The 72,089-nt window shown below is 43.9% G+C and overlaps 2 protein-coding genes across 2 annotated transcripts; one reads left to right on the forward strand and one right to left on the reverse strand.

Annotated features, from left to right (window-relative positions):
* Positions 1-20,561: 20,561 nt before the first annotated feature.
* TRUB2 (TruB pseudouridine synthase family member 2) lies at positions 20,562-50,831 on the reverse strand. The gene is made up of 9 exons (XM_089693151.1): positions 50,582-50,831; positions 46,010-46,131; positions 44,692-44,823; positions 37,517-37,591; positions 35,169-35,230; positions 34,598-34,679; positions 26,333-26,405; positions 24,311-24,447; positions 20,562-22,194 (listed from the first exon to the last, which is right to left on the reverse strand). The coding sequence occupies exons 2-9, from the start codon at positions 46,116-46,118 to the stop codon at positions 21,905-21,907; spliced, it is 960 nt and encodes a 319-aa protein (XP_089549277.1). The 5' UTR covers positions 46,119-46,131; positions 50,582-50,831; the 3' UTR covers positions 20,562-21,904.
* Positions 50,832-50,870: 39 nt separating this feature from the next.
* On the forward strand, positions 50,871-53,452 carry LOC149449490 (SRSF protein kinase 1-like). Its single transcript, XM_089693150.1, has one exon. It carries the CDS (start codon positions 50,990-50,992, stop codon positions 52,808-52,810), a length of 1,821 nt encoding a protein of 606 aa, XP_089549276.1. The 5' UTR covers positions 50,871-50,989; the 3' UTR covers positions 52,811-53,452.
* The last annotated feature ends 18,637 nt before the right edge of the window (positions 53,453-72,089 follow it).

Genomic DNA, 72,089 nt, shown 5'->3' on the forward strand with positions numbered 1-72,089 from the left:
AGCGCAAATTATTTATTGCATTAAAAGATGAGGTTAGCTTGAAGAGTTGGGATGTAGCTGGATTGTTCACATTAATGGGGATGTTAAAGTCTCCAAGAATGATAGTGGGTAGTTCAGAGGAGAGAAAGTAGGGTAGCCAGGCAGAGATGTCATTAAGAAAGCGGGACACCGGTCCAGGAGGTAGGTAGATCACTGCAATCCTTAGAGAAATAGGAGAAAACAGCCGAATGGAGTGAGTCTCAAAAGAAGAGATGGATAGTGAGGGTGGGTTAGGGAGGACTTGAAAGGTGCTCAGTGGGGATAGAAGCAAACCAACTCCACCCCTTTCCTACCACTGGGTCTGGGTAAGTGGGTCCAGAAAAGGCCTCCATAGGAAAGTGCTGTGGGAGAAGCAGAATCTGATGCTTGAAGACAGGTTTCTATAATTGCTAGTAGGTTAAGGGAGTGGGAGACAAAAAGGTCATGGACAGAGGTGAGCTTATTACCGACAGATGGGGCATTCCAGAGTGCACAAAAAAAGGGAGGGTGGTTTTTAGAAGCACGGGGATAGAGATTAAATTGAGTGGATTGACGCTATTCCTGGAGGAAGGAGGGTGCCTGGTGTGGGAATGAGAAACTGGAGGACCAGGGTTTAGAGAGAGATCCCCAGAGGTTAGGAGAAGAAGGGTGAGGAAAGTGAGGTGGGAGTGGGATGTATACGAGTGCACATGCCTTCCAGTCCTGATGTTTGGGTCAGCAGGAGAGTAATGTATTAGCAGGAGGTGTTGAGAGCAGTAGTAGGGAGATGGTAGCAGTGAGGGTGAGATGTATAAGCTTTGAGGTGGAGCAGAGGGGTAAAGAAATGAGATTTTGAGAACACAGGATAGTAATATGAAAAGGAGTAGAGGCGGCATATTAAAAGGTAGATAGAGTGGGACTCAGATTTGTAGGAGATGTTTCCCAGGGTGTTTGCTTGCAGTCCATCCAGCATGCAGTAGAGTTCTTTGTTGTACCTTCCTGCTGCTTGAGTCATCCTGCTTTAGTTCAACTGCTGTGTTCAACTGCTGCTTCACACTCCAGCAGAAAACTGTGCCCCCCATCTGTGACCTCCCCCATGAGCTGGTCTAAATTTATAGGGAGATGATCAGATGAGCAAGTCTTCTCTGCCCAATTAGGAACTGATAAGGATCACATGAAATGGGGGGAGATGTTGGTCAAAGACAGACCAGCCACACAGACACAGGTCAAAGTCATAAAAGATGATTGATTCTCTGATCACAGAAAGGCAAAAGGAGGTGAGAATCAATCACCACAAACAGACCAAAAGCTATAGACTAAGTCAATGCATTGCAGAGGGACAGTTTAAGGTGGAGATGAGACAGCAGCATTTACCCCAGGTTAGCAGAAAGTCAATGCGTTGCAGAGGGACAGTTTAAGGTGGAGTTGAGACAGCAGCATTTACCTGTGAAAAAGCAGAGGATGAAATCATAATTCATTGCTTCAGTAGCTTGTCAGTTGTGCACACCCCTAGTGGTGGAACTAGAGATGCTTCATGCCATAGTAGTGAGGAGGAAAAATGTGGTCGATTAGGAGGTATATCTGATTGCAGTTAAATTACATTTAAAAAATTGTAGCAGGACTATTCGATAATATTTAGTAGACTAATAGCGAATGATTAGCAAAAGATGATCGGGAGGGTAAATTTATTAGTAAATGAATTAAAAATGAACATACACATAATGCCTACACAAAGTATTCACCCACATAAAAGTTTTCATGTTTTATTATAATAGGATATCAAATAACTGTGGATTTTGTTTTTATTATACTGATAAATCTAAATAGAATAAGAGCAGAATTAAACCTTTTTTTTAATTAAAAATAGCCCCCAAGAGTTTTATGCCACAATTAATAGTATGCACAGCAAATATATGCAGCTCAATGTACATTACTGCTGACAGGCAGGTGGACCAATAGGGTATCTTCTGTCATAAAGTTGTCATAAAGTTCATACCCTATCAGTTTTTTGGGGGGGTTTTTTGAGAGAGAGAGTATAAATCAACTTTGAGTATATGAAGCCTAAAACAATGCAAAAAGGTAGTAAACAGACCGTGGCATGTAATAGTAGGCACCTCCGGGTTTCTACATTTCTAGCTTCAACAATCCTTTGGAACAGGATTTCTCAGCCAGGGTTCCATGGAATTCGAGAGTTCCTCAAGAGGTTGCTAGGGGTTCCATGAGCAATGTCTGCCTCACAGATAAGTTTCCACTGACACCATTGATCTTTTAAAAATATCTGTTAAAGGGTAATTCTTCCAACTGACCACAAGTATAAGGAGTAGTCTTCCCACTGACAATCACGCTAATTTATCATCAGTTGTAGATGTAGATGACCCTGCATTCACTATATCTTATCTCCCACAGTACACAAAACATGGAAATGTGATTATTTTTGGTAAATAAAAACTGCTAAATACCTTTTCTCATCAGCAGTATATAGCAGTCTTGTGACTTATATCAGTGTCCAGCTGAGCACTGATTAAAGCTTGTAGGAGAAGTTTCATTCTGCTCTGACTGTCATATGAGGCTGCATAACCCCTGACCCTCTGTCTGGAGTGCCGATCACATTCTCCCAAAGAATAAAAAAAACTCTCTAGCAATACACACTAAACTAAGCATGTGCGGAGTGACTCCTAGAGCTCTGTACTATCAGCAGATGGATTGGGGACAGTAAAAGAAAGGGAGGATCAGAGAAGACAGGATCAAACAGCCTTTTAACACAATGTAGAGGATTAACCCCTTAGGTTCCACAGTGAGTATAACAAGCATGCTTTACTGCATATACAGACTGATTTTACTGTTTTGGGTTTAGTAACACTTTAAGGCCTCGTTCACACCATACATGCATAAAAACTGATGGAAACTGATGCGCAGATTTCACATGCAGAGATATCAGTTTTTATGTGCACTCCAATGAGTTTTATACACGTTGCAGAGTCCTGTGCAAAACAAATCTGCACATGATACCAGTATTGTGGTGTGAACAGGGACACAGGCAACAACTGGTTTCATTGCACCCTTGCAGAACATATGTAGAAAAACTGGCGTCTCTGCACCATGGTGTCAATGAGCCCTTAGGGCTCTCCTGTGTTGAAAAGGTTGAGAAATACTGATTTAGAACAACATGCAAAACAAAACCGAGAAAGACATTGTGCAAATATCAGCTTTATCTAACAAGTTGGAATTTTGCTCTCTTCAGCTTCCTTCACCCTGCTATAGACTATTTAGTGTCATTCATATTTTCAAAACAGAGCTCCTTGACTTTCAGAGTTCATGAGTATTCTTAAGGACGAACGTCTGAGACAGTACTGTTGTGAATGATAATTTGAAGCATTGGTATGGGGGAGAAAAAAGGCCGGATCATCAGTTACCTACATTCTAGTGATAAAATCCAATAATAACGTAACAGTTGGCCAAGTCTACACTGTATTTCAGGGAACCCACTTTTGATCCATAGCACTAGCATCAAGGGTCAACAATGAGAAAAAGCTTATGTAGACGCCATTGGATATAGTTTCATCTAGTAAGTTTTGCATATAAGGAGACCGAAGATTAATAAGTAAGTGGATATCTCTGTCCAATGTGAAGAAGAAAGAGTTTTTCCTAGAACCCTCTCCCTTTTGGCTGCAAAGACTATGTAGTCAGGGTAGAATACATTCAGCAGCCCTAGTATGGAAATTTGAAGCAGTGAAGGCAGCATCCAGCACTTACTGCTATACGTAACTTCACTGTATTAGATATGAGAGAAGCTCTACAAAAGAGATGAGTGGAAAAAAAAGTGTTTGCACTACTGGGTTTCTGGAAAACTGGTCTAATTAGCTCAAATTTGGCTATCCTTTTTATTTGGAGCCAGATTTTCACATATTATCTTTCAAACTTTGAGGAAACCGGACTATGCTGCTCTGCAGAGAGCGACTGTGTGATGGCAGCCTTATAGTAAATACAAGCACTGGGCATAAGGTCTATTTACTTGGCAGGGAGAGGCTTCAACTGTGTAATAAGTTTCAGACATGCTAATAAAGTGTATCTTCAGTTGATTTTTAAAACTTTTTGGATTGAGTAGGGAATGGTTAAGTCATATCAGTTTTTTCTTCTTTCTTAGCTGTCACCAGAACAGGTGTTACCTTGTAAGATTTCCCCTCACCTTTTCTAAAATTTTGGATCTTCCCTCATTTTTAGTGAGGGTAAATGTCTCACTGCAAAAAAACATCTATTGGGGGTTCTAATTGTTTTTATTATCTCTATAAGAAAAAGCATTTTAGCTATCAATACATATATTTTTCTCTGCAGAACCACTACCTAAATCTGATGCTAGAAATGTAATACAGATAACCATGACCAGTTTAAGGGCCAGTTCACACCAAAAAAGGTGTATTCGCTTGCACAGTTTTTCACGTTTCCACTTGCTGCCGTTTGGATAGCCCATTCATTTGAATGATACCGAATTATCAATCTACGTGATTACCCCATACACATCAATCTACGTGATTACCCCTTACACCACAAAAATCATCAAACATATTAACATAAGACTGGATATGAATTAGGAATTCACCGCTTCCCATCCGCCCTATAGCAGAAATACTGCTACAGGACGGCACGGGTGCGCAAAATCACGTATATGTATGTGATTTTGCATTTCCAGGTAGGGGGCGCACGCACGCCCTACCCACGCCACCATTTGCTGTCAATCACCGGGTCCCGGCCGGTGATTAATCGCTGGTGCCCAGTGATTGCCAAGGATCTCTGATGGGGAGAAGAACTGTTTGTAAACAAAACAGTTCTCCGTTAGCTCGTGCACACTGCTTTGCATGGCTGGGCACAGCCAGCCATACAAAGCAATGTGCTTACAGTGAAGCACAAACACACGGCCCTATAGTAAAACACTCCCAGCACACAGTTAACCCTTTCATCGCCCCTCATGTTTACCCCTTCCTGCCCAGTGTCATTAGTACAGTGTCAGTAATTTTTATTAGCACTGATCACTGTATTGGTGTCACTGGGGATGTCAGTGACACCAAGTCAGTTCCCCCCAGTGTTAGAATGCCCGCCGCAGTCCCGCTATAGGTCACTAATCGCCTTTATTACTAGTAAAAATAAAAATTTCAGTATTTGTAAACGCTGTAATGTTCACGTAAACCACGTATTGGATTTTTTTTAGCAAAGACATGTCACAGAATACATTTTGGCCTAAATTTATGACGAAATTCGATTTTTTTTTACATAGCAAAAAGTAAAAAAAATTGGTTTTTTTTTCAAAATTTCGGTCTTTTTTTTTAATAGCGCAAAAAATAAAAACCACACAGGTGATCAAATACCACCAAAAGAACGCTCAATTCGTGGGAAAAAAAGGACGTAAATTTAATTTGGCTGCAGCATTGCATGAATGCACAATTGTCAGTTAAAATAATGCAGCGCCGTATCGCAAAAAATGGCCTGGTCAGGAAGGGGGGTAAATCCTCAAGAGGGCAAGTGGTTAAACATAAGGTTGCTGCATGCACCATAAAGTGGTTCCACTCCACCCCTCAGTAAATAATGGAGCAAAACTCACAAACCTATAAAATCTAAAACAAAAGTCCAAAGCCTTCCACCAAATTATCCACGTGTACCACCGTTTACTGCAGTACCATGCATTTTGGTGGCCGTGAACACCAGCATTTGCAAGATGTTTGTGGGTGCCACTAATAACTAAAGTGATACTAAAGATTCACCTAAAAAATCCCCCCAAAAAACATGGTAAACTTACCTGCTCTGTGCAATGGTTTTGCAAAGAGCAGCCCTGATCCTCTTCCTCTCAGGTCCCATGCTGGCGTACCTGGCCCCTCCCCCCTGCTGTGTGCCCCCAGAGCAAGCAGCTTGCACTGGGGGCACTCAGCATGCGCCTCGCTCCCGAGCCGACTCTGTGTGTCTATGAGACACACACAACGTGTTTGACCCCTGCTCCCAGTGGCTGTGACTGACAGCAGTGGGAGCCAATGATTGTGTCCCAGCCAGTGAGGAGAGAGAGACCCAGCAGAGCCATTTTTCTCGTGCACAGAGCTGGATTGCAACCAGGCTCAGGCAAGTATTAGAGGGGGGCTGAGGGGGGAGCTGAACACTGAAGGTTTTTTTACCTTGATGCATAGAATGCATCAAGGTAACAAACCTTCGGCCTCTAGAAACCACTTGTCTACCAGGCACTAATACCCCCTTCCTGCCCAGGCCAATTTTCAGCTTTCAGCGCTGTCGCACTTTGAATGACAATTGTGCCGTCATGCAACACTGTACCTGGCTGACATTTTTATCATTTTTTTTCACACAAATAGAGCTTTCTTTTGGTGGTATTTAATTGCCACTGGGTGTTTTATTTTTTGTGCTATAAACAAAAAAAGCGCAAAAAATTTGAAAAAAAAGTTTTTCTTTGTTTCTATTATGAAAATGTTTTTTTCTCCTTCACTGATGTACGTTTATGAACCTGCACTGATTGGAGGCACTGATGGGCACAGGCAGGTGGTACTGATGGGCACAGGTGGGTGGCACTGCTGGGCACTGATCATCAGTGCCGATCACTTCTCTGACAATTGCCAGTTATTGGCAGTACTTTCCTCACGCTGTGACAGCATAAAGAAAGTGTAGCCGATAACCGGCAACTCTATTTACCTGGTGATCTGCTGTGTCATGGATACAGCTGATCATGTGATAAAAGGCCACTGTCATTGGCCGTTTACCATATCACGTGATCAGCTGTGGCCGTAGGACATAGCAATCACCGTCGGCGCCAGATGCGTGCCGCTGGGGGCGGGTTCTGCAATGACATTCATGGACGTCGTCCCAGAACTAGACAACCACACTGTAGTTCTCTTTAAGCTATAGCGCGGTAGGGAAGAGGTTAATGGCACCCCACTCATATGTGGTCAGCACAACATTCCTGTGTAGTGCGGTTCCCACAAGGCAATTGGTGTTAATGGGCCCTAACACTAGAAGTGCTGTGTAAACTCTCGCAGGCTATACAAAAAAGAAAAAAAAAATGATTCTTTCTACATCAAGGAACAGCAAAAGGAAGGCTGCAATCATCACCATATACAGTTGTGTTCAAAATAATAGCAGTGTGTTGAAAAAAGTGAATAAAGCTCAAAATCCTTCTAATAGCTTTTCTTTCCATACACACAAATGCATTGGGAACACTACACATTCTATTCCAAATCAAAGCATGAAGAAAAATATATCAAATTTGTGTTGTTCCTCTAAAAAAATTGCAGAAAAGTGAATATTAGACTGTTCAAAAAAAATAGCAGTGTTTGTATTCTTCTTTACAAACTCAAACATTCACTATATAAACTGAAAAATGTTTGAAGATTTTGCTTTCCTTTGAATCACTTAATGAATATTTAGTTGTATAAGCACTGTTTCTGAGAACTGCTGTACATCTGTGTTGCATGGAGTCAACCAACTTCTGGCACCTGTGAACTGGTATTCCAGCCCAGGATGATTGGACTACATTCCACAGTTCTTCTCTATTTCTTGGTTTTGCCTCAGAAACTGCATTTTTGATGTCACCCCACAAGTTTTCTATTGGATTAAGATCCGGGGATTGGGCTGGCCACTCCATAACGTCAATCTTGTTGGTCTGGAACCAAGATGTTGCACGTTTACTGGTGTGTTTGGGGTCGTTGTCTTGTTGGAACACCCATTTCAAGAGCATTTCCTCTTCAGCATAAGGCAGCATGACCTCTTCAAGTATTCTGATGTATTCAAACTGATCCATGATCCCTGGTATGCGATAAATAGGCCCAACACCGTAGTATGAGAAACATCCCCATATCATGATGCTTGCGCAACCATGCTTCACTGTCTTCACAGTGTACTGTGGCTTGAATTCAGTGTTTGGGGGTCGTCTGACAAACTGTCTCAGGCCACTAGACCCAAAAAGAACAATCTTACTTTCATCAGTCCACAAAATGTTGCGCCATTTCTCTTTAGGCCAGTCAATGTGCTCTTTGGCAAATTGTAACCTCTTCAGCACATGTCTTTTTTTCAACAGTGGGACTTTGCGGGGGCTTCTTGCAGATAGCTTGGCTTCACATAGGCGTCTTCTAATTGTAACAGTACTCACAGGTAACTTTAAACCTTCTTTGATCTTCCTGGAGCTGATTGTTGGCTGAGTCCTTGCCATTTTGGCTATTCTTCTATCCATTCGAATGGTAGTTTTTCGCTTTCTTTCACGTCTTTCAGGTTTTGGTTGCCATTTTAAAGCATTTGCGATCATTTTAGCTGAGCAGCCTATCATTTTCTGCACTTCTTTATATGTTTTTCCCTCTCCAATCAACTTTTTAATCAAGGTACGCTGTTCTTCTGAACAATGTCTGGAACGACCCATTTTCCTCAGAATTTCAGAGAGAAATGCACCGTAACCAGCATGTACAACATTTGCTGCCTTCCTTCCTTAAATAAGGGCAATAATTGCCACCTGTTTTTCAAAGAATGAATGACCTCACTAATAGAACTCCACACTGCTATTATTTTGAACATGCCCCTTTCAATTAGTGATTCAATTACACAGAATCAGCAGCATACATGACATGACTGTTGGGTCTGTTGGATTTCTATTACTCTACTACACCTGCTAGTAAATTATTTGCCATCTAGAAATATCATTCCTACCAAAAACAGTGATTGATCAGGTTAGTAATGTCTGACTGCTATTATTTTGAACACAACTGTACATTCATTGATAATGGTAAAGGCAATTTCTACTCAGGCAGATCATTTTGGTGTTTCATAAATTCTCCTTTTCTAGGTCCAGCAGAACAAATTAGTTTGGGTACACTTCATCATATGGTATGTTCACTTTCCATACACAGCAGCATTTTTCCCTTAATAAAGCAACTTAGTCGATGCTGCCATGTAATAGGATGTAAGCACACAATAGGAAGACAATTCTGGCTGATCTCTTCTATCTCCCTGATGAGCAGTACATGTGCAGTGAAGCAGAACTTTCCAACTAGACATCCATAACCCTTTCACTTCACATAGGTCACTAATGTGACACTCCTGGGAATACTCTCAGCATGTCTACGGCTGCCATGGTTACATATCAAGCTAGGCAAAGGTTGCATATTCCAGCCCATGCAGCTAAGGCAACCATGATATGTAACCATGGCAGCATGCCTGAGGTGCAGGGGCTGGAATACCCAAACCTTTGGCCAATCTTCAAATATATCTAGATTCTATTTTAATGGAAAAGCAGGATATTATTTTAAAATGAGGAGCTGCTGAAATCACAAAATAATAGCAATGAACACATTTGCAAGAGAAGAGACACTAAACGCTATTATTGTGAAGATAACCGTTAGTGCAAGTGAAATGAAGCTAATTTGCAGTGCAGGAACTGCCACTTACAGAGATAAAAAGTTGGTGTCCACCTCCTGCAAAGTACTATGTTGTTTGACAGCACATCTTGAAGCATAAAAAAAGTTAAGTTGCGATCAATGTAAAGTTAGAAGAAAAAGAGAGCAGTAGTCCTTTCTGCACAATATGCACTAGTCTGCCCTGAGCAGGACACAGCACACTGACCAAGCCTGCCACAAACAGCTTCTACTCTGGGCCTGGTTATGGTCAGGAGCTGGCAGGATGGGCTCTGGATCATGTGACCACTATGACAGCCATTCCTAGTGACCACATAAAGGCCCAGTTAAAGGGCCACTCGGACTGGAAGGGAAGAGGTTAAAGCGGAGTTCCACCTAAAAAAAAATATAAAATAAAAGCAGCTATAAAAACTGTAGCTGCTGACTTTTAAAATACAGCCACTTACCTGTCCCTCGGTTCCGCAGTGTCTTCACCACCACTAGTTTCACGGGCCGTCTTCTCTCCCTGACGCCAGCATCTTCAGTGTGGGCACCCGGCTTTGACAGCTTGCGGCTTCACAGCCGGGTGCCCACTGTGCATGCGCGAGAAGCGCTGCGCTTTGTGAATGGACCCGTAGTCTTCTGGGACCTGTCACGTGTCCCAAAAGACTACAGGGAGGGAGGACAACTTCCACTTCCGAACGCCTAGGCGATCACAGTGGAAGTGGGAGCGGGTACCTGTCAAATTCGGGTACCCGCTTACCCCCCCCCCCGATCCCCAAAGGTGCCATTCCGTAATGGGGATCGGGGGACAAAGGCTTAAAGCGGAACTTCCCCTTTTGGGTGGAGCTCCGCTTTAAAGTACGCCTGTGTAGAGACTACGGACATTATGGTGGCTTTAGGCTAGGGTCTCACCTTTGTGTCTGCATTTTCATCCTCTTTTTTTCTTGTCTTTGATGATTTTTTTCATGTGTATTTTATACAGTTTTCTATGGAGTCTATGGAGCACACTTAGAACAGCCCCATAGAAAAGAATGGCAATTCTTTTTTGCATTTAAGTGACATTTTTTTTTAATAGGAAAGAGGGGGCGGGAGCAAACTGCAGCTCCGTTTGTGAATGGACACACAGACCAGCAGGTGTCCTTATAGTAAGCTGCTTGTTATGGGGGCACCCGCTGCAGCTCCGTGTGTGAATGGACACACAGACCAGCAGGTACCCCCATACCAAGCTGCTTGTTATGGGGGCACTTGAGATAAAGGAGGAGCCAGGAGAGCCTGTGGGGAACCTGAGAAGAGAAGGATCCAGGCTGCTCTGTGCAAAACCACTGCACACAGCAGGTAAGTATAGACATGTTTGTTATTTTACAAAAAAAATGAACCTTTAGTATCGCTTTAAAGTAGAGCTAAAGGAAAAACAGTTTTTTTCCATTTTGGATGAAGGAAGGGTTATATTCCGTCAGTTTACGTTTCTACCATCTGTGTCCCCTTTGGGAGATTTGCCTTCACTTCCTGTAACATAGCCAAAACAGGAAGTGAGGGAAATCCCTGCAAATTAAGGTAATTCCTATTGGAACATTTCCCTCTATTACTTTTTGGACAACCCAAAAATTTGGGGTTTTCATTTACTTTCGGTGATAATGAGGACAAATAGAGAGGGTGGTTCTTCCTAACAGGGGCACAGACTGCAATAAAAACCTAAAAGGTACTCTAACCCATCTGTACTAGAGGAAACGCCCATATGAGGATCATGATTGCACACTGTCTGCATTCAGGGCTGTGAACCTGCATCTACATGAACGTTAAATTGAGAGCAGCAGCTGTGTCTGTGCAGCCTCTACATCCACACTGACATGGATGAGATTGCCTGCTGGAGATGCAAAGAACACCTGAGCAGGTAAACACACCCAATACCCTTTTAAAGGGGAACTTCACCCAAAAGGGGAAGTTCCGCTTTTCCTCATCCCCCCTCCTGTGTCAAAATTGGCATTTTTTGGGGGCAGGGGAGAAGCAGGACCTGTCAAAACCAGGTAGGCTCCTATCGCCACCTGGGTGATTGAAGCAGAAGTTTGCTGCCCTCTCCCCGCAGCCTCTTGGGACTTGTCACAGATCCCAAGAGACTGCAGGACCATTCACAAGGTGCAGCAGGGCTCTCACATGTGCAGTGGCCAGCCAGTTGTAAAGCTTCAAGCAGTCACACTCGGCTGCCCACAGATAAGATCCCAGGAACGGATCGAAGAGCGGTGAAGAAACCTATCAGGTGAGCACAGCACTGGATCCCTGGGCAGGTGAGTGGCTGTTTTTTTTAAAAATCAGCAGTTACAGTTTTTGTTAATTTTCACACAGGGAACTGAAAAGCAATTTTTCTGATTAAATTCCTACATAATACTTATTCTGTGGAAACAAAGTTTCATTAACAATATGAATACATTTTTAACTTCTCTTTACTCCTTTATATACTATTATGCCACTGAGATTAATATCCTCTCACTTTGGTGTGATCCATTATTTGAAAATGTATCACTTCAGGGCACATTCTGTACTACTGACTTCTCCCTTCTGATTTACATTTTACATGCATTTGCTTACAGATATCCTCTCTATGTCGGTCCATAGCTGTTGTTTTTGTACTCATTCCCTACACCCTTTATCCTGCTTTTTATTTTCATTTATTTCCTCAGGACATCCTTTCTTCCAAAGCAACACTTAGATATATTAAAAAAAAATATTTTGCATTTAAATATTAATATGTTTTCTGATGTGGCTGGCACATTTTAAATTCTTTAGTTTATAACTCTAATTATGCTAGTGCGGAAATGTTGTTCCTTCGCCCTGCAGGCAGGTAGCTGCAATATGCTGGAGAGTTTCTGATGTTTTTCCGTTACCTTCAGTCTCCGACAGCACCCATTTTTAGTTGTCTAGTTACAAGTTTCTGCTATTAATTAGAGCCTGCTCTCCCCCATTTCCCATCTCACCTTCTGTTCCCAGATTCATTTTAAGCCTCCCAAGAAACATATTTATCTTGTCATCAAAGTCTTTTTTTACCAGGAATGTTATATCACATAAGGCTCAGTTCACAAGGCTTTGAAAACAGAGATCCTGTTCCTTGTATTAGCCATACAACTAATTTTCATATCTGAAAATAATGGGCACTTATTTTGAAAATAAAGATCCTTATCCTGGTGTGTTAAGCAGACCATGTGCTATAGCATCCATCTCTACAATCCCCTTTATATCCAAGTAGAACTAGGTTATATAAGGACCTGGTAAGATGCACACAATACTTACTTACCTGTTGCAGCATCGGTCTGATGCTGCAAGTTGTCCCCCACCACCTCTAAGCCCAAGAACGAAGCAATCAAGTGACAAAATTAAAAGAAATGAAGCGAGCGCTCATAGTAATCAGCTGCTAGGACACTCAAAGAAATCACCAGACCTCATTTCATAAGTTTTAAAATATATAGTGCAGCGCTGTATTAGAAATCTGTAAACAAATGTATGAACAAATGAGCAAAGAGTTCATAAATCCTCCATGAATGCGACAAAGGTTTTTGTAAGAAAACTTGCAGTGAGAATCTTCTCTATATCAAAATAGGTGACTGGAACCATATAGATAAAATGCGCACTCACGGACCGCATATATAAAATGCGCATGTATATGACCATCTATCAGGTAATCAGCCAGACACACGGACCATCAGACTTGGGTGTAGTGATATGTGGCATGTAGCAAGGACCAAGGAACACTTAGAGCCAGTAAGTGAGGGCGGATGAGCTCCTTCTTCTGGATGCAAGGTGCACTAGGAACCAGCTGCTAATGATCTGAAACCCTCGGAGAGAGGGTTGAAAACAGAGAGGGAGTGCCAATAGTGTAGTAGGTTTCAAATGGATTTATTAGGTCACAAGCAGGATAACAGCCAGGGGTACATGTGTACATATACTGCCAATGTGAAAGCAATAAAAAGACATGCACTGACCTGGCACAATAAGAAGCCGCCGGACCTCCTCGTGGTCACGGCGGTGTAGAAAAGTCACACGTGCTGTTGGCTCCTCCTGAGGCCTTTCGTGCTACGGCACATCATCAGAGGGGGAATGCCAACAAGTGACCACCACAATTCTTGGGTCTGCTCTGAGCACAGAGCGGTGACTGTCAGTCACTGCTCTCTGGTCTGCCCCTCTAGCTCTCACTGGAGCACCAGGCAGAAACGGGGTGGAGGTGGGAGTGGCCAGCTCAGGCTCTCACCAGCGTGCTGAGAAGCTGAGCCAGCTGTCTCTAAGGCATTTGGGTGGAGCATGACATTATTGTCAGGATAAGTACAGAGACTGGAGTGGCACTGTGATGTCTGCAAGTCACAGAAGAACACAAATACATGTACTGCTATGACTCACATGACAACGATAAACATAAAAATAGGAGGGGACACTCAACAACGCAGTCTCAGCTTGTCCAAAGGTTTTACTGGTACCGCATCCTCTATTGAAAAGACATGAGCTGTGAGCTTACTTTAAAAGAGAAGTATGGCTAAATCTCTTTTGGCCATACTTCTCATGTGAGTCAACACTGAAATACACCCAATTCCCTACCATAGAAAAATAATAGGATTATAAAGGTACCACACCATATATACAAGAAAGTTTACACTTTTTATTATACAAAATATTAAAAATTGCAATGCCAAACATTGAAATATTGTTAAAAACAAAAGGAAGTTATATGTTGTGCCAAAAAAGTGATAATCGTATCCCACAATGGTTCTGGGGAAGGTCTTATAGAGACATCTCAGACTCATTTTGCAGGACAAGCCCACTTCATCAGGGAGATCTGACATATATTTTTCTAAGATTATAGAAGAAGCCAACATGAGTAACAATAAGATAAATTACACAAATTTTAAACTTTAGATCTTTCCACGTGTATGTATTACCAGTTACAAAGAAACCCAGATGGCTTACAATCAGTTCCCAGATTTAGAGAGCTGCAAACATCATATGGATTAAGGGACTTGAACCGTTCAAAAAGCTGAAGATCCAATATCATAGAACAAAAAGGAGGAGGTATGTGCCCTATGAGTATAGTTTTATAAAATTAAAACATAATAGTCATTATGTTTACTTTACAGTGTGGGGAGTCGGGGTGCAGTTTGGAGTTCCCTAGGCTGATTAGTTAACATCTAAGTTTATAGATAGTTTAATCTTTGATTATTGTCAATATCCCCCAGTTTGTTATCACACTGGGGGTTATTTTCCCTTTTCTTCCACTTCTCTTCCCCGTATTGCCGTATGTTGAGGGAAGTTTGTAGTATTTAATTTTTCACTATTGTGTCATAGGGCACATACATCCCCTTTTTGTTCTATGATATTGGATCTTCAACTTTTTGAATGGTTCATGTCCCTTAATCCATTTGTTTGTAGCTCTCTAAATCTGGGAACTGATTGTAAGCCATGTGGGTTTCCTTGTAACAGGTAATACATACATTTGGAAAGATATAAAGTATAAAATGTGTGTATTTTGTTTTATTGTTACTTATGTTGGATTTTTAGAAAAATATATTCCAGATCTCCCTGAGGAAGCAGGCTTGTCCTGAGAAATGCGTTTGAGATAGCTATACAAGACCATCCCCAGGACCACTTGGGGATGTGAATGTGGGATGTGAAAATATATATATATATATACACACACACATACATATATACACACACACACACACACACACGTGAAACTAAAAAAATTAGAATATCGTGCAAAAGTTCATTTATTTCAGTAATGCAACTTAAAAGGTGAAACTAATATATGAAATAGACTCATTACATGCAAAGCAAGATAGTTCAAGCCGTGATTTGTCATAAGTGTGATGATTATGGCTTACAGCTCATGAAAACCCCAAATCCACAATCTCAGAAAATTAGAATATTACATGCAATCAATAAGACAAGGATTGTACATAGAACAATATCGGACCTCTGAAAAGTATAAGCATGCATATGTACTCAGTACTTGGTTTGGGCCCCTTTTGCAGCAATTACTGCCTCAACGTGGTACGGCATGGAAGCTATCAGCCTTTGGCACTGCTGAGGTGTTATGGAAGACCAGGATGCTTCAATAGCGGCCTTCAGCTCTTCTGCATTGTTCAGTCTCACGTCTCTCATCTTTCTCTTGGCAATGCCATATAGATTCTCTATGGGATTCAGGTCAGGCGAGTTTGCTGGCCAATTAAGCACAGTAATCCCACGGTCATTGAACCAGGTTTTGGTGCTTTTGGCAATGTGGGCAGGTGCCAAGTCCAGCTGGAAAATAAAGTCAGCATCCCCATAAAGCTAGTCTGCGGAAGGAAGCATGAAGTACTCCAAAATCTCCTGGTAGACAGCTGCGTTGACCCTGGACTTAATGAAGCACAGTGGACCAACACCAGCAGATGACATGGCTCCCCAAATCAACACAGACTGTGGAAACTTCACACTGGACTTCAAGCATCTTGCAGTGTGTGCCTCTCCATTCTTCCTCCATACTCTGGGTCCTTGGTTTCCAAATGAGATGCAAAAGTTGCTCTCATCAGAAAAGAGGACTTTGGACCACTGAGCAACAGACCAGGTCTGTTTTTCTTTAGCCCAGGTAAGATGCTTCTGACATTTTTTGTTGTTCAGGAGCGGCTTGAAAAGGAATACATTTGAAGCCCATGTCCATGATCCGTTTGTGTGTGGTAGCTCTTGATGCACTGACTCCAGCCTCAGTCCACTCCTTGTGAAAGTCCCCAACACTTTTCAATGGCCTTTTCCTGAAAATCCTCTCCAGGCTGCGTTCATCCCTGCTGCTTGTGCACCTTTATCTTCCACACTTTTCCCTTCCACATAACTTTCTATTAATGTGCTTTGATACAGCACTTTGGGAACATCCAACTTCTTTTGCAATTACCTTTGAGGCTTTCCCTCCTTATGGAGGGTGTCAATGATAATTTTCTGCACAACTGTCAGGCCAGCACTCTTTCCCATGATTGTGATTCCTACTGAACCAGACTGAGAGACCATTTAAAGGCTCGGGAACCCTTTGCAGGTGTTATGGCTTAATTAGCTGATTAGAGTGGGACACTTTGAGCCTAGAATATTGCACCATTACTGAAATAAATGAACTTTTGCATGATATTCTAAATTTTTTGAGTTTCACACATATATATATATATATATATATATATATATATATAAATAAATAAAACATACAGAACATATAAACACAAACATGAAATGCATAAAAGGGAGCAGTTTTACTTGCCAAATGATTTGCACAGCTATCCATTCAGCCCTTTCCCACAAAACAGTCAGAATGACACCACCAGTTTACAGTGGTGTCATTTCCCACCTCCTGCCTACTGAATGGACAGTGAAGGAACAGAAGCAGAGAAATAAGGTTATCTCTTTCTACTCTCTCCCATGTCATTTTCTTTGCCAGGATATCTATCAAACAGCACACCTCATTGGCTTCTACTACTCTCCATCCCCCGACTAAGTACTGCTACAGAGGATTTCAAGTGGGATTGTGTTTTATCGCCAACAGGTAAGCCTTATAATATCTAGTAAGTGTTGAAGTGAATAAACAAAAGTACAAAAAGTACAGATTTCCAAGTTGGTCTCTTATATTTGTAAATCAACCATATCCAAAAGGCCTTCAGTTTCAATGATAGTTCACTTGGCATTCCACAAAATGATTGCCTTCTGTCCTAAATTTTGTAATTTAGTCCTTAATTTTTATTCACGACCCCCAGCTAAGGAAAAAGTTATCAAACCAATTTCATTTCACCTATCATCTCAATCACTAATAGCAATTAACAAGGATGCCCTTTGTCCCTGTTTGTCTTCACAAAGAAGTCCCTGGGACCTGCCAACCTTTTGCAACCCAGATTGCAGTAAATGTTAATTTGCTGACAATTTCTTACCCTCTGAAATCTCATTGCCGAATATAAAAATGTAGAAAGCTTCTGTATCACTTAGGACTGCTGCTCCTTTCAAAGGCAATACACACTCGGATCACTTTTTAGAGGCATTTGACAGGCAGTCATGCTTACAATGATCAACTTTTATTCATTTATGTAAAACTTATCCCAAAAAGGTCCTTTACATGCGGAGCAGAATCCTCTTTACTTAGCAGGTGATCTATCTGCTGATCCCCAGCAGAGCAGGCGGATGACAGGTCCGTGCCTGCTCCATTTATGCAGAGCAGACAGGGTCACAACCCGCTTTGCTCTATGGGCGGTTGGGTGTAAAGGGACTGGCTGTCAGTTTACCCCTGACTACCTTCCGAACCAATCTGTCTAGACAGAAGGAAATGGATTCCTTCCATTATTTTTTTCCAGCAGATTAGATTGAATTGAAGATATGCAGGTGTAAACAGACAGAAATCCGTTTGCACCTGCCATTCTATAGGAATACATAGACCATCAGACCATGTCTGCCTGAAAAACTGACAGGTGGACCCTGATCGGATCGCCCGTGTGAAAGGGGCCAAACACTACCCTCTTTCCAGACTGACTGCGCTACCGTCCAAGGGTGACTCCATTGCCTGCTGTATCATGTTTGAAATACCTGGTGTTCCTGCCAGTCCCTCTGCTTTCCTATTAAAAACTGCCCATACTATACAAGAGAGCACAGCGTGGTACCCCCTCGCACAGGGAAGACCAGTGTCCTGCTGTTTCTCCACCCTCACCTCTCTGTGCAGCAGGGTATGTGATAAAAAAAAAAAGGTATTTATAATAATTTTTATTTCTATACACAAATGTTTTGCCTCCAGTTTCTATTTTAAACTGAATGGGTTGTTTTACAAGGTGAGGGTTTACATATAATTAAAAAAAATGGAACAAAACTAAACTAAAGCATCCCTCACATTTGAGATTGATAAACTGCATTATGTCCCACTTTTGTTTTGGGGTGTAGATACACTTTAAGCTAGTTAGTGATTCTGTATCTAGCTCTTTTGATTTCTAGTACCCTGTGTAGTTCATAGCACCTGCCCTTTGGTGCTCAATGTCTGTTAAGGATTACCATTTTTTTTTTTTTAACTTTTAGTTGGCGTTCCATATTAATACCATTAACAATGGTAAATAGTTGTTAATACTTATATATATATATACATACATACACAAATTTGATATACTGTGTATATGTGTATGTATAATTTACTTATAATTCCTCATCCATATATAATGATCAATATAAAACATGTTTGATGTCTTTTTTGGGAGGAACATATAGGATAACTTATTTATATGTCAAAGGCTGAAAACAAATCTATCTCTGCAAAACAAAACATCTAAATACAATCTTTGCTAATAAAAAAACCCAAAATACAAAAAAGGAAGACAGGCTTTCTAAATGCCTCTGTGGCTCAAACTGCTGCTGTACACTAGTGACAGAGGTACATTTTTTTATGGCACGGTTCCATTATTTCCTAAGCACGCAGGCTGACATACCACCTCCTGATCGGTTGGGTTGAGTGAGGTTTGTGTCATGGCCTGAACAAGTATTCATATCTTTAAAGTGAGGCATCCTTATCTGCAGTCTTGTTTCAAGTAACAGGATGAAAATGGATACATGACAGCCAGGAAGCCAGCATTTTAAAAATCTAGCATGTGCCCAAAGGGCTTTTCCCGGCCTTCAGGACCCAACAGAAACCTGTGGCACACCTCTGAATGTGCAGGGGATTTCCCACACATGCACAGGTACCCCAAGATCCAGGACCTCATACCTACATTATATTCTTGTATGCGTAGAAAATCCCTTACGTGTGTGATGTGCTGCAGGTCTCCAGCAGGTCCCAAAGCCCTGCAACACATCTGCACACAAGCAGAATCTGGCGGGTTGCTGGCACCCATCAGTGCCAGAGAGCGCACCATCTTTCTCTCCTAGGGGAGAAGGACAGAAGAGTTGTGATGCAACACAAAGTGTCAGAAACACAAATATACACCCAAAAAAAAATTAAATCTTATTGTGAAAGAGGGAAGGCGGAAGAGCCAGATGCAAACCAGCTGTTTTTTTCAAGTGAAGATCTGCTTTAAGAATGATAAATAGCAATGACTGCCTCTATATCTCTCTCAGAAAAATTTTCTTTTAGTTCCACAAATAATTTTTTAAGGCTTTTGGATGCTCTTTTACAAGAATCCTACTTACACTGACATTGAAAACAAATTTCCCCAAAACTCCTGGCAGCCTATGCAGCCACTGGTCCTCAAGGCCTGCTAATTTCTACAATTCTAAGTGCCACTAATCAATTTAAAGCTATCAAGTCTCCATGTGCGCACCTACTGTCTAGATTTGAAAAACTGCTTTCCAATCACATTTTTATAATGCGTTTCTAATTTTGCGAAGTGCCTGTGAGTGTCAACGCACATGTCACAAATTTCTGACTTTTCTTTCTTTGTAAGAGGGAAAAAAACAAAACCTTTACTGAAACAGGAGAGAACATACAATAAATAACATAATATAAAAAAATTGTAGACTAAGTTCAAACAGGCAGCAAAGGGGCAGTAGAAACAGGTATTTGATCCTCACTGTTACCTCCTGTAACACAGTATATCAAGTTTGATAGGTGGCACCACCTGTCAAATTTGACTAATGATATCAACGGGACTGTGCAAACGCTTGGATCATGTCTGTGGCATGGTTATATATAAAAAAACTAAATAAACACAGGCATTCAGAAGACACCTCTGAAAAAAGGGACTGCTACCTGTGTGAATGAGCTGTAAGTGTACAATAATATTAAAGTGTTACCAAACCCAGGACCCTGAATTCACTATATCTGGCCTCCCACAGTACACACAACACGGAAATGCAATTATTTTAGTAAATATAAATTGCTAAATACCTTTTCTCATCAGCAGTTAAACAGTCTTGTGACTTCAGCAGAGCACTTGTTAAAGCTTGTAGGAAGAGTTTTCTTTCTGCTCTAGGAGGATGTGAAACCTCTGACCCTCTGTCTGGACAGTGCTGATTGGCCCTGTGCTGATCATATGCACCCGCCCAAGAAAAAAAAAAAAAACCTCTCTAGCAATACACACCAAACTGAGCATGTGACCATGGGTTCAGTCTGTATCAGGTGGTCATTTCAACAAGAGGAGGGGCAGAGAAGAAAGGAGCTTTTTTACACAATGCAGAGGATTAACCCCTTAGGTTCCACAGTGAGTATAACAAGCATGCTTTACTGCATATACAGACTCATTTTACTGTTGTTGGTTTATTAAAGCAGAACTTTGGTCAAAAAGCTAGTTACATAGATGAAACACGCATTTTTTTTTTCAGTTTACATTGTCAAAGGATCTATGATTCAGAATAGCCAGATTTGTAATTTATAGGCCTTTGCTACACAGGAAAAACGGCACACATCTCCTTGTTCAAAAATGCTAGTTTTTTTGTCACCTCTCTCCCACCAGCTTGTTCAGTGGGCAATAAATTAGCATCACCACCTCTGCACAATGAGCAGGTAGGTAATTCAGTGAAATTTAACCAGGAAGTGGTAGAGTGATTTGCATGCCTGTGCAATGCAGTAGGTGTTAGGCCCACAAGAATAACTGTAAAGAATACAGTAATCCTTCAACCACTTTCCCGCCACCCTATAGCAGAAATACTGCTACAGGGCGGAAGGGCTGCGCAAAATCACGTATATATACAGTATATATATGTGATTTTGCATTTTCTGGGTAGGGGGCGCGTGCATTGACGGGCTCAGCTGTAAATAACCGGGTCCCGGCCAGTGATTCCCCGCTGGCACCTGGCGATTGCTGAGTATCACTGTCGGGGGGAGAGACCTGTATGTAAACAATACAGATCTCTTCCGTCAGCTCCTGCACATTGCTTTGTATTGCTCTGCATAGCACCGCAATACAAAGCAATGTGCTGACACAGTGAAAGAGTGAAAAGACATACACAGCACAGTTAACCCTTTGATTGCCCCAGATGTTAACCCTTTCCTGCCCAGTGCCATTACTACAGTGTAAATTCTTTTTAATAGCACTGACCACTGTATTAGTGTCACTGGGGATGTCAGTGGCAGTTAGTCAGTTCCCCCCAATGTCAGAATGCCCGCAGCAGTCCCTCAATAATTCGCTGATCGCTGCCATTACCAGTATAAAAACAAAATTCCAGTATATATACACCGCCATTTGTAGACGCTATAACTTTCACGTAAACCAATTCATTTACACGTATTGGGAGGAAATTTTTTTTTTACTGCACATGTTTAATAACAAAAAATCAAAAATATTGTTTTTTTTCTCAAAATTGTCAGTCTTTTTTTGTTTATAGTGCAAAAAAATACAAAAAACACACCGGCGATCAAATACCACCAAAAGAAAACTCCATTTATGGGAAAAAGGACATACATTTCATTTGGGTGCAGTATTGCATGACTGCACAATTGACAGTTAAAGTAACGTAGCGCCATATCGTGAAAAATGACCTGGTGAAGAAGGGGTAAATCCTCTGGAGGGCAAGCGGTTAAGAAGTTAAAAATGTACACATATGTTTTTCATCTGTGGAATTGTACTTTAAGGCTTTGAACTTCCTCAGCTTGATGGAGTCCTATCACTGTCATGTGACCCCATTGAATTAGTGTTGCTCAAATAAAAGTCAATCCTTTCTTTCAGGATTTCTTCAGTTTTGGGTTTGCATTCTTTAATGGCATTGCACACGCTTTCCAGATCCCAATGCGCTCGTGTTAAGGCACAGTCCAGTGTAAAAGGGCCATCCCGTGTACAACGAACTTTATTGCAGACTGCAGTGGATCTGAGCTCCAGTCCAATCTCGTGGATTACTTTTCGGATATGCTGCTGACTCTCATGCATACAGCGGATCTCTGTAGGAAGAAAAACAGCTTTCTATACATGCTAAACATGGAGCTACTTACACTTAAAAGAAGTCTAAACAGAGGAAGCACATAGGGGATGATTTACTAAAACTGGAGCACTCAGAATCTGATGCAGCTGTGCATGGTAGCCAATCAGCTTCTAATTCAGTTTGTTCAAATACGCTTTGGCAATAAAACCTGAAAGCTGATTGGTTTCTGCGCAGAGCAATTTTTGCACACTCCAGTTTTAGTAAATAACCCCCACAGTCTCTCATTACCATCGCCACTGAAAATGCAAGTATTTTTGGCTTCATTACTCACTGACCTGGAACAAGTGAGCTTATAAAGACTTCTGACTTTACTGGCGGCATACTTGTTCTAGTCAGCGACTCAAAGCGCCAAAGGCCAAAAAAACTACCAGGCATTTTTAGCAATAGTGGTGAGTGGTGCCATAAAATGTACTCTGAGCTGCCCATGTGGGGCTCAGTGTACATTACCACTGACAGGCCAGAAGAAGCATTAATGACAGAAGACACCAATAGGGTCTCTTCTGTCATAAAAGTCCTGTCTGTCCGTGGTTTAAAAAAATTAGTTTATTCCTGCTTTTTCAGAAGGGAAGACAGTTGTCAATGGGATTGAAAGGCACAGACAGCAGTTAGTGAATCTACTCAACAGGGATATAGATGGCAATAAAAACAAACCTATACCTTTAGCCCTTTCGCTGCCAGAGCCATTTTTATATTTTTTGCACACGTTTACAAAAAAAAAAAAGGTTACACAAAACCCCCAAACGTTATATATTTTCTGAAAGCAGACACACTAGAGGATAAAATAGTGGTAGTTTAATTTTTTATGTCATGCGATATTACCGCAAAGCTCTAGGAAATGCAAAATTTCTGTGAAAAAAACCCCAAAACACTAAAGTGAATTTTAAGGCAAAAAAGCGCAATACATTACCCAAATGTTTGGTAAAATATAAAAAATTAGTTTGTGCCGAGTAAATAGATATCCAACATGTGAAACCATAAATTTGTGTGTGCCTGTGAAATGGCAACAAACTTCAGTACCCTATATTTTCTATAGGGGATGCTTCAAAAGCCCATACAGGTCATCAGTTTAGTGTTACGGAGGATGTCTTGTGCTAGAATTATTGCTCGCACTATGGTGTGCATATCAATGTGCAACGTGTATCGCATCCGACATTTTCACACATAGGCTCACCCAATACCTGCGTTTACACTCGTGTGTGTGTATGTGTGTGGGGGGGGTGGGGGGAATAAAATTTTTCGAGAGGGGGGGGGTGTTATGTGCTTGGGTTTAACCTAATTTTTTTCACCACACAGGGAACACAAAGTCTCCTATGATTTTTAGGTGACCGGTTCTCTTTATTGAGACATGTAGGGTCTAAAAGACTCTGCATGATTCCTCAGGGCTCCACTGGATGTATTGCAATGCAGCACGTTACTGGTGGCTGCTTCCACCTGACAGGCAGGAATCTGGATTACACACCAGATTGTGTGTAAAACTCCTGCTGTCAGACCTGGCAGTAAAAGGATTAAAACTACATCAAAATTCATGATTAGTATAAAGCGCTCAGCATTCACACAAAATACATAAATTGTATGAAGAAGTGAATATTCCAAGTGTCCAGTGTCATCCAAATTTCATAAAATATAAAGTGTCCAGTGCAATAAATTTTTTTGAGGAAATTCTCTATTGTGGTCACATGATTTTCCCTATGTTAACACACTATGTAAATGCTTGGCAGAGTGTAACTTTGCCACCCCGCAAGGTATTCAAAAGAGACACATGGGGTGGTAGTCAGTGAGTGAAGCCATTTGGCAGCAAGTGATGCTGCAGCAGCTGTCCCACAAGACGTTCAGTATAGTCAAATGGGGTGGCAATTGGTGGTGAAGAAAGTGCCAGCGTGCGAAGCTGCTGGAGCTGATCCAAGATGGCTTTCAGAAGAGAAACAAAAAAAGCGTAGTCAGAAATTGACTGTTTGCCAAGATCCTAACCCAAGTTTTCTTGCAGTTTAAGTAACAAAGTAAAAAAAGGTGATATTTCCACTACTAAATTGAACACATTTATGCAGCTGGTACCCATTCTTCAATAAACAACATACCTAGAGTGAAGTCAGGTGGAGAAAATTCCAAACATCGCAATGCCAGTATGAGAGGTGGGCTCTTCACCTTAGGACAGAGCTGGCCTTGTACTGCCAGGTCATATGCTTCCTCACTTTTAAGATCCACATTACTGTGCCTGGGAAAGAATCAGCCATAAGGTCACAGGTTATAATTACCAGTTATTATTATTATTGGTGTACACTGGTAGTGCCTTATTTTTTAATCTTTAAAATAATTTATTTAACCACTTCCCGTCCGTTGTATATAAACGGTTGGACAGTGGCAGTGCAGGGGCGTTTGGCCGTTTATAAACTGCCTCCCCGCCCCCTGCTTGTGCACGCTCCCTGGGAGCGCGCAGCACTTCTGACATCATTGCTTACAACGTGTGAAATATGTGAATGATCACAGAGGTCACATGGTACAAGGCTATTCACAACAGCCTTGTACCATGTGACAAACTGTGACCAATCACAGCTCACACAGTATACAAGAATGCAGCCAGAGAGAAGGAGAAATGATTGCTTTTACAGCCTTTATAGGTGTAAAAGCAATCAGTGTAAAACTGTACTGCTAGGGTGCTAGGGTGACAGTATGTAAAAGAAAAAAAAAAAAAAAAAAAAAAAAACAAATGTAAAAAAATAAAATACAAATGTAAAAAAAATTTTTTTCTAAATTTTTACTAAAAAGATAACTGAATAAATTTTGGTCAAGATTTATGAAGCAAGTTCATAAGAAAAACACTTTTTTTTCACATTTTTTGGACTTTTTCATTTATATAGCAAAAAAAAAAATAAAAATACCAGTGGTGAATAAATACCACCAAAATAAAGCTTTATCTGTCTCAAAACAATGCTAAAAAATTCATAAGGGTACAGTGTTGCATGACTGCGCAATTGTCATTCAAAGTGTGATAGCACTGAAAATTGGCCTGGACAGAAAGGGGGTAAAAGTGTCCAAACAATGAGTCCCAACCTCTTTCACTTAACTGTTACATGGCAGAGTCTGAAGCCAGGGCAAGTACTGCCATATGATATTTAAATGACAAGGCGTGGGGCTTCATTCAAGGAAAAAGAGGATGCTAGCATTTGCTTGGCCAAAAGTCAAGACTGTGTACAACAGGGGTCAAAGAAGCAAGCAGGACACCTAATTTATTAAGTTATACAGCAGATAAACTTTTAGAAAAACATCAATTTAAAAATATTTAGACGCAAAGCAAGTCTGTAGCACTAGTGACAGACATTTTTAGGTTTATGTACTAAAAAATCTTTAATTGGTATTAATTGGCAAGTGCTAGTAAGCTTAGCATTCTTTCCCAGGATGGCAGATTGTTCATCATAACTGACAGAAGACCTACCTGCCTGATGTCAGTACATTCAATGCCTCCTGCATTATAGCTGCAATTATAAATTCATCCTGTGCAAATCACACAATTTATATAGATAAATGTGGGTCTAAACACAGACCGCATAAGAAAAAGGTCTGGATAAGTTGTGGTAGAGTTTTGCTAAAAACTGCATTTACGTGTGTACATAATAATATTGCTGTATAAAGAATAAAAAGCTGGCCATATAGAAGGTAAGGCAGGATTTTTATAACAGAAGAGACCCTAGTGGCCTTTTCTGTCATAAATGTCCCCTCTTCCTGTCAACGGGTAATGTGATCTGAGCTTCACATGTGTAGCTCAGACCACATTTATGGCCCTGTCTGCGTGCTGCAGCGATGTGACTCCATTGTACATGTGCGGGTGTGATGACAACTGCGGCCCGGCCATTCAAGTAGCTGAAGATCAGGAACCCACAGGGAAAACCGGGTGAAGATGGAAGCCACTGGAGACCAGGGAATGCCGTGTCAGCACAGTGCTGGAGGACTCCGTCTGCAGGCAAGTCTGTCATAATGTAGTAGTATACATTACACACTAGTACATTATGACCTAAGCCTGCACAGGGGACCACATTTTTAAATAAAGAACATGACCTCACTATAACTTTAAGATAACTGGACAGATCGGAAGTAGTACCTACATTATCAAAGACTTTTGGTTGGCTCCTTGAATCATGGCAAGCACACGCTCAAATTTCTCCCTGCTTATATGATCTGTGGGGAAAATAAGAGATTAGCATTAGTATTTTCACTTTTATGAGTGGAGAAAAATTTAAATATAAATCAAACCTACTACCTTAGTGATATGCTGAACCTTGATATGTAAATGCCAGAGCTAATAATTACTTTTCACAACCAATCACATACAAATCTAATGAGAGAGAGAGAGGGGGAGAGAAAGAGGGGGGGGGGAGAGAGAGGGGAGAGAGAGAGAGAAAGAGAGGGGGAGAGAAAGAGAGGGGAGAGAGAAAGAGAGGGGGGAGGGGGGAGAGAAAGAGAGGGGGGAGAAAGAGAGGGGGGAGAGAGAGGGAAGAGAGGGGGGGGGGAAGAGGGGGGGGAGAAAGAGGGGGGGGAGGGAGGAGAGAAAGGGGGTAGAGAGAGGGAGGGGAGAGAGAGAGGGGGGGAGAGAGAGAGGGGGGGAGAGAGGGGGGAGAGAGAGAGGGGGGAGAGAGAGAGGGGGGAAGAGAAAGAGAGGGGGGGGGAAGAGAAAGAGAGGGGGGGGAAGAGAAAGAGAGGGGGGGGGAAGAGAAAGAGAGGGGGGGGGAAGAGAAAGAGAGGGGGGGGGAAGAGAAAGAGAGGGGGGGAAGAGAAAGAGAGGGGGGGGGGGGAAGAGAAAGAGAGGGGGGGGGGAAGAGAGGAGGGGGGGAGAAAACAGTCTGCAGATCTGAAATTTTCAGCAAAATTCAATTCAATATGGCGACCTGGAGGTGTTCGATACACCATTGGTGAACAGAACACCCCCCAGAAATGTAGCTTCCTGTTTGGGTGATTGACTCACTGATTTGTCTAGAAGTCTGCACTTAGATACAGGTCAGATTTCATTTTTGTGAGATGCTTCTAAAGCATAAATAAATAGGATAATTTCTAAAGGGATGCAGACCCTACTTTTTCCTCATTAGAGCCCTGCAAGTGCATCAGTTTATGATTATGAAAAGGTCACTATCATTCAGATCCACTCAGCAGACAGCACTCAGGCAAACAAAAACAGGTAGGACTGTGAACCAAAGCTTGTTAAAATCCCTGCAATGTACCTGGATCACCCAGGGGGATTTTTCTCAACAAAAAAGTGGAGTTAGTCTAAGTATTGAATGCAGTATAATGATTGACCCAGCAATGGGGAAATCATTAGTATTATGATAGTGTCTGCTAGCATACTGCTGCCTTGTGAGTTTCTTTACGTTAGTTTGCAAAGCATGCAGGTTTCAAAATATTCACAAGATAATACAAAAAGTGCACGTTTAGGCTACATTCACATATAAGTCTGCACAAAAGAGAAGTAAAAATTGTACAGAATATTTTTATTGATCCAGAGAACACTTTCCAGGTCCAATAGTCTAGGCCTGTTTTTTTTTTTCTAACTTTAACCTCTTCCCTACCTCGCTATAGCCGAAAGACAGCTACAGCGTGGTTATCTATTTCTGGGACAACACCCATGGACGTCACTCCAGAACATGCCCCTTGCGCGCCGCCGGTGATCGCTGTGTCCTACAGACACAGCTGATCTCGTGATACGGTAAACGGCCAATCACAGCGGCCTTTTACCACGTGATAGCTGTAACCAATGACACAGCAGATCACCGGGTAAATACAGTTGCCGGTTATCGGCTGCACTTTCCTCACGCTGTCACAGCATGAGGAAAATACTGCCGATAACCGGCAATTGTCAGAGAAGTGATCGGCACTGATCGTGAGGGCACGGATGATCAGTGACCATCAGTGCCGCCCACCTGTGCCCAGCAGTCCCACCCACCTGTGCTGCCCAGCAGTGCCACCCATCAGTGTAGCCCATCAGTGCCCATCAGTGCAGCCTCATCAACGCACAACAGTGAAGGAGAAAAGTTACCTGGTTGCAAACTTTTATAATAGAAACAAAGAAAAACTTTTTTTTTAATTTTTTGCACTTTTTTGTTTATAGCGCAAAAAATAAAACACCCAGAGGCGATTAAATACCACCAGAAGAAAGCTCTATTTGTGTGAAAAAAAAGATAAAAATGTCATATGGGTACAGTGTTGCATGACCGCACAATTGTCATTCAATGTGCGACAGTGCTAAAAGTTGAAAATTGGCCTGGGCATGAAGGGGGTATAAGTGCCCGGTAGGCCAGTGGTTAATAAAGTATGCATTCCATTTTGCAGACAGTGACTATACATAACCCTCTTACCTCAATTACATTAAACCATCACCTCTTTACATGTGTTCATTTATGTACCCTATATTGGGCAATAAAGGAGGGATTGATTGGAAAACAACATTTATACACAACTCCAGTCTCATTGTTTATGTCCTCATTGCCGAGGTTTATCCTCACTTCCTGTCCCAATGACACTAGGACAAGAAATGAGGGGGAAGTGTCACCAGAACAGACAGACACAGAGTTGAGGATAGAGAAGTAGCACTAGACCTGAAAGGTTATCCTATTAATACTGCTATCTTTAAGTATTGATGTAAATAATCTGACTCCCAGGCAGGCAGCTTCTACACCCAGATAATCTTCACAGTTGTCTTGGCTTGTAATAGAACAAAAATGGAGCTGCCAAGCCAGCTGCTGACAAAGACTGTGCTTACAATCACACTGGTAGAAATAAAATCAAAGGTCCAAGTCACTTCTAGTCTATTCACTGTGTTCAATCAAGCAATGATGAAGAGGGTGTTTATGGATTCCTGAAATGCAGTGGCTACTCCTTGATTGTCCCCCGAACTTTTATTGGAATAAAGTTGTATGTGAACCTCTTGGCAGTGCTGTGGCACTTCAATTACCATTTTTGTTACAGAAAGACACAGAGAGCCATGATGGCAGATGTTCTAAATACACAGTCTAATGAAATAATGCACTTTAATCTACATCACTATCTGCACTTGTCATACTCTGTCAATGGAAGGAGATCAGTTAAAATCTGTTGCCATGGGTGTTACTTTAACCACTTGCCCTCCCGAGGATTTACCCCCCTTCCTGACCAGGCCATTTTTTGCGTTACGGTACTGCATTACTGACAATTGCGTGATCATGCAACGCTGCACCCCAAATGAAATTTGAATCCTTTTTTCTCACGAATTGAGCTTTCTTTCGGTGGTATTTGATCGCCTGTACGGTTATTATTTTTTGTGCTATAAAAAAATTGTTGGCCAATTGTTGGTAAAAGATGATGGTATGTCGAGTAGATAGATACCAAGCATGACATGCTTTAAAACTGTGCACGCCCCAAGTAATGGCAACAAACTGCATACATTTTTAATATCCATAGGCGATGCTTTAAAAGCATTTACAGGCTACCATTTTAAATTCACACAGGAGGTTTAGTGCTAGAATTACTGCCCTTCGACCTGACATGCATGGTGCAACCGATGTTTACATACCGTCACAGGGTCAACTCGTGCACACGCATTTGCGCATGCTGGGAGGGATGGTGCTTTTTTTTAGTTGTTTTTATTTTTCTTTTATTATTTTTACACTATCCCTTTCATTGTTTTTTTATCACTTTTATTGTTATCATAGGGAATGTGACTGCAATAGGCAGTGACAGTTATTCTTTTCTGAGAAAACTGGGGTCTATTAATACTCTAGATACTGTATCTCCTCTGCCCTTACATCATCTGGTCTCACCAATATTTAAAAATGGCGGTTTATATCCTGTGAAAAAGAATTGATGAAATGCTCGTAGGTTCCGATTTCTTAGACTATAAAGATGATTGGCACCATTCCGATCTCCAATCAGTTCTATGGTCAGCTGGCAGAAACACTGGCTGCATGCTCAGGTTCCCCCCATGGCACGGGACTGCCCAAGAAAGCAGTCCTTGAGGCAGAGACCAGGTTGGCCATGACAGGAGGGAAAAAAAAAGCGGGTATCACGCCTAATTCCGTGTCTGCTACAGACACGTTTTTTGGGGTGTCCATTGGGTTAGGCCGTGATGATCTCTTCCTGCAATTTTAGGAAGGATGTCCAGCTGCTTTGTAAAGCACAAAAGCATTATACAGAGCCAACTGAAATAAACAAAGACACTTTTTTGTACCAGCGTCTGGCTTTTCAGGAAACTAAATCTCATTTAGTCGTTGAAGTCCACCCCTCCCATGTTAAGGTTATAGTCACGGACACAGAGGGGCTTCTCACCAGTAGCCGTGGAAATTTGGATGGTCGTGTCTGCGTGAATAGAAAACAGAATGAAAACATCCCGTATGTCCTTCGACTTCACTGTGAGCAATTAATTGTTTTTCAAGCAGGCTTTTTCCCTCTAAGATGGGAATTTACAAGCCGTTGGGGGAAGCTCTGGCGATTAGGTCAAACGGTGCCACACGCGCCAATTCCAAGATTGTGTAAGTGTCTAAATAGTATCAGGCTTGTATAAAATTTGTCCACGTATAAATGGTACCCCATATGGAAAAAGGATGACACCAAGTCCCAAACTATCTTGCCACTGCTCCCCATGTAGTCTGAGTCCGGGGGGCTCCACTTGACAATCTTTTCCCTTGTAAATCCGAAACTTACATGTATAGCCTGTTGCCCTCTCATAGGTCTTATACATCCTGACCCCATATCTGGCACGCTTGCTGGGGAGAAATTGTTTGAAAGCAAGGCAGCCGGAAAAACCAACTAGGGACTCATCAACACAGATGTTTTGCTGGGGAGTATAGACATCTGCAAATTTTTGGTTAAGGTGATTTACGAGGGGCCGAATTTTGTGGAGCCGGTCAAGTTCAGGGTCACCCTGAGGACAACAGAGTGTATTGTCATTGAAATGCATAAATCGCATTATATTCTCATATCTATGCCTGGCCTAGGCAGTAGAGAACATGGGCATAAGATGAATCGGGTCTGTGGACCAATACAACTGCAATTCATTTTTTTTAGTAATGCCCATATGGAGGGTTAGGCCCAAAAAAACTTTAAATTCGGAAACCATAATAGGTTTCCATGCAAATGGTCTGGCAAGGTTTGAATTTGGGTTGGCGGTGATAAATTGTTGTGCATATAAATTGCTTTGATCCACAATCAATGTATACAGATCTTCCGTGAAAAACAGCTCCAAAAAATCAAGGGGAGTAGTTAAATTTTCTGTTTCCACCTGAATTCCGGGTTGGGCAGTAAATGCGGGAAGTACGGGTGCTGCAGAATTTGTGGGCTGCCAATCAGAATTTGCAAGCAGATCTGGAAGGACACTATGGGCTCTACAGGTCTGTGTTTGAATTCTTGGTAGCTGCGGGACACTACTTGTACTGCACTTATGGGACTCGCCACGTCACCAAGTGATAATGCAGTGCTGGTATGAAAAAGACCAGGATGTCCTAGGTCGCTGGTGCTCGTCAGTTCACCAAAAAATAGAGCGGCACTAGTACTGGCACTCAGCTGCATATGATAATCATGCAATGGTAACACTTCAGCAACCTGAGAACGGGGTCAGCTATGCCTGACCTTAGCAGGGACCTCTACTCCATCGTCTGAGCTGTCAGGGTGCCGTTGCTTTCTACAGGTTAGTATTCTGAGCCTGATTCTGTCAGTGAGACTTCCCCTTCGCTCTCATCTGACATGGTCAGAATCCTGTAGGCCTCTTCACTAGAGTATCTTTCGCTGGACGTTTTGGCCACTATATTTATAGGTACCTCGCGCGAATCACAGGAAAAAGAGCTCCTGGCTGTCAGGAACCACTACAAAAAAAATTACCTGCAAGTACTAGCAGAGATCTGGCCTGATTCTGCTAACGCTGCGGTTTTGTGTGCAATGTATCAAGTGACGGTGACCTACTGACATTGCACTTGCTGGGGGAGAAGGGGGGGTAAGCGTAGGGGCTAAACGCAAGTGCTGGCAGGTGCCGTGGCTGATCCCGCTAATGCTGTTTTTTGGGGACACTATACTATTGTGAACGCTGTTGTAGTTCTGATCAAAGATATTGATCCATTCAGACACTATACTAGCAATGGAGGTTTATTGTGTATGCAAGTGGGTTCCTGGCAATGAAGGGGTTAAATGTGATGACTGATGTAGTGGCGGGCAATCTGCCAACGCTATCTGAAGTCACTGGTGACACTAATAAAGTGATTAGTAAAAAAAAAAGTCTGTACACTGTACTAATGACACTGGTGACAGGGCAGTGAAGGGGTTAACAAGAGAGCCGATCAGGGGGTTAAATGTGACATAGCTGTGATTTTACTGAAAATGTGTGCTGCTTTTACTCACATGGATCTGCTTTCTTCTAGCTCAGGGAAGGAATGTGCCCAGGGAGAGTGCACGCGCTCCTGGAGCGTGATCATGGCGGGAGTGCGATTCACATATATATCTATATATGCTATTTTGCACAGTCTCACTGACTCATGGATTTACCTATGACACATTTTTACAGACCCTTTTCCCATTCCCACTTTATTATTTATATCCCCAATCCACCCTAGCTCACCTAGCATCATAATACTACCCTTCCCATTTACAGGTTTTAACCTTTTTTTTTTCTCTTCAGTTGCTTCCTGGTTTCTGCCTAGGCCAAAATGATATCATCTCAGGAGTCTTCATGGGCATTTTCTTCTTTCATCTGGAGGAGGGGTTTGCTCAGCTAAGCACACCCTCCTGCTTGCATGCCTGAATTAAGGGCAGATGGATACCAAGATGTAAACGTCACATCTACCCTTACTCAAGATGTCCACAGCTAGAACTGCTAGGGGGTGTTTTTTAAAGTGATGGAGACATGGACGGACAAGTGAGTTTGCTGTGAATATTAAATATGAATTAAATAGTTTTCAGTTTGTAGTGAGATATAGGTATTTTCTGCTTTAAGGTGTGGGGCTCAAAGTACTCTCTCCTCACCTACTTTTTGTGTCTAGTGAGGTTCCCTTAGTTTCCACCTGGGCAAAAATCTCTCAGTAGATTTACATGGTGGATTCAAAAAATGTTCACAGATTTCTACTCACTTCTAACGTTTGATTATATTAAAGTGATATTAGAGTAATTTGATTTTTGTAAAACAAATAACAAAAACATCTCATACTAACCTGCTCTGTGCAGTGGTTCTGCACAAAGCAGCCCCAATCCTCCTCTTCTTCGCTCCCGTGCCAGTGCTCCTGGCTCTTCCCTCCTGCCGATTGCCCCCACAGCAAACAGGTTGCTGTGGGGGCACTCAAGCAGGCTTGCTCCTGCACCACTGAGTTGAGCATCCATTCACAGACAGATCTGTGGCTTGGCCCTCCCTCCTCTCTCTCCTCATTGGCTGTGATTGACTCAGTAGGAGCCAATGGCTCCCGTTGCCATCTCAGCCAATGAGGAGGAAGAGTCCCCGAGGAGCCAAAGCTCTCGTGCATATCGCTGAATCGCAATGAGCAGGAGCCAACGGAATGGTTTAGATCAAAGCATATTCATGTGTTAGAATGGCCCAGTCAAAGTCCAGACCTAAATCCAATTGAGAATCTGTGGCAACAATTGACAATTGTTGTTCACAGACACTCTCCATCCAATCTGACAGAGTTGAGCTATTTTGCAAAGACGAATAGGCAAAGATTTCACTCTCTAGATGTGCAAAGCTGGTAGAGACATCCCCAAAAACTCAATTTACGTTTTTGGCTGTATCATGACAAAATGTGGAAAATTTCAAGGGGTATGGATACTTTTTCAAGGCACTGTACATGTGTTATTTCATTGGTATTTAATTCCTTTTTAGATTGCTAAGTATGTACCCAACTACTCTCCTGTTTGCTTTTGGGACTGTGGACAAGAGGGTATGATATTACATGTTTGGTGGTCATGCCCCAGGGCACAAAGGCTATGAATCTGGATTTACTCACTTATATATACATTGCAACTGATACAAGGATCCCATAGAAGCCCTATTAAACAAACTAATCCTAAAGATCTTGATTGCTGTGGTGAAATTGATTGCTTTAAGCCCCCAAACAAATCATAGCTCACTCATAGAAGTCCCTTGTGTTACATTTTCAAGATGTTAAAACACGATTAAACGGGGCAATGACTAATGAAAAAGTAATGGTTTGATACCCATTTTATCTAGATTTCACTAGATACCCCTAAATATATCCACAGGTGGGTGATTGGCTGACCACCCAGGGACAGGAGACTTTCACTATGACGTTACAAATAGCAGTAAATAAGAAATCTAACTCTTTACCATGCCATTGAAAACTAAAAACATTTCAGCTAGACGTCTATTTTAAATAAAAGTACATATAAGGATTTAAAATGTGTTCACTCACCAAATGTAGTCTTCTCAACCACTTTTCCAGCATCTGAAAAATCTGCAGTAGCTTTACCAAATGTTCCACAAACTGTGTAATCCTATAGAGAAAAAGAAGCGTAATGAAACTATAGATAAACAAGGACAATGTTCCTAAGTCTTTGCAACGATTTAAGTGTATATATAGCTAAACATTTTGTTTTTTTATTTAGTTTTGGAGTAGGGATAGGTTAAAACCCCTGTCAAGTTTTTATCTCTGAGTAACCCAGCTGGGCAGATTCCCTATTTGTCCTGGTGACCACTGTCACAGGGACAAGTGATGGGAAATCCCATATTTTAGATCTGTCACCAGAATTGTAAATCTTCCAATGAAACACCTGTTACGGTGACAATGGTCTGAAAGGGGACTTCCCATTAATTTGTGGAGCTTTCTTCTCACTTTCTATTGTGTCTTCAGAGTGGGAAGCAAAGGTAAGACAGCACAAAAAAAAAAAAAAAATATTGACATAAGTTTTATTCATTCCATTCTTTATCCAAAACTAAAGAAAAAAAAAAAAGCTATACATACAGTTTAATTTCAGAACATATACCCTGGTATAATTATTCTCATGCATGGCTGTGAGCATCTTGGATCCATTGCCAATTCCAAACACTGCAAAAAAAAAAAAATAATGAGTAAAATACATCAAACTAAAATTGCATAGCAGATTGTTGCTGATGTAGGTGTCAAACAACAATAGCTCTGATATTCGACAAAAAAGTGTACACACGGTAACATTTCCTAATACGCATAGCAACCAATCAGTATCCAATTCTCATATTATAGATCAGGTTCAAACATAAAAGTATAAAATTGATTGGTTCCTGAGCAATAAGTAATTAGCTTCATCACACCAGTCATTCATTTGGTTCAATATCCCTGTACCAAATATATTGCTGTAGTGCCATTCAGCAGTCAGGGATGTTCGATTTCTATCACCCGATGCCCGGGACATGTAATACGGGCATCGGGCAGGTAGCTTTTTTTACCTTTAGCCCTACAAGTAGCAGCTCACCTGTCAGGTAGAAGCATTTGGGCGGCATCGCTGCCTCTCGATTGCTTTCACACAGTGCCAGATGTTCACTGCATTACATTCAGTAGAGCACATGGGAGACATGCAGGGTCTTTTAGAACCTGGATGCCTCAATAAAGTGAACCTGTCACCAAAAAATCATCACATTCCCCTATGTGATGGAAAAAAAAAAAAAGTTTAAAAAAACCCAAACATTTTATTTTATTGTAAAAAATCAAAGTTACACCCAAGCACATACCATCCCCCCCCCCCCCCCAAAAAAAAATATTGAGGCCCCACCCCCACATATACGCACATACAAACATAAAAGCACACGCTGGAGCGCCTACGCATGAAAACGGCTATTGCGATACACATGTCACATATCACCGCGTACAACAGATTGAGAGCAATTACTCTATAACTCTAGCACTAGATCTCCTCCATAACCCTAAACTGATGACCTATAAGGAGCTTTAAAAGTGTCGACCTATAGAAAATTTAGGGTACTGAAGATTGTCACCATTTCACGAGCACGCACAAATTTAAGGTTTGACAAGTTGGATATCTATTTACTCGGGGCAACCTCATCTTTTAGTTTTTACAAAGAAATAGGGTGATTTTTCGTGCCCTAAAATGAACATACTTGTATTTATTACTGAAATTTTGCGGTAATATCATGACATAAAAAAATTGGAAATACCACTATTTTATTCTATAGGGTCTCTGCTTTCAGAAAATATATAATGTTAGGGGGCTTTATGTAATCTTCAGGCCTAAAATGATTTTTTAAACTTGTGCAAAAAATGCAAAAACAGCTCTGGCAGCGAAAGGGATAAGCCCTGACCCATTGCGTTCCTGAGGAGCAGCCAATCAGTGCTCATTACACTGCAAGGTCTCTCCCCTCCGTCCTAGTCCCTGGGTGCGGTGCTGGAGACAGACAGACAGGCAGGGAGGGGAGGAGGAGATAAACAGCACAATGTTAAAAATATTAAACGTTTAAGTCGTCATAGAGCCCCTTTTGTTTTTAAAAGCCCCAGACATTCCTAATATCACCTCTGATTTAAATACAGTTTTGGTTAAAACATTTTTTTTTTTTATCTGGACAAGTAGATTGTCATGAGGGACAAGTAGATTGGGGCACCGATTTTTCAAAAGTTTCCACACTCCTGGCAGCGGTCCCATTTAATGTGAACAACTTTCAGGCCTTGTGTGGAATGTGTGCAAAGTGCTCCCTGACAATCAAAATGGCGATTATGTATTAAAAAACACATAGAAACTTGCAAACCATGCTTGGCTTGCTGCGTGGATAATGAAAACCCAGGGAAGTGACCCAGCAAGCAATAAGCCGAACCAGGAGGTAGCAGGTCTTCCTGACTGTGGTGTGGGGAGGCAGTTCGTAATCACTAGCTGAACAAAATTACAAATCCTAAAACAGGTAGACAGTTATCATACAGTATGCATTTAAATGTGTATTAAAGGAGAAGTACAGCCACAGCTTGCTTGGCTGTACTGCTCCAGTGGACCACGAGTGCTGTTCATTCTGCACTCCTGTGACCTGTTTTCAGCCAACAGCGAGCCATAGTCTGCTGTGGGCTGACGTCACTCAGCCAGTCCAGGCTGGGGAAAGATCCCGACCGTATGCGGCAGAACATACAGTGGTGACTGACAGCAGCAAGAACTGAGTGATCAGCAGTGTCTGATCGCTCAGTTCTCGCCCTCAGAGCCAGCGGGAGACAGATGCAGCAGTCGGATCGATGCTGCATCCACCTAGGTATTATTTTTTAAAAAAAAACATACTTCTCCTTTAAGTAATTTGCTTACACTTCAATTTTAGGAAGATTGACTAAATTCGAACTCTAATGCAGTGACATTTTGTAACTTACCCAAGACCCCAGATGACAACTTGTCAAGTTTGTGCCCTACACCAATCTTCAGGAACGTGTAGGCTGGCCCTTTAACTGTGAATGTGTCAAAATATGAGACAAGATATCCAAGATGAAACCGGTGTTATGTACCAGTACATGTATTCATTAAAAGCAATGTATAATGACTCATTTTTTGCTTTCTTTATTATGGTCAGCAATAAAAAAAGTTGAAAAATATATTTTTTTTTTATTAACTAGATAAACGTTGCATAATAATATTTAGATTTTTTGTTGCCTTTAGGCATAACCTTAGCCTCTTTTTCAGAGGTCTTCCTAAGACCAGTCAGCAGTATACTGTGCAATGCCTATTTTCAAAGTACAAGCTGCAATGTAAACACAGAGTGACTTCTCAGGCAACTCTTTCCAAAGTTTCAGTCAAAGCCAATCAGAAGGTAGGCTGCTACAGCTGTGCTGTCTCTTTAGTTAACTGATAGTGCTTTGGGAATCCTAACATGTATTAAATGTTTATTTGTAAAACAAAAACTGTACTTATAGTAAAACAAGACAAATGCTGAAGTTTAGGTCTTTTTTTTTCTTCCTTGTACAGCAGTGGTTCTCAACCTGTGGGTCGCGACCCCTTTGGGGGTCGAACGACCCTTTCACAGGGGTCACCTAAGACCATTGGAAAACACATATTTCCGATGTGTAAAGAGCAGCTACTGTGTAGAAAGCAGTTACTGTGTTGAAAGCAGCTACTGTGTTGAAAGCAGTTACTGTGTTAAAAGCAGCAGTATTGGAGGTAAAACGACACTTCATGAATTATAATTACTGGGTAAATAATGTTATGGTTGGGGGTCACCACAAGATGAGGAACTGTATTAAAGGGTCGCGGCATTAGGAAGGTTGAGAACCACTGTTGTACAGCTTTAGTAACATTACTTACCAGTAATGAGTTATGTCCCATGTTGTGCAGGCAACTGGATCCTAGAGAACCCTTCACTGCAGCGATGAAAGGTCCTCTTCTTGTCTCTGAACTTCTGCTGCTGCTGGGGTTAATAGCTTCAGTATCTGGGATGAGCTGCTCTGAAACAGTTATGCCAAGGACCTGCCTCCATCTCCTCCATTGAGAAATATTCCTTTATTGCTTTCACATCCTGTAACACAATCTGTAAATGGGGGGAAAAGGATACTGTGACTCATCAGAGATTGAGAGTGTTACAGGCAATGTAAACAATGAAATAACTTTTCTCAATGGAGGAAGAAGAAAGAGGGACAGGTCTTCAGAGCAACTATTTCACAGCAGCTTAGACTGGAGCAATTACAGAATATGTAAACCCAACATTACATATTCCGGATATGTGCCTGCTGTATCATGTACTTGTATGAAAAAGTATCCTATTCTCTTTGTATTGCTTTGTTTGTGTGAAATCCCTGGTGTTCTTGCCAGTCCCACTGCATTCCTATTAAAAACCGACCACACTAAGCATGAAAGCACAGCATGGTCAGTTGTCTAGCTGTGCTGGGGACTCAGCCAGCTCTTGTCCAAAGATCAGCCCCCCCTCCCTCCCCTGCACAATATGTCACTGGGAAGATCAGTGTGCTGATGTTTCTCTTCCCCCAACACTTATGCAGCTGAGAACAGATGGAATGTGATCACTTATATAAAAGTGAAAATGGTATTTATAATGTTTTTTTATATCTATACACAAATGTTTTACCGTTCATTTCTATTTTAAACTGAATGGGTTGTTTTACGAGGTAAGGGATTATAATCACTTTAACCTCAGCTGTACCAGAAGTTCACAGAAAGGAAGAGGATGGGGAATGTCTGCTGTGAAGATTAGTACAGGATCCAACTGCCTGCGTAAAAATACCTCGGTTTACGAATTTAATTAGTTCTGCAGGACTTTTCGTATATAGCTAAAAATTCGGAAACCGAAAACGCCGCTTCCCATAGGAATGCATTGAAAACCATTTAATCCGTTCCTGAGGTCAGAAAAAAAGTACCGTATTTTTTGCTCCATAAGACGCACTTTTTTCCCCCCAAAAAAGGGGGGAAAATGTCAGTGCGTCTTATGGAGCGAATGTAAAGTGGCCGGTCTGGTATTTCTGCCGCCACCATGTCAGAATACCGGGCTGGCCGCTCAGCTCTTCTCTCCTGTAGTACCGTATCTGTTCCTCGCTCCAGCACTTCAGTCTATCCGCGGTGGCTTCTGTGACAGCCGGGTGCCCACTACGCATGCGCGAGAAGTGATGTGCTTTGTGAATGGTCTGGTGTCTTCTGGGACACGACAGGTCCCAAGGCTCCGGGCCATTCACAAAGCGCAGCGCTTCTTGCGCATGCACAGTGGGCACCCGGCTGTCACAGAAGCCGCCACGGGAAGAAGAAGGAAGGACAACTCCGCGGAAGTGGGAGCGGGTACCTGTCAAATTCAGGTACCCGTTCCCCTTCCCTCCCCAAAAGTCCGCAGTCTCTGGTAATCTCCTTTACTGTCTGCAGTCTCTGGTCATCTGTACTGTCTGCAGGCTCTGGTCATTCCCTGTACTGTGTCCGCAGTCTCTGGTCATCCCCTGTACTGTGTCCGCAGTCTCTGGTCATCCCCTGTACTGTGTCCGCAGTCTCTGGTCATCCCCTGTACTGTGTCCGCAGTCTCTGGTCATCCCCTGTACTGTGTCCGCAGTCTCTGGTCATCCCCTGTACTGTGTCCGCAGTCTCTGGTCATCCCCTGTACTGTGTCCGCAGTCTCTGGTCATCCCCTGTACTGTGTCCGCAGTCTCTGGTCATCCCCTGTACTGTGTCCGCAGTCTCTGGTCATCCCCTGTACTGTGTCCGCAGTCTCTGGTCATCCCCTGTACTGTGTCCGCAGTCTCTGGTCATCCCCTGTACTGTGTCCGCAGTCTCTGGTCATCCCCTGTACTGTGTCCGCAGTCTCTGGTCATCCCCTGTACTGTGTCCGCAGTCTCTGGTCATCCCCTGTACTGTGTCCGCAGTCTCTGGTCATCCCCTGTACTGTGTCCGCAGTCTCTGGTCATCCCCTGTACTGTGTCCGCAGTCTCTGGTCATCCCCTGTACTGTGTCCGCAGTCTCTGGTCATCCCCTGTACTGTGTCCGCAGTCTCTGGTCATCCCCTGTACTGTGTCCGCAGTCTCTGGTCATCCCCTGTACTGTGTCCGCAGTCTCTGGTCATCCCCTGTACTGTGTCCGCAGTCTCTGGTCATCCCCTGTACTGTGTCCGCAGTCTCTGGTCATCCCCTGTACTGTGTCCGCAGTCTCTGGTCATCCCCTGTACTGTGTCCGCAGTCTCTGGTCATCCCCTGTACTGTGTCCGCAGTCTCTGGTCATCCCCTGTACTGTGTCCGCAGTCTCTGGTCATCCCCTGTACTGTGTCCGCAGTCTCTGGTCATCCCCTGTACTGTGTCCGCAGTCTCTGGTCATCCCCTGTACTGTGTCCGCAGTCTCTGGTCATCCCCTGTACTGTGTCCGCAGTCTCTGGTCATCCCCTGTACTGTGTCCGCAGTCTCTGGTCATCCCCTGTACTGTGTCCGCAGTCTCTGGTCATCCCCTGTACTGTGTCCGCAGTCTCTGGTCATCCCCTGTACTGTGTCCGCAGTCTCTGGTCATCCCCTGTACTGTGTCCGCAGTCTCTGGTCATCCCCTGTACTGTGTCCGCAGTCTCTGGTCATCCCCTGTACTGTGTCCGCAGTCTCTGGTCATCCCCTGTACTGTGTCCGCAGTCTCTGGTCATCCCCTGTACTGTGTCCGCAGTCTCTGGTCATCCCCTGTACTGTGTCCGCAGTCTCTGGTCATCCCCTGTACTGTGTCCGCAGTCTCTGGTCATCCCCTGTACTGTGTCCGCAGTCTCTGGTCATCCCCTGTACTGTGTCCGCAGTCTCTGGTCATCCCCTGTACTGTGTCCGCAGTCTCTGGTCATCCCCTGTACTGTGTCCGCAGTCTCTGGTCATCCCCTGTACTGTGTCCGCAGTCTCTGGTCATCCCCTGTACTGTGTCCGCAGTCTCTGGTCATCCCCTGTACTGTGTCCGCAGTCTCTGGTCATCCCCTGTACTGTGTCCGCAGTCTCTGGTCATCCCCTGTACTGTGTCCGCAGTCTCTGGTCATCCCCTGTACTGTGTCCGCAGTCTCTGGTCATCCCCTGTACTGTGTCCGCAGTCTCTGGTCATCCCCTGTACTGTGTCCGCAGTCTCTGGTCATCCCCTGTACTGTGTCCGCAGTCTCTGGTCATCCCCTGTACTGTGTCCGCAGTCTCTGGTCATCCCCTGTACTGTGTCCGCAGTCTCTGGTCACCCCCTGTACTGTGTCCGCAGTCTCTGGTCACCCCCTGTACTGTGTCCGCAGTCTCTGGTCACCCCCTGTACTGTGTCCGCAGTCTCTGGTCACCCCCTGTACTGTGTCCGCAGTCTCTGGTCACCCCCTGTACTGTGTCCGCAGTCTCTGGTCACCCCCTGTACTGTGTCCGCAGTCTCTGGTCACCCCCTGTACTGTGTCCGCAGTCTCTGGTCATCCCCTGTACTGTGTCCGCAGTCTCTGGTCATCCCCTGTACTGTGTCCGCAGTCTCTGGTCATCCCCTGTACTGTGTCCGCAGTCTCTGGTCATCCCCTGTACTGTGTCCGCAGTCTCTGGTCATCCCCTGTACTGTGTCCGCAGTCTCTGGTCATCCCCTGTACTGTGTCCGCAGTCTCTGGTCATCCCCTGTACTGTGTCCGCAGTCTCTGGTCATCCCCTGTACTGTGTCCGCAGTCTCTGGTCATCCCCTGTACTGTGTCCGCAGTCTCTGGTCATCCCCTGTACTGTGTCCGCAGTCTCTGGTCATCCCCTGTACTGTGTCCGCAGTCTCTGGTCATCCCCTGTACTGTGTCCGCAGTCTCTGGTCATCCCCTGTACTGTGTCCGCAGTCTCTGGTCATCCCCTGTACTGTGTCCGCAGTCTCTGGTCATCCCCTGTACTGTGTCCGCAGTCTCTGGTCATCCCCTGTACTGTGTCCGCAGTCTCTGGTCATCCCCTGTACTGTGTCCGCAGTCTCTGGTCATCCCCTGTACTGTGTCCGCAGTCTCTGGTCATCCCCTGTACTGTGTCCGCAGTCTCTGGTCATCCCCTGTACTGTGTCCGCAGTCTCTGGTCATCCCCTGTACTGTGTCCGCAGTCTCTGGTCATCCCCTGTACTGTGTCCGCAGTCTCTGGTCATCCCCTGTACTGTGTCCGCAGTCTCTGGTCATCCCCTGTACTGTGTCCGCAGTCTCTGGTCATCCCCTGTACTGTGTCCGCAGTCTCTGGTCATCCCCTGTACTGTGTCCGCAGTCTCTGGTCATCCCCTGTACTGTGTCCGCAGTCTCTGGTCATCCCCTGTACTGTGTCCGCAGTCTCTGGTCATCCCCTGTACTGTGTCCGCAGTCTCTGGTCATCCCCTGTACTGTGTCCGCAGTCTCTGGTCATCCCCTGTACTGTGTCCGCAGTCTCTGGTCATCCCCTGTACTGTGTCCGCAGTCTCTGGTCATCCCCTGTACTGTGTCCGCAGTCTCTGGTCATCCCCTGTACTGTGTCCGCAGTCTCTGGTCATCCCCTGTACTGTGTCCGCAGTCTCTGGTCATCTCCTGTACTGTGTCCGCAGTCTCTGGTCATCTCCTGTACTATGTCCGCAGTCTCTGGTCATCCCCTGTACTGTGTCCGCAGTCTCTGGTCATCCCCTGTACTGTGTCCGCAGTCTCTGGTCATCCCCTGTACTGTGTCCGCAGTCTCTGGTCATCCCCTGTACTGTGTCCGCAGTCCATTGGTTCAGAATATTTTTTTTCTTGTTTTTCTCCTCTAAAACCTAGGCACGTCCTATGGTCAGGTGCGTCTTATGGAGCGAAAAATACGGTAAATGCTACTAAAATACTGTATGAGTTTTTTCATCAAGTCATGCAGTATTTTAGTAGTGACAACCATGTGTGGTTCCCCACTGACTGCTGAATGTAAAAGAATTGCCGGCATTTTTTAAAAAATGGCATGGGGGACCCCCCCCCCCCCACAAAATCCATACTAGACCCTTATATGAGCATGCAGGAAAGGGGGGGGGGGGGCGAGCGAAGCCCCCCCGAAACATGTCAGGCCACTTGCCCTCAACATGGGGGGGGGGGTGCTTTGGGGCAGGACCTGCCCCCTCCTATGTGAATGAGAATGGGGTACATGGGGGTGATGTCCCGCAATGGCCCTGCCCCTTACCTATTTAAGAACTGTCAAACCACCGGAGCAGACAGACGGTGGGAGCCATCGTCGGAAGCGGAGCCTTTTTTTAAAAAATGTTTTTTCGGGTCGGCGGCGGGCATCGTGATTGACGTTGGATCTACTGTGGGGGACATTCTTTTAGTTTTTTCTTTTAATAAAGGACTTGTCAAAGACCGTATCCTGCCTTTTTTCACACTACACTTTTTGTTTTTTGTGAATGAGTATCGGGACCATGTACCTCATACTCATTCACATGGGGGGGGGGCCCCTTGTCAAAGGGGGCTTTCAGAGAGTGACAAGCCCGCTGCCCGCAGACCCCCACAACCACCGGCCAGTGTTGTGGGGAAGAGGCCCTTGTTACCCCAAAGCGCCCCCCCATGCTGAGGGCATGTGGCCTGATATGGTTCAGGGGGGGGAGGGGGGGGCTTTTGCACGTCCTCCCCCCTCCCCCCTTTCCTGACCTGCCAGGATGCATGGCGGATAAGGGTCCGGTATGGATTTATTTTTTTAAATTTTGGGGGACCCCATGCCATTTTTTGATTTATTATGGTGCTGGTTTTTATATGTAATTACCGCTTTTTTTTTTTTTCTTCACTATAGCTCAGAGAGTCAGCTGTCACTTTCCCCCCCCCCAGCTAAAAGAAAGAAAGTTTCCTTTTAGTTTATTTTCCCAAGTTAAAAGAAACAATGTTTCCTTTTAGTTTCTTAAAAGAAACAAAACTTCCTTTAACTCTAGGGAAAGTGACAGCCAATTCTGTGAGCTATCATGAAGAAAAAAAAAGCCTGAAATTGCATTTAAAAATCGGCACCGACATACACTTCGTATTACGAAAAACATTTGTACAAAATTTGTAAACCGAGGCATTATTTTCAATGGATTTTCATATGTTAACCAAGGCATTTGTAAACCGAGGTACACCTGTGTTATTTTTCAAGGACCATCCATTATTAAATTATTGAAAGGTACTTACCAAGCCCATGGTTAACTAATGAAGGGACAGATGTGACCACCTTGGTGAGTTCTACCCCACTGCAGCCTTCACTGCTTTCTGGGAGAAAAAGCATCTTCTGCTGAGATGACTGTTGATGGAGAGAGTTCAATTCTAAACAAACAAAAGGAAAAATTATGAAAATAAAATTTTGCACAATTGTAAGGTTATTCATAAATAACTTAAATTAAATAACAAATTTAATGCGTATTGCTGGTCAAAATGAAAAATCATATTTATTTCCACATTGTGTTTCAATTATTTTGAGCGCCAAATAATCTGTACCATCTTGAAGTTTGTAAACTTGTTTTGTAAAGATTTCCATACATTTATTTCTTTGCATTCTGTGACATGTATTCACTATGCCCTGGGAGTAGGAGCTGCTGTGTCATACATTTCACAGAGCCTGCTTTCTGAACTACAGAAGTGCAGAGGGGAGGAGTTTCAAGAGTTACTATAGGAATCACTGTTTGCAGGAAGCAAGGTACTATGAGATATGTGGTCCTTAAAATGTTACTAAACCCACAACAGTAAAATCAGTCTGTATTTGCATTAAAGCATGCTTGTTATACTCACTATAGAACCTAAGGGGTTAATCCTTCCCATTATGTAAAAAGGAAGTTTGATCCTGTCTTCTCTGATCCTCCCCCTTCTACTGTCCCCAATCCATCTGATAGTACAGAGCTCTTGGAGTCACTCTGCACATGCTCAGTTTAGTGTGTACTGCTAGGGAGGGTTTTTTTTTTCTTTGGGAGGGTGCATGTGATCAGCACAGGGCCAATAAGGGGTCAGGGGTCATGCAGCCTCATAGGACAGTCAGAGGAGTATGAAAACTCCTACTACAAGATTAACTAGTGCTCGGCTGAACACTGATAGAAGTCATAGGACTGCTATATACTGCTGATGAGAAAAGGTATTTATCAGTTTATATTTACTAAAATAATTGCACTTCCATGTTCTGCGTACTGGGGGAGAACAGATATAGTGAATGCAGGGTCATGGGTTTAGTAACACTTTTAAGAATCAAAAAACCAGCAGAGAAGAAGCTGCAAAGCATGCAGGGAATGAAGAACGGTGTGCAAAGACATGGCCAGCAGACAGGCTGCAATCACAACATGACAGGAGATCTTTCAACTGAGCTTATCCTGGATTGTCAAATAAATAAAACTATTGTTTGTATAGTTGTTACAATACTGACGTTATTAAATGAACATGTATGTTGTGACCATAGAACATCTTTAAACTGCAAAGAAATAATCTGCTATTTTTCTAAAAGCTCTAACAAAGTAAGTAACTGTACCTTTCAGCAACGCCATCTCCAACGTGTCACGCACATTCTTCCAGATAACACCGGGTGGTTTATACACAGAAAATAGTCCATTTAATGTACGAAGAATAGAGGATGCCATGGCTGACCTTTCACTTAATAAAGATCATCAAAAAAAAATACAGATTATTGTTTATGCTAAGAAGAAGCCAAATCTATGCATAGGATAATACTAATATCATTCCCATACAAGCAGTATGAACAGAGAGCATATTTGATAAGGTTTGCATTCAGACACCTATAATGATTACAAAACCATAAGGACTCCTTCACACTTGGGGCTGTCATTGCTGCTCCTCTGAAAAGCAATCCACAGTGGATGACATTTTAGAGGCATTTAACAGGATACTCAGATGTGACATATTGTCTCTGGGATGCCTGTTTCAACTACTGAAAAGCCAAAGCACTGTGCCACAATGTGCATTGCATGCCGATGTAGTGCAGCCCTATTCACCTAAATAGGTCAGGTTGGTAGCATTAGTGATCAGCGGGAGAAGGACCCCTTATATTAGTGATCAGCGGGAGGATCCCTTATATTAGTGATCAGAGGGAGAAGGATCCCTTATATTAGTGATCAGCGGGAGGATCCCTTATATTAGTGATCAGCGGGAGGATCCCTTATATTAGTGATCAGAGGGAGAAGGATCCCTTATATTAGTGATCAGCGGGAGAAGGATCCCTTATATTAGTGATCAGCGGGAGAAGGATCCCTTATATTAGTGATCAGAGGGAGAAGGATCCCTTATATTAGTGATCAGCGGGAGGATCCCTTATATTAGTGATCAGCGGGAGGATCCCTTATATTAGTGATCAGAGGGAGAAGGATCCCTTATATTAGTGATCAGCGGGAGAAGGATCCCTTATATTAGTGATCAGCAGAAGAAGGATCCCTTATATTAGTGATCAGCGGGAGAAGGATCCCTTATATTAGTGATCAGCGGAAGAAGGATCCCTTATATTAGTGATCAGCGGGAGAAGGACCCCTTATATTAGTGACCAGCGGGAGAAGGATCCCTTATATTAGTGATCAGCGGGAGAAGGACCCCTTATATTAGTGATCAGCGGGAGGATCCCTTATATTAGTGATCAGCGGGAGAAGGACCCCTTATATTAGTAATCAGCGGGAGAAGGATCCCTTATATTAGTGATCAGCGGGAAAAGGACCCCTTATATTAGTGATCAGCGGGAGGATCCCTTATATTAGTGATCAGCGGGAGAAGGACCCCTTATATTAGTGATCAGCAGAAGAAGGATCCCTTATATTAGTGATCAGCGGGAGAAGGATCCCTTATATTAGTGATCAGCGGAAGAAGGATCCCTTATATTAGTGATCAGCGGGAGAAGGACCCCTTATATTAGTGACCAGTGGGAGAAGGACCCCTTATATTAGTGATCAGCGGGAGAAGGATCCCTTATCTTAGTGATCAGCGGGAAAAGGAACCCTTATATTAGTGATCAGCGGGAGAAGGACTCCTTATATTAGTAATCAGCGGGAAGAGGACCCCTTTTATTAGTGATCAGCAGGAAAAGGACCCCTTATATTAGTGATCAGCGGGAGAAGGATCCCTTATATTAGTGATCAGCGGGAGAAGGACCCCTTATATTAGTGATCAGCAGAAGAAGGATCCCTTATATTAGTGATCAGCGGGAGAAGGTCCTCTTATATTAGTGATCAGCGGAAGAAGGATCCCTTATATTAGTGATCAGCGGGAGAAGGACCCCTTATATTAGTGATCAGCGGGAGGATCCCTTATATTAGTGACCAGCGGGAGAAGAATCCTTTATACTAGTGACCAGTGGGAGAAGGACTCCTTATATTAGTGATCAGCGGGAGAAGAATCCCTTATATTAGTGATCAGCAGGAGAAGGACTCCTTGTATTAGTGATCAGCGGGAGAAGGATCCCTTATATTAGTGATCAGCGGGAGAAGTACCCCTTATATTAGTGACCAGCGGGAGAAGAATCCTTTATACTAGTGACCAGTGGGAGAAGGACCCCTTATATTAGTGATCAGCGGGAGAAGAATCCCTTATATTAGTGATCAGCAGGAGAAGGACTCCTTGTATTAGTGATCAGCGGGAGAAGGATCCCTTATATTAGTGATCAGCAGGAGAAGGATCCCTTATATTAGTGATCAGCGTGAGAAGGATCCATTATAATAGTGATCAGTGGGAGAAGAACCCATTTTATTAGTGATCAGCAGGAGGACTCCTTATATTAGTAATCAGCAGGAAGAGGACCCCTTTTATTAGTGATCAGCAGGAAAAGGACCCCTTATATTAGTGATCAGCGGGAGAAGGATCCCTTATCTTAGTGATCAGCGGGAGAAGGAACCCTTATATTAGTGATCAGCGGGAGAAGGAAACCTTATGTTCATGAACAGCAGGAGCAGGAACCCTTATATTAGTGATCAGCAAGAGAAGGACCCCTATATAAGGGGTTCCTCTCCCGCTGATCACTAATATATTAGTGGTCAGTGGGAGAAGGACCCCTTATATTAGTGGTCATTGGCAGAAGGATCCCTTATATTAGTGGTCAGTGGGAGAAGGACCCATTATATTAGTGGTCATTGGCAGAAGGATCCCTTATATTAGTGGTCAGTGGGAGGACCCCTTATATTAGTGATCAGTGGGAGAAGGATCCCTTATATTAGTGATCAGAGGAAGGACTCCTTATATTAGTGATCAGCGGGAGAAGGACCCATTTTATTTGTGATCAGCGGGAGAAGGACCCTTTATATTAGTGATCAATGGGAGAAAGACCCCTTATATTAGTGATCAGTGGGAGAAGGACCCCTTATATTAGTGATCAGCGGGAAAAGGACCCCTTATATTAGTGATCAGCAAGGACCCCTATATAAGGGGTCCCTCTCCCGCTGATCACTAATATATTAGTGGTCAGTGGGAGGACCCCTTTTATTAGTGATCAGTGGGAGGCGGACCCCTTATATTAGTAATCAGACAGAGAAGGATCCCTTATATTAGTGATCAGCGGGAAAAGAAACCCTTATGTTCATGATCAGAAAGAGAAGGAACCGAATATAAGGGGTCCCTCTCCCCCTGATAACTAATATATTAGTGATTAATGGGAGAAGAACCCCTTATAATAGTGATCAGCGGGAGAAGGACCCCTTATATTAGTGATCAGCGGGAGAAGGACCCCTTATAATAGTGATCAACGGGAGAAGGGCCCCTTGCATTAGTGATCAGCAGGGCGGACCCCTTGCATTAGTGATCGGTGGGGGGCGGACCCCTTGCATTAGTGACCGGTGGGTGGGGGGGCAGACCCCTTGTATTAGTGACCGGTGGGGAACGCACCCCTTTTATTACTGATCGGTGGGTGGCGGAACCCTTGTATTAGTGATCGTGGGGGGCGGACCCCTTGTATTAGTGATCGTGGGGGGCAGACCCCTTGTATTAGTGATCGTGGGAGGCGGACCCTTGTATTAGTGATCGTGGGGGGGCAGACCCCTTGTATTAGTGATTGGTGGGGGTGCGACCCCCTTGTATTAGTGATCGTGGGGGTGGAAAGACCCCTTGTATTATTGATCGTGGGGGGCGGACCCCTTGTATTAGTGATCGTGGGGGGGAAAGACCCCTTGTATTAGTGATTGTGGGGGGCGGACCCCTTGTATTACTGATCAGTGGGGGGCGGACCCCTTGTATTACTGATCAGTGGGGGGCGGACCTCTTGTATTAGTGATCGTGGGGGGCGGACCCCTTGTATTAGTGATCGTGGGGGGTGGACCCCTTGTATTAGTGATCGTGGGGGCAGACCCTTTGTATTAGGGATCAGTGGAGGGGGTAGACTCCTTGTATTAGTGATCAGTGGAGTGGGGGGACCCCTTGTATTAGTGATCAGTGGGGGGCAGACCCCTTGTATTAGTGATCAGTGGGGGGGGGGTGGACCCCTTGTATTAGGGATCAGTGGGGGGGGGGTGCGGTGGACCCCTTGTATTAGGGATCAGTGGAGGGGGTGGACCCCTTGTATTAAGGATCAGTGGAGGGGGTGGACCCCTTGTATTAGGGATCAGTGGAGGCAGACCCCTTGTATTGGGGATCAGTGGGGAGGGTGGACCCCTTGTATTAGGGATCAGTGGGGGGGGTGGACCCCTTGTATTAGGGATCAGTGGGGGGGGTGGACCCCTTGTATTAGGGATCAGTGGGGGGGGTGGACCCCTTGTATTAGGGATCAGTGGAGGGGGTGGACCCCTTGTATTAGGGATCAGTGGAGGCGGACCCCTTGTATTGGGGATCAGTGGGGAGGGTGGACCCCTTGTATTAGGGATCAGTGGGGAGGGTGGACCCCTTGTATTAGGGATCAGTGGGGGGGGGGGTGTATTAGGGATCAGCGGGAGAAGGGCCCTTAACATTAGTTTGAGTGGGAGGAGAACCGCTACAATGATCTCTGACATATACAATTATTGAGAGACAGATATCGCTCAGGGACCCCCGTCCAGCCCCTGGTCGAGTACAGTAGCTCCACAGTCTCCGTTATAGTCACCGATCCTCCTGCCATACAATACACATAACCAAGATCACTTACTGCGTGTACTGAGTGCTACGCCACCACCGTACAGCAAGACTTCGCTTAGTTCGGGCTACTTTGCCCTCTATCAGCAGCCATCAGCTTCCTCTGACCCCACGTGCTTCCGCCTCGCTGGGTGTACAAAGATGGCGGCTGGTAGACGCCGCCTCGTGTTATAATACTCCCTCCCCAGGGACAAGCGCTGTTCATTACACTCAGATACGATGGTTAAGGAATACAATGTACAGCAAATATCGCTCTAAGCGCCGCCTCCTTACACGGCCGGATATTCCCGTCCACCAATGAGGAGGCTTGTTCAAGCGACGAAGAGGTGTGGCGACAACGCAGCGCGGCCGTTGGGCGGAAGTAGGGAAGTCGGAGTAGCGTTGGGTCACGGCGCATGTGTCTTCCAGCCGCCGGTGAGCCATGGAGAGGAAAGTGTTGGCGCTCCAGGCTCGCAAGAAGCGGGCGAAGGGAAAGAAAGGTGTGAAGAAGCCGGAGCTTCCACCGCGTAGCTCTGCCCCCGATCCTCAGGAAGATGAGCCTCAGGAAGAGGAGGAGGAGGAGGAGATGCTGGGCTCTGATGATGAGGAGCAGGAGGACCCCAATGACTACTGTAAGGGGGGATACCACCATGTGAAGATTGGGGACCTCTTCCATGACCGGTACCATGTCATCCGGAAGCTGGGCTGGGGCCACTTCTCTACTGTGTGGCTGTGCTGGGACCTCCAGGCCAAACATTTTGTGGCCCTCAAAGTGGTGAAAAGTGCAGAGCATTACACAGAGACCGCCCTGGACGAGATCAAACTGCTCCGGGCTGTACGTGACACTGATCCCAATGACCCCGGGCAACAGCGGGTGGTGCATCTCCTGGACGACTTCAAAATCTCTGGAACCAACGGCACCCACATCTGCATGGTGTTCGAAGTGTTGGGACACCACCTGCTGAAGTGGATCATCAAGTCCAATTATCAAGGACTGCCGCTGCCCTGCGTAAAGAGCATCATCCGGCAGGTCCTTCAGGGTCTGGACTACCTGCACTCCAAGTGTAAGATCATCCACACCGACCTCAAGCCAGAGAATATCTTGCTGTGTGTCAATGATGCCTACATTCGACGTCTGGCCTCTGACGCCACTCAGTGGCTCCGTTCAGGTGGTCCTCCTCCCTCGGGATCGGTGGTGAGTACAGCGCCCCAGCCCAAACCCTCCATCAAGCTGTCAAAAAACAAGAAGAAGAAACTAAAGAAAAAGCAGAAACGTCAGGCCGAACTCTTGGAGAAACGGGTACAAGATATAGGAATGGATGTGGAAGAAGAAGAGGAAGACAGCCTCCCCCAGTTCCAGGAGACTGAGGTCAAGTTAGAACCTTATGAGGGACCAGAAATCAATGCTAACGGGTTACCGTGTAATACATCCCCAATTGAAAGTGACTCCCAGACAAATTCTAACACATTATCCTCATCTTTGAGCCTTACTAGTGGAGACAATTCAGGGCCATCAGATTCTGCTTCTTCCTCATTAAAATGCAGCCCTGATGAAGGCCCCGATCCCATTCCAGGTGAAGGTATGCTACCTCTGCAGTCTGTTAATCAGCAGGACCATCAGAGTGAAGTGGAGGAGGCATGCCAACAGCAGAGGAATGAGGTGACTGAAGAAGAGAAGGCATCTACAAAAACAGAGGACAGTGAGGAGAAAGTAAAAGCTTCCGACTTCCTCCTAAACCCTCTTGATCCTCAGAATGCAGATAAAATAAAGGTGAAAGTTGCAGACCTAGGTAATGCCTGTTGGGTACAGAAGCATTTTACAGAGGACATTCAGACTAGACAATATCGATCTCTTGAAGTGCTCATTGGTTACGGATACAGTACACCAGCAGATATCTGGAGTACAGCATGCATGGCCTTTGAGTTGGCAACTGGAGATTATCTGTTTGAACCTCACTCTGGTGAGGACTATTCTCGTGATGAAGACCACATCGCTCTGATCATTGAACTGTTGGGACAGATCCCACGCAAGCTTATTGCAGCTGGAAAATATTCAAAGGATTTCTTCACAAAGAAGGGAGACCTCAAACACATTTCAAAGCTTAAGCCTTGGGGTCTTGCTGATGTCCTTCGAGAGAAATATGAGTGGTCTGAAGAGGATAGCACCACATTTTCAGACTTCTTGCTTCCCATGTTGGAACTAGTCCCTGAGAAGCGGGCTACTGCTGCCCTGTGCCTCTGCCATCCTTGGCTACAAACCTAAGAGAAGGTGTGTGATGTGTCCAAGCCATTCTGAATGTTTCATGTTCACTTATGATAAGGGCTTTGTGTCAACCAAGAGTCAGAATGGATACGCTTCACCAAATTGATGGGAAGAAGCCTATTAATAGACCTGTTTTCCTGTGGCATTGACTGATTTGTCATAAATGTTAACTTGGTAAAAGGGGACAGTAAAGCGTTAGGCTAAATTTCTCTTTATTAGTTGAGTTTTCATTATTTTCTCTTTATGTATGATGCAGATCCTGGGCTTTATTTATCAAAGTGTATGAAGGAGGATCTGCTCATAATGGTAAACATTAAACCTTTTTTATTTTTTTGTCTGCGTGATGTATGAAAGATTAGAATATTACTATGGGTGGGATTCCTTAACATTCTGGTAAATAAGTCCAACTGTTGCAAACTTGTCTTTTAAGAGTTCTTCCCATTTTTATAATATACTTTTCCATATAAATATATCCGTATATACACATTTCCAATAGCAGAAAATGTAAATCTGTATGATGCATTACTTTTTTCATTAGAATTGCAGGTTTTAGAGCAATATTTGTAGTATGTATGATCATACCACTGGGGACTAAAATCGGCAGATCAAAATAAAAAGACAGTTTATGTATTCAGCTTTCAATGCAAGATGTATGTCTTTTTGTTTTGGATGCTTGGGGTCATGCTGGATATTGATTTCTGGTCCATAAATGTAGGATTTGATTTCAAAAGTAGAGTTGTCATGTCAGTAGGGATTGCATGTAGCAGCTTGTTCCCATCGCACAATTTGGGCTATTGTATTTCTGTGGACACTGCATTTGTTATATATTTCCATACTAAGTCGAGAAGGGAAAATAATATATATAGATGTACCACTACCATAGTCTAATATGGTTATGTGAGATTTTTTGTTTTAAATGGACTTAAAAAGAAATAACAGCCCGTATGATACTTAGTATAACTAGAGGCAAATGTATAATTTTTTTTTTTTTTTTTTAGTTTTGGATAGAGTGGAGAGGGATTGGAACACCTGTCAGCTTTTTATTGCAGTTTGTGCCCCCTTTAACCCTTTGGCTGCCAGAGCAGTTTTTGCACACGTTTTAAAAAAATTGTTTTAGGCCTAAAGATTACACAAAACCCCCAAACATATATTTTCTGAAAGCAGATACCTTAGAGAATAAAATAGTGGTAGTTCCAATTTTTTAGGTTTAGAAAATGTAAAATTTCAGTACAGACACACTGAATTTTGGGGCAAACAAACCCAGTAAATTACCCAAATATTTGGGAAAATATAAAAGATGAGGTTGCGCCGAGCAAATAGATACACAACAATGTCAAATCTTAACTTGTGTGCATCTGTGAAATGGCGACAAACTTCAGTTCCCTATATTTCTTATAGGCGATGCTTCAAAAGCCCCTACAGGTCATCAGTTTAGTGTGAATGGAGGAGGTATTGCACGTTTTCACATGTAGGCGACCCAACGCGTGCATTTACGTTCGTACGTGCATATATGTGGGGGAACTCCAAATTTTTGGGGGTGGGATGTTGTGTTTGTGTGTAACTTTATTTTTTCTTTGCAATAAAATTTTTTTTTTAACAACTTTTTTGTTTCATCACATAGGGGATACAAAGTCACCATTACCGGGGGCTGTGGAAGCAAATGGGTGGCAGCGCAGCCAACCAAATGCTTCTACCTGACAGGCAAGAGTCTGCCTGTCAGTTTTAGACAATCCTGGTGACTGCAGCCACTGAATTGTGTGTAAAAACACCCCACTGTCAGGTCTGTACGACTTACGGACCTGGTAGCGAAAAGGATTAAGGAGGTTCACCCTATTTGTACTGTTTACCGGTATCACTGAGAATGAAAGTGAAAGAAAATCCCAAATTTTGAGTTGCCACCGGAATAAGAATTGAGGTGACATTTTTCTTTTGGGGCATTAGTTCTGGTGACAAACAGGGATTCCTCACTTTGGAAAGGTTTCCTCTCATTTCCTGTTTTGGCGATTGGGCAGTAAGTGAAGTAACGCATGGCAAAAAACAAGAAAGAAACAAACAAATAATGGTTATAACGTTACCCTACTCTATTGAAAATGAAAGAAACACGTTTTGCCTATACTGCTACTTTAACTGTCTTGGAGAACCTGCTGCTCTGGAATGCCATGGTGACTTCTCATATGACCAAGTGCTTCAGCCTTTGATGTTGCTGAAAGGGAGGATCAAAGCTTAGCTCATTATGACTGGCCATCATTGGGTCCTGCTGTAGTAGGTTCTCCAAGAGAGGTATTTAAAGCCCAAGTTTAGTCAAAGGTTTAAAAAGAAAAACCCCAAAAAAACACACAAGTCACAGTAATTACAGTCAGTGCAATGTTTTGCTTGTACTGCTGCTTATAATCCTCTGGTGCTGTGGGAGTTAATATAGCTGAGGGACCTGTCATATATACCTATCAAGAATGACTATTCCCACTGCCTTCATTCATAAAAGCTGTAGCATAGCCTCTATGAATGAAAAACGATTCATAAATGGAGAAAATAGACCCTTCTACCTTCCGATCACATTTCGTTCATGGAAACCGTTACACAGCTTCTATGAATGGAGGAGTAGAGTTGAAAGGATGAGCATAGACACCACTCTTAGGCTAGGTTCTCACCTATGCAGTTTGCGTTTGATCAGTTTTTGCAGTGCATTTTGCGGTTTTATTTTTTGGCCAACTTTTTGCTGGGCAGATTAAAAACGCATAAAGAAACACATCAAAAATGCATCACTTGCATTTTATATGCTGTCTACTGAAGTCTATTGGACTAAAAATGCAAACTGCTGCGGGAAAAGAAGTCTGACCTTTTCCAAAAAACGCATAAATGTGATTCATAGGAAATCATGATAAATGGCATGCACTGCATTCCTGCAAAATGCACACAAAAACACAGAGGTGTGAACCTGGCCTTAATGAGAGTGACAGGTCCCTTAACTATATTAACCCCTGCTGCGCTAGAAGATTGTGTGGGTGGGGGGAGTGTAATTGGAGGGTGGAAGATTTGAACTAAATCTGAAGCCACCAGCACAAGGGACATATAGGGGATTATTTACTAAAGCTGGAGAGTCCAAAATCAGACTCCCTTCTGCATAGAAACCAATCAGCTTCTAACCTCAGCTTGTTCAATGAAGCTTTGGCAATGAAACCTGGAAGCTGATTGGTTTCTATGCAGAAGGGAGTCTGATTTTGGACTCTCCAGCTTTAGTAAATAAACCCCACAGTGTTAGTGAAGTCCCTCCCGCTGATTTTTTTTTTTTTTTGTGGGGGGTGTTTTTACTTCAGGTTTTCTGTAAAGGAAACATACTGCCAAAAAATGGGGGGGCTGCTGTTGCTGTCACCTTCTTCTGAAAATGCTTTCAGAATCACTGACCTGAGACAAATATGTAGATCAAAAAAAACTAACATAAAATGATACTAAACAATATTCTTATTCTCCAAAAATAGCCCATATACTTACTTCCTTAATGGCCCTGTAATTAATACATTTTTGTTCTTACCAGTTTTTTTCTGCCCCCTTGTAATGTCCTCTGAGAGCTCCTGAACCTCTCCTTTGCCCACTCACTCCTGTTTGGAACAATCAGTACAATTTACTCGGGGTCGTGTACTGCACTACTCACACTACACGTCCCATAGTCTTTATTGAATAAATCATCTCAGGAACAAGCAAGAGAGAGTGGCTACGTTTCTACGTAGTGGGACTATGGGGAGCAAACATAGCCACCTGCTAACAGGAAATTGTACCACAACGCCAAAAAAAAAGGTATCTGGAGGAGGCTGGGAGCAGTAAAAGGTCTTTTTTTTTAACCACTTGCAGACCAGTGGTGTACCCATACATTACTGGACTTCAAGTGGTTATACTGGTACAATGCCTACAGCTGCACGCATCATCCCAGTACCAGTTTTTAGAGACAGTGGTTGGCTCTCTTGTAAAAGCAATCTTAGTTGCTAACTAGCCGCTGGATCACTTTTACAAGTAGCAATAGGGGATGTCCCCTCACCGACTTCCACTGCTTTATGGGGCTGTCCTGTCCCACCTGAACACCCGATCAACCAGCTGACTCTTCCGCCGGCTGACCATAGAGGTGAAGACCGGAACCACTCTGTTCACTTCCATGATGTAGATGAGCATACGTTACTTCAGGTTTCTCTGGATGTAAGCAGCAGCATTTTAAAAAATGAAAAGCATTTGATCACACCAACAGTGTAGTGAAGCAATAGTGTAAAAATAATAAAAAAAAAAAAAAAAGTAAAATACCCCCATGCAAAGATGAACGCACACATCGGTCCTGCATGCATGCAAACAGCGATTGCCTCACACAGGTGAGGTATCACCGCGAACGTCAGATTGTGGGCAGTAAATTTAGGACCAGACCTCCTGTGTAAATCAAACGTGGTAACCTGTAAAGGCTTTTAAAGCATCGCCTGTGGACAGTAAAATTTACGTTGTTTGTCGCCGTTGCACAGGCATGTGCAGTTTTAAAGCATGACATGTTTGGTATCTATTTACTCAGCTTAACATCATCTTTTATGTTTTACCCAAAAAATTGGTTATGTATTCTTTTTTTGCATTCAAATTCAAAAAATTTTTTTCCCCAAACAATTGTGTTTGAAAAACCGCTGCGCAAATCCTATGTGACATAAATTGCAACACCCACCAAACTATTCTCTAGGCCTAGGGCCTCTACTTTATAAAATTTAATAATGTTTGGGGGCTCAAAGAAATTTTCTAACATACTGATTGTTACATAATAAACAAAAAGTGCCAGAAAAGGCTTGGTCTTCAAGTGGTTAACTGCTTGAGCCCCGGGCCAGTTCTGACATTTTCATGTAAAGATCAGCATTTTTTTTCTTTTTTTAGTTCACACAAAAACACAATATAATACCCATTCGTTTTATAATATATACTGTAAACGATGGTGTTATACTGAGTAAATGGATACAAAATATGTCATGCTTTAAAATTAAGCAGGCCCGTGGAATAATAATGCTTTAGAAGCCTTTACAGGTTACCAGTTTAGTTAGAATAGGGGTCTGCTGCTGGAATTATCGCTCTCGCTCTGATATTCATGGCAATACCTCACATGTGGTGCAATTGCCGTTTACCTATGCATTCTGGACTTGCGTGTGTGTTCAGATTTGTGCATGGGGATGGGGGTGCTTAAAGAAAAAAAGTTTATTATTTTACATAGATTTTCTTACGCTACTTTTTTTTTTTCTTTCTTCTTCTTTAAATGGATCAGCATTATTGCTATGAAAAGGGATGAACTGCATTCCCTGTGACAACATGGGCTGTGACAGCTCCTTTTTATAGAGAGATCTAGGGTCCATTAGACCCCAGATCTCTTCTCTAGCCTCTAAAACATCTGCTCAAACAGATTGGGGGTGGGGGTAACGCTCCTGTTAGTGTTCCAGTGGCTGTAAAGTCGCTTGGATCACTTTTCATTGGAGGGATTTGCTGGCTGCAAAGATTGAGCTCGAGTTCACACCAATGCGGTGCGGGAAACGCTGCAAATCCTGTGCGTTTCTTGCACCACATTCATGCGATCTCATGCCAATAATAAATTCTGGACATCCCAAAACAGAAACAGGCAATGTGATTGCCAGAAATTGCATGGGTGAGAACACCTATGCGATGTGATTCAGGTGCGGATTTAAAAAAAGATTCCTGCACCTTTTTAGTGAGGATGCAATGCAGTTTGAGCCATATAAAGTGTATGGCTCGAATCGCACCGTAAAGACATTTGCTTGTAATGCGCACAAGAATGCAGTGCGATTCCTGTGCAAATTACATGTGGTGTCCCACACCGCATAGTGTGAACCAGCTCTGATACTGGGAACATGGTTGTAGCTGTATAACCACTTCAACCCAAGGCCATATATATGTATACAGGCAGAAATGGTTAATGCATACATCAAAAAACATTTTTCTTTTCAGATCAGAGTTTAGGGTCAGTGTATAGTATAATAAAAATTATTTTTAAACATTTTGAATAGTAGGAAGAGGTGTTTTAATCCATCAGTTTTTTGGGGGGGGGGTTTTTTGCCAGCTGTGAACTATTTAATTTTTTTTCTTCCTGTTTTGTGGACATAATAGGAAGTTGGAAATCGCTACAAAGTGAGGGCAGTCCTGCCTTGTGCAGTTTTACTGGAACAAGTGTCCCCCTTGGAAAATGTCTTCTCTGTCCAAGTGAGAACTCAAAAATGTGGATTTTCTGTCACAAGGACAGACAGCTGGTCTCTCTAGCAAGGATACAGTTGCCAGAAAAACCTGAGGGTTCTAATTTAAAAAAACAAAACAGGGTTTTAGTTCATGGAAAGAAAAAAAAAAATCACTTTACATACACTTCTGCTTTTTGCTTGCTTGATCGTGGTATTGAAGCCAGAAAATTTGCTTTTTCACACGTTTAGGAGTAGCTCCCTCCATATTCCCCTTTGCACTGCTTACATTAATAAACTTGTTTTCACTGTTTTTATATCTCAGATTTGGAAGTTTAGATATTTAGGTCACATTTTTTCATATCTGTTCATAAATATTTTTTCATTAACAGTTACTGTGCATTGCTGCATCATTTAATACATTCTGTTTATCTCGGAAAACAAGTTGTAGTTCTAGGCCACACATGAGGACTTCACTTAGTGTTGCTAAACCCAGGACCCTGCATTCACTATATCTGGTCTCCCACAGAACACTGAAATGCAATTATTTTAGTAAATCTAAACTGCTAAATACCTTTTCTCATCAGCAGTTAGAGCAGTCTTGTGACTTCAGCTGAGCACTGGTTAAAGCTTGTAGGAGTTTTCTTTCTGCTCTAGGAGGATGTGAAAGTCCTGACTCTCTGTCTGGACAGTGCTGATTGGCCCTGTGCTGATCACATGCACTCTCCAAAGAAAAAAAAAAAGAAAACACCTCTATAGCAATACACACTTAACTGAGCATGTGCAGCTTACCTCCAAGCCTCTGTTCTATAAGGAGATATATTGGGGACAGTAGAAGGGGAGGATCAGCGAAGACAGGATCAAACATCCGTTTTACACCATGCAGAGGATTAACACCTTAGGTTCCACAGTGAGTATAACAAGCATGCTTTACTGCATATACAGACTGATTTTACTGTTGTGGGTTTAGTAACACTTTAAAGTCATACTTCTGTATGCTTATGAGGCTCTGGAGCCAGAGTCGCAGTACAAAACTACTGTTCATAATAATATTTTTGCTAACTACAAAATCTTTTTTTAATTTTTTTTTTAATGTGACCCTTCCGAAAACACAGAGTGCTGCTCAAAGAACCAACTTAAACCCATCTGGCTCTCGCTCACTGACTGGTGCCAGCATCCAAGAAACTCATCCCAGCTTGCTATGAAATATCTGATGACAAGGATAGGAAGCCACACACTAAAGACATCCCGATCGATGAGTAAAGGAGTGGCTTTAGCCTGTCTCCTCCCAGGCCATGCCCCTCTGATTCATTTCATGCTCCTACAAGTCTTAATCATAGAGATCTATGATTAAGCCCTCTGGGAGGGTGAAATGCATTGGGAGGGTGAAATGCGTTAGAGGGCATGGCCACAGAGGAGACATGCTGAAGTCGATCCTTTATTAATAGATCGGTCTGTCTTTGGTCTGTGACTTCCTGTCCTTGTCATCAGAATCTTTTTAGTGTTGGACACACTCTCTAGGCTATGAATTATCTGCACTTGTCAAGTGTAGCAGTGACATGATACTGTATTGTATTGAGCAGGAGGCTACACTTCCAGCACAGGTAACTTTAGACGATAAAGTAAGAAATAAAAATCTGTAGTGTGTGACACCCATCAACACCAGATTTGGGCTCTAATATGTGACTTATTTTGGTTTTAGGCCCCTTTCATATGGGCAGTGCTACAGACTAGTCAGCCACGGTGGATTTTTGGTGAATTTCAGCAGCAGCTGGCTTGTAATTAGGAGATGGTATGCTGCCACCTGCATGCCTGTGTTACGCTCCGTTCACACCAATGTGTTTTTTTGTGCTTTTTACAGAAACGCACTACAGTCCATTTAACATGGTGTCCTATGGAACATGTTCACATCTATGCTTTTCTGAGCTGCTGCATTTTTGGAAAGCAGCGTTTTTTTCTACAATAGAGTTCAATGGAGAATCGGCTGAAATGCATGGTAGTGCATTTTTGCCACGATTTGCATTTTTATTCTGCCCAGCAAAAAAAATTCCACTTTAAAAAGAAAAAGAGCTGAAGAAAATGTAATATCACGGCAAAAATGTGTGTAGAAAAATGCAAAATGATCTACGAAAAGCACTGCAAATTGGACAAAAAGCAAACTGCATAGGTGTAAACTGAGCCTTAAGAGGGACTACACACTAAAACTCTTCAGTGCGCTGGAACTATTAGACGCGGGGACAGTGCCTGGTCATTCTACTAGTGGACATGCTGGCATGCGGTCAGGAGCGGACTGACAACTCATGGGGCCCCCGGTCAATAGGGGATCATGGGGCCCCTGTGTCCTTGCCCAAACTTAAAAAAGCCTGTGAAAAAGGTACCAGGGGCATCTCATGGGGCCCCCTACTGACCTCGGGCAGTGCCAGAGTTTCCAAATGGTCAGTTCGCCCCTGCATGCGGTATCACCCGCCAAACACAACATGCCCTACTTTTTTTTTGCCACTACGCAAGACTTGAGGCTGCAATGATATGTATGGGGCCAGGCAACTGATGTGTGTAAAAAAACGAGCCTCAGCCTCTAAGTTTTGTCAATGTCTTTGTGAAAGGGGCTAAACAGCTTTTAGGGGTGTGTGTAAAAGAGAAAAAAAAGTATGACATTTAGTGACTAAAATGGAATGAAATTTGACAGTTTAATAATGTTTTAATAAAAAAAAACAGTGTGATCAGCACAGACCTCTTAAAGCAGACCCCCCCCCCCCCCCCCCCAACACTAAAAACCCAGGTGCTGACATCTCTACATGCTGAAAGCAAACCATCTCACAGTAATGTGTTAAATTGATATTAAAAGTAAGGTGTTTCTCTTTTTTTTGTAACAAAACGTCATACAGCGTTTTTGTGCATCGGCGCTTCTGGCCCCTCCCTCCTGCTGCAAAATGTCCCCACAGCAAGCAGCTCCATTTGGACTTGTTCTCTCCTCATTGGCTCACTGGCTGTGATTGACAGCAGGCGGTGCCAATGGCACCCGCTGCTGTCCTAGCCAATGAGGAGAAAAAGTCCCTGGAGAGTCGAGGATCTCCTGAACAACAATGGATTGCAAGGGGGCTTAGGTAAAGCATTAGGGGACATGGGGGTTCTGCTGCACACAGGATTTTTTTTACCTTCATGCATAGAATGCATCATGGTAAAAAAACACTGAGCCTTTACAACCACTTAAATTAGAGAGTTTGCTTTAAAATAACCCCGAAACATTTAATATAATCCGACATCCTGGTTGACTGAGGCACTGGCTTCACAGCTGCCTCCAGGGAAGGCTATGTCTCCAGTACCTGCCAGGTAAACTGTGAGATCTGTGAAAAAAAACTCAAAAAGAATGGATGAGTTTTTCCCAAGACTTTGGGAAGTGGCCCATTCATTATTTTTTTTCTACACAGATATACAAGTCAAAATGGTGGTGGGGGACTATAGGAGCAGGAAAAGGGGTGCATCGGCATGTGAGGAGAGAAACAGATTGGACAAGTAATTATAATTGGATGCCATTGTTTGGCAATAATCATTACAATACTGGTGGCAGTTTCAAATGTGGATTGGATCTGCTCCAAGCACAACCTGCTTGTTCAGGGCTTCTATGTACACCAGTCAGCCATCGCTTTGTGACTACTGTTAGGTTAAGACTATCTCATTAAAATGACATCATAAAGAAGATGGGATATATTAGGCAGCAAGTAAACATGTTGTTCCTGTAGGTGACGTGTTGAAAGAAGAAAAAATAGGCATCACAGTTTGTTGCATATAGGGCTGTGTAGCCATAAATCATTCAAGGTGCCCATGCTGATCTGTGTTCACATCTAAATGTGTCTTATCCTCCCTAGCTGTATGATTATGTCAGTATTTCTATGCTCAAAGCGGTACATTGTTTTCAATGGAAATATGTTGTTTTTTTATTGTAGACCTGTAATTTTTAGGAATAACTCACTGAAATCTGTCAGAACAAGAGTCTAGTAAACATTCCGGGTATGATAAAATTTGAACCACAAAATCCTAAATTATAATTTAAATCATAAAAAATAATATAATAATTTAATTCAATAATATAACCAAACCAAAAACACTGAAATTTGAAATAGAGCACCAAGTTCGCACATCACTGAGCTCAGTCGCAAAATCGTTTTCAGTGTCTGATGACAATTTTCCCCACGAATCATTATCATTCAATTCTGCAAATGTTTCTAATTTACTATCGCTGTTCTCTAGCTGATCTAAAACTGCTTTTGACCTAAAGGGATGCTTTTTGGACACCATGAATGTTTTTCAGTTTCCAAGCAGAAAGAACGGTAAAAATGCAGGCAGGGCACAGGACAAAGCACTCGGGACAAAATGTATGTGAAATGCTTTGATACAGTAATGTAATACTATCAGATTTTAGTGTATTATTTATTTATTTCAGGTACTTATATAGCGCCATCAATTTACGCAGCGCTTTACACACATATATATATTGTACATTCACATCAGTCCCTAACCCTCAAGGGGTGTACAATCTAAGTGTATTGAGTGAATGTAAAATTTTTACATTTTCGAAATTCCTGCTGGTTCTGCCCCCCCGTATGTACTGACGCAGGGAACAGAACCCGGAAGACGGATGCTGGCATCAGCCGGAGGACATGGCCGGGGACGCTGCAGGGGGACATCACAGGACCGCAGGACAAGGTAAGCGCTCGAGGGTAATCCCGAGTGTAGCTCGGGGTTACCGCTTCTGGTACTGAAAGTTAACCCCGAACTACACTCGGGAATACCGCCAAGGGGGTTAATGGTTTGGGGTACACAACAATGAGTTGGAGGTGTTGAACTGGCCTCCAGATCTCAATCCAATTGAGCACCTGTGAGATGTGCTGGAAAAACAAGACCTGATCCATGAAAGCCCCACCCCGCAACTTACAAGACCTAAAGGATCCGCTACTGATGGCTGGTGCCACAGCATACCTTCAGAGGTCTAGTGGCATCCATGCCTCCACTGGTCAGGGGTGTTTTAGCAAAGAGGATCTATTCAATATTAGGCGGGTGGTCATAAAGTTATGGCTGAGTATATATTAAAGCATAGCTAGAGTTCTGTAGGCCTACAGCTGCCTCCACATGAAGCAGCTCCTTCTATGCCTGAATACCACGATGCTCTGAAAGGGGAAAGCTACTGAATTTTCTAGTAGTGAGGAAATTTACCTGCCCCCTTTCACACGTTCTCATTCACCTATCATGATGGAGTGGCAAACAAGAATGCATGGAGGATGAAGGCAAACTGTCACTACCAGAGCTTTTCCCTGTTTGAATAGCCTGGTATTCGGGGGGTCAGTGAAAGCTGCTGCAGGTATGTGAGTGTTGATTGTCATAAATGTGACGGAAGCTGCTAATGCTGTTTACCTGGCTGTCATTCTGACACTATGGCTTCAATGCTTTGAGTCACTGACCTGGAACATTTATGGGAATAATGAGTTAGGACACTACTTATCTGCATACTTTCAATGTACTTACTGTACATGAAAAATCTAGAAGCAGCTGAAACTTGCAGGCAGAGATCAGCAATGACTTCATATTTCTGTTTTCACAGATTTACATTAACCACCTTCCACCCACTGTATAGGAAAATGATGGACGGGCGGGAGCTCTCTCGTTCTGGGAGGACGTCATAAGACACCCTCCCACTCTAGCTGCGCATGCGCACCCCTGGGGGAGCGCGACGCACTGATCAGTGGTGTGCTATGTCCCCAGGACACATTGCATCATCAGTCGCGATAAGGAGTCGATGACGTAGGCTCTACCATGTCACCACCTGTGTCCAATCACAGCTGATCACATGTAAATAGGAAATGCTGGTTATCGGCGGTCCTCTACTAACGCTGACAGCTCATGAGGAGAGCCAATAAGCGGCATTCCTTAGAGGGGACATCTACACTGATAATCAGTGCCCTGATGATCAGTGCCGCTGATCAACGCCAAATATCAGTGCCCATCAGAGCTGCCTTTCAGTGCCCATTAGTGATGCCTATCAGTGCCAGTCAGTGTCCATCAGCTCCGCCTATCACTGCCACATATGAGTGCTACCTTTCAGTGCCCATCAGTAATGCCTGCCAATGACCATCAGCTCCGCATATCGGTGCCCATCAGTGCTGCTTTTCAGTGCCAATCAATTATGCATGTCAGTACCCATCAGTGCTGCCTCATCAGCACACATCAGTGAAGAAGAAAAAGTACTTATTTACAACATTTTATAACAAAAACTAAGAAAAACTTTTTTTGTTTTTTTAATTTTTTCTTTTAAAGTTTGCTTAGCAAAAAATAAAAAACCCAGTGGTGATTAAATAAAATAAACAAAAAGAAAGGTCTATTTTTCTCAAAAAATGATAAAAATTTGGTTTGGGTAGTGTTGCGCTGACAGTGCAATTGTCAAAGTGCGACAGCTCTGAAAGCTGAAAATTGGCCTGGGTGGGAAGGGGGTGAAAGTGGATAAAATCTCACTATTTCTGGTATTCCATGGACAGTAGTTGCTGAGCTATAGGCTTGCCCACTGTAGGCTGTTGGATCAAAGCGTGAAAGAGTAAGTTGCACAACACAGAATTGGAGGTGGTAACCATTCTCCACTCTATTCAAGACAAAAAATGTCTTTAGATATATTTTAACCACTTGAGCCCCAGGCCAATTCTGACATTTGTCATACATGTAAAAATCTTCCTTTTTGTTTTGCTAGAAAATCACTTAGAACCCCCAAACATTATATATTTTTAAAGCAGAGGACCTAGAGAATAGAATGGCTAGAGTTGCAAATGTTTGTCGCGTGGTTTTTGCACAGCAGTTTTTCAAGCACCTAAAATCAGAATGCAATCCGCGCAGCCTTACTAACAATGTTAGTGAACAATGATAATAAAACAAAAAAATATATATTAATAAATGCTATTGTTTTTGTTGCCACTCAAACACTGTACAAGTGATTCCACAACACCTTCCTCAAATATATTGACACACAAATAGTGTAGTGCAACAATAAAAAAAGAAGTGTGGACTTTTTTTTTTTCCACCATTTATACTTACCTAGGTGGATGCAGCATCCGTCCAATGCTGCATCTGTCCTCCAAAGGTTCTAAGTGTGAGAACTCAGTGATCACATGACTTCTGATCGCTGATTTCTCACAGCCGCTCTGAGCAGAGAGAAGTTACTGTCAGTCACCACTGTCTGCTCTGTCCCCTCGGGGCTCACTGGAGCGTTGGGCTGTAGAGGGGGAGGGAGCGGCTGGCTCAGGTTCTCAGCGGTCAGGATCTTTCCCCAGCCTGGATCAGATGAGTGACGTCATCATGCAGGGGATGTCATCATGCAGACGGCTTCAGCCCGCTGTTGGTTGAAAATGAGTCACAGGAGTGCAGAATGAAGTGAACTCTTGTGATCCACAGGAGAAGTACAGCCCACAGAGCTTTGGCTGTACTTCACCTTTAATGCAAGTTCTTATAATCTTTTTGGGTGCTAATAAAGTGTAAAATAGAGAGCACTATGGTTCTGCTTTCTTGCTCATGCTACTTATATTCTTTGATGTCTGAACACTGTGGAAGAGAGAGATTAGTGTGAATCTGGACCAAGAGGAGAAGTGATGGAGTTAATACATGTACAGTATTTAGGAAAGTGTAACAAGTGAGTTATGATCTATGTATGAGGTTTAACGAGGGTGAGTATGTTTTTCACCTATGCGGTGGAGTTACATATGGCACATGGAGAGTGAAGAATTTTTAATCACCTCTTACACAGTGGTGTTTTAGTTATATCACAGTTATCGCAGGTCTGATTTCACATGTTTTTTGGACTGACTTGATTATTTTTGTGTTCACTTTAAATTTTTGTTTTTCACTTATTGTTGCTCTACACTATTTGTGTGTGAACATTAAGTTTTTCAAACACAATTTGTTTTGGAAAAAATATACTTTAATGAATTTCAATGCACACAAACATAATACCCAATTTTTTTTGTAAAATATAAAAGATGGTGCGCCAAATAAATAGATAGCAAATATGCCATGCCTTAAAATAGCGCACGCCTCTGGAACGGCGACAAATATTAAAGTGGTAGTAAAGTCCATTTTTAATGTTTTACCTACAGGTAAGCCTGTAATAAAGCTTACATGTAGGTACTGTAAATGATCTCTAAACATGCACCATTTAGGAGATATTTACTTGTGTAGCAGCCAGCACATGCGTTCTGAAGGAACGGCATACCTGTGCCATTCCTGCAGAGCTGTGTGCCATAAACAGTGACATTTCCGACTTCACACAGTGGGAGGAACAAGGTAATATCCTCTCACTGTGTTCGGGGAAGCCGATGCTGCCGGTGACATTTCAAACCGGCTCCCTGATCACTCGGGAGAGTTCGGTAAAGGCAGAGGGGGGTAGGACCCCCTTCCGCCACCTGAAAAAATGTTTTATCTATCAGCTTCTTAGCCGCTAGGATTACTTTTACAGTGAAGGGAATGGCCAGCAGAAGAAAATGATATCTTGACCATTGCCGCAGCTGCAGTGATTACTGAGATGTTATTCTTCCAATCCTGTGACATACCAGTATGTTGCTGGTCAACAAGTGGTTAAATAGGAACGAAAACATCTAACTTAGAAGTAGATCAAATATGTGTAAAAAAAATTGTGCACTTATATAAAAAATATATTAGTGAAAATAATATATATAATACAGCTGCTGTTACTGATTTCTCCAGAGTGTTATTGTATCTTATGATATGCTGCAGTACACACACACACACACACACACACACACACACACACACACACACACACACACACACACACACACACACACACACACACACACACACACACACACACACACACACACACACACACACACACACACACACACACACACACACACACACACACACACACACACACACACACTCACTGGCCACTTTATTAGGTACACTTGTTCAATTACATTACATTATTACATTACATTGAGTTTATATAGCGCCAAAGGGTTTGCTCAGCGCTGTACAATAGAGGGGGGGACAATACATGAAACATTACAGCAACTACAAACAGCACACGAGGGGTTATAGGGCCCTACTCTTTCGAGCTTACAATCTAGGAGGGAGGGGGTAGTGGTACAGGAGGAAGTGGCTGTGGGGGATGGAGTGGTAGGAGGAATGAAGGAGAGCAGCAGTTAGGTGAGGGTGGGGTAGGCTTCCCTGAAGAGGTGGGTTTTCAGGGAGCGCCTGAAGGTGAGGAGGGAAGGTGACAGTCTGATGGATTGGGGTAGTGAGTTCCAGAGGATGGGGGAGGACCTGGAGAAGTCTTGCAGACGTGCGTGTGAGGAGGAGACCAGGGAGCAAGATAGAAGGAGGTCCTGTGAAGAGCGAAGGGTACGGGTAGGGTGGTACTTGGGAATCAGGTTGGTGAGGTAGTTAGGGGCAGTGTTGTGAATGGCTTTGTAGGTCAGAGTGAGTAGTTTGAATTTGATGCGTTGGGCGATAGGGAGCCAGTGGAGGGAGAGGCAGAGGGGGGTGGCAGAGGTGGAGCGGGTGGTGAGGTGGATGAGTCTAGCCGCTGAGTTGAGGATGGTCTGAAGCGGGGAGAGCCTGCACTGGGGTAGGCCGGTGAGGAGGGAGTTGCAGTAGTCAAGGCGTGAGATAATCAGGGAGTGCACAAGTAGTTTAGTGGTGTCTGGGGTAAGGAAGGAGCGTATTTTGGCGATATTGCGGAGGTGGAGTCTGCATGTGTTTGTGAGTGATTTGACATGAGGTTGGAAGGAGAGGTTAGAGTCCAGAATTACTCCAAGGACTTTGGCTTGCGGGGCGGGATTGATGGTGGTGATGTTAGTAGTGATGGATAGGATGGGGGGGGGGGCGCGGGCAGGAGGGAAAACGAGAAGCTCGGTTTTGGAGAGGTTGAGTTTGAGGAAATAGAGCGACATCCAGTCAGAGATGTCGTTTAGGAGGTGAGTGATGCGGGCGGAGAAAGTGGAGGTGAGGTGAGGGGTGGAGAGGTAAATTTGAGTGTCATCAGCATAGAGATGGTAGTTGAAGCCGTGGGAGTGTATGAGTTTGCCAAGGGAGGAGGTGTAGATGGAGAAGAGAAGGGGTCCAAGGACAGAGCCCTGGGGGACCCCAACAGAGAGGGGGAGTGAGGGGGAGGTGGCACCATTGTAGGTGACACTGAAGGAGCGTCGGGATAGGTACGAGGAGAACCAGGAGAGAGCGGTGTCTCTGATGCCAAGGGAGAGTAGTTTATTAAGGAGGAGGGGGTGGTCAACTGTGTCGAAGGCCGCGGAGAGGTCCAGGAGGAGGAGGACAGAGTGGTCGCCTTTGGCTTTGGCGGTTAGTAGGTCGTTGGTGATTTTGAGGAGCGCGGTTTCAGTGGAGTGTAGGGGACGGAAGCCGGACTGTAGTGGATCAAGGAGGTTGTTGTCAGTTAGGTGGGCGCTTAGGCGGTTGTAGACTAAGCGCTCCAGGAGTTTGGAAGTGAGTGGCAGCAGGGAGATGGGTCTGAGGTTGTTTGGGTCAGAGGGGTCCAGGGAGGGCTTTTTGAGTATGGGGGTGATGTGCGCATGCTTTAGGGGGGAGGGGAATACGCCGGTAGAGAGGGAGAGATTGAAGATGTGGGTGAGGGAGCAGATGAGGGAAGAGGGGGGTGACTGGAGGAGTCGAGAGGGGATAGGGTCCAGGGGGCAGGTAGTGAGGCGGGCTTCTGAGAAGACCCTGGTGACTTCCTTAGTGGTAGTAGGGCTGAAGGAGTGCAGAGCTGGTGGGGTTACGGTAAGCGGGGTCTTGGGTGTGGAGGGGGGCAGTGCGGTTGCGAGGTCAGAGGAGGGAAGAGATGAGGGTGAGATAGGGGGGGGGAGGCTAGGTGGGGAGGTAGATTGCGAGTTGACTATGTCCTGACAGATTGCATCAATTTTGTTATGGAAATGAGTGGCAATTTCGTGGGCGGTGAGTGAGGTACTGAGTGGAGGAGGGGGGGGGAGAGCAGGGAGTTGAAGGTGGAGAAGAGTCGGCGAGGGCAGGTGGAGAGGGTGTTAATCAGGTTTACGAAGTAAGCCTGCTTGGCGGCGTGGAGGGAGGAGGTGTAAGTGAGGAAGGCAGATTTGTAGAGGGAGAATGAACGGGGGGACCTGGTTTTGCGCCATAGTCTCTCTAGCGCGCGACTGCGACGTTTGAGGCATTTAGTGTGGTCGTTCTGCCATGGTTGGAGCGGTCTGGGTTTGATGTAGCGTGTGGTTAGGGGTGCCAGAGAGTCTAGGGTAGCTGATAGTGAGTCGTTGTACGTGTTAGTGGCTAGGTCAGGACATGACAGTGGAAGGATGCTGTCGTGTAAGCGGTCGGCAGCTGAGTGGAGGGGGGCCGGGTTCAGGTTGCGGAGGTTGCGGCTGGTGATGGTTTGGCGCTCTGGGGGGGGGGGAGTTAGGGGAAGGGGAGATGGAGAACGTGAGGAGGTGGTGGTCGGAGAGAGGGAAGGGGGTGTTAGAGAACTGGTTGAGGGTACAGAGGTGGGAGAAGACGAGGTCCAGGGTGTTCCCAATGATGTGGGTGGAGGATTGAGTGTGCTGTGTGAGCGCGAAGGAGGAGGTTAGGTGGAGGAGTTGGGAAGTAGCCAGGCTGTTGTCGTTGATGGGGATATTGAAGTCCCCGAGGATGATGGTTGGTAGCTCAGAGGAGAGGAAGAAGGGAAGCCAGGCAGCGAAGTCATCCAGGAAGGGGGGTATGGATCCGGGCGGCCTGTAGATCACTGCGATCCTTAGGGGGGTGGGGGTGAAGAGCCGGATGCAGTGAGCCTCGAAGGAGGAGAAGGTTAGGGAGGATTAGGGAGGACCTGGAAGGTGCTCAGCGGTGATAGGAGCAGGCCGACCCCACCACCTTTGTGACCGCTCAGTCTTGGTGAATGGGACCAGACGAGACCTCCATAGGAGAGTGCCGCAGGGGAGGTGGAGTCAGTGGCCTGTACCCAGGTTTCGGTGATGGCTAGGAGGTTAAGGGAGCGGGAGATGAAGAGGTCATGGATGGCAGTAAGTTTGTTGCAGACCGAGCGGGCGTTCAGGAGTGCAACCGAGAGAGGGGGGATGGATGCGAGGAGAAGGGGCACAGATATGAGGTTGAGGGGGTTACGGCAGCTGGCGGGAGCAGGGGGGTCCCTAGAGGAGGGGTGAGGTGGCGAGGGGCCAGGGTTCGGGGAGATGTCCCCAGCAGATAGGAGAAGGAGAAGGGTGAGGAAGGTGGCATGGGGATGGGAAGTGTAGGAGCGTGTGGGTCTGGTAGTGGTGGCACGTGGGTCGACGGGGGAGTGGAGTAGCAGGAGGAGGTGGTGAGTGCCGTAGTGGGGAGAGGGGAGAAGTGAAGGGGCAATGTAGAGCTGTTTTGGGGGGGTAGGCGGGTAGAGGGAGGTGATTTTTGGGATGGTGGAGAGGAAAATGAGGAGGAGGAGTGCAGGAGGCATGTTGGGGTGGGTGGGGTGACAGTTGGGTCAGGGGAGGTGAAGGGATACAGGTCAGGGCAAGGTGGTGTGGGGAATCTGTATTACCGTGGGAGAGTCATTTGAGTCCTTCTGTAGGGGTAGAGTGAGGGTGGAGGGCGGCAGCTGGTTGGCATCAGTCTGTGGGTGCAGTAAGCTGGCGACCATGGGTGCTGTGGCATGTCTTCAGTGGGTACGGTGGTTCGGCTAGTGGAGGGGTCGTAGGGTGCGATGGCTGGGGGCGATGGTAGGCACGGCGACTGGTGATGCTGGCGGCTCGGTGACTGGGGTTGTTGAGGCCAGGCGTCGGGTGCTGAGGGCTCGGCGTCGTGAGGCGCTGAAGGTGTTGAAGGATCGTCATCAGGGTCGAGCGGGGCGTTGCGGTAGCGATCGTTGGCCCTGCGTGGTTTGTGCTCAACCGTGATCTGTTGCGGCCGGCAGGAGAGACCGCGGCTTCAAGGGTCGAGGTGGGCCATTAGTCGCCGGGGCATCGCCAGAGGGAATAGCGTGCCGGAAGGCAGGGTGCTGGGCGAGCGGTCCCTGGTGTGGTGGCTGGCTGATAGTCCCAGGTGGGGTGGTGGGCAGGGGATCCCCGGTGGGATGGTGGCCG

Source organism: Staurois parvus, unplaced genomic scaffold, assembly GCF_062004578.1.
Source record: "Staurois parvus isolate SC_StPar_1 unplaced genomic scaffold, SC_StPar_1.0 ptg000616l, whole genome shotgun sequence".
Taxonomy (NCBI): Eukaryota; Metazoa; Chordata; class Amphibia; order Anura; family Ranidae; genus Staurois; species Staurois parvus.

What these genes read in the sequence shown, in the direction of transcription:
- TRUB2 (XM_089693151.1), bottom strand. Translation starts at nt 46,118, where the DNA reads ATGGCATCCTCTATTCTTCGTACATTAAATGGACTATTTTCTGTGTAT. An exon ending in ATGAGAATAATTATACCAGG is followed by an intron (nt 34,680 to 35,168) that starts GTATATGTTCTG and finishes TTTTCTCTATAG; the next exon opens with GATTACACAGTTTGTGGAAC. An exon ending in AACCAAAAGTCTTTGATAAT is followed by an intron (nt 24,448 to 26,332) that starts GTAGGTACTACT and finishes ATTCTTTCCCAG; the next exon opens with GCACAGTAATGTGGATCTTA.
- LOC149449490 (XM_089693150.1), top strand. Translation starts at nt 50,990, where the DNA reads ATGGAGAGGAAAGTGTTGGCGCTCCAGGCTCGCAAGAAGCGGGCGAAG.